General features: G+C 46.1%; 2 protein-coding genes across 2 annotated transcripts; one reads left to right on the forward strand and one right to left on the reverse strand.

Annotated features, from left to right (window-relative positions):
• Window positions 1–23,964: 23,964 nt before the first annotated feature.
• LOC100382669 (uncharacterized) lies at window positions 23,965–40,659 on the forward strand. Its single transcript, NM_001175393.1, is given in 19 exon segments — window positions 23,965–24,344; window positions 27,213–27,287; window positions 27,379–27,529; window positions 28,016–28,084; window positions 28,165–28,337; window positions 28,977–29,114; window positions 29,244–29,369; window positions 29,551–29,649; window positions 36,180–36,303; window positions 36,431–36,494; window positions 37,174–37,228; window positions 37,311–37,435; window positions 37,698–37,771; window positions 38,614–38,663; window positions 38,872–38,958; window positions 39,039–39,089; window positions 39,163–39,246; window positions 39,542–39,592; window positions 40,287–40,659. Coding segments are annotated over 19 exon segments (2,022 nt in total). The 5' UTR covers window positions 23,965–24,002; the 3' UTR covers window positions 40,371–40,659.
• Window positions 31,941–33,279, reverse strand: LOC118476740 (uncharacterized). Its single transcript, XM_035966412.1, has 3 exons — window positions 32,945–33,279; window positions 32,285–32,365; window positions 31,941–32,178 (listed from the first exon to the last, which is right to left on the reverse strand). The coding sequence occupies exons 1-3, from the start codon at window positions 33,083–33,085 to the stop codon at window positions 32,047–32,049; spliced, it is 354 nt and encodes a 117-aa protein (XP_035822305.1). The 5' UTR covers window positions 33,086–33,279; the 3' UTR covers window positions 31,941–32,046.
• Window positions 40,660–72,089: the final 31,430 nt, after the last annotated feature.

Raw genomic sequence — 72,089 nt, forward strand, 5'->3', positions numbered from 1 at the left:
ACCTAAGTTTGGGCTTTGGTACCCTCGGGGATCCACTTTTGATTTGATTGGTTATTCGGATGCCGATTGGGCGGGGTGTAAAATTAATAGGAAGAGCACATCGAGGACTTGCCAGTTCTTGGGAAGATCCTTGGTGTCTTGGGCTTCAAAGAAGCAAAATTCGGTCGCTCTTTCCACCGCCGAAGCCGAGTATATTGCCGCAGGCCATTGTTGCGCGCAATTACTTTGGATGAGGCAAACCCTGCGGGACTACGGTTACAAATTAACCAAAGTCCCTTTGCTATGTGATAATGAGAGTGCAATCAAAATGGCCGACAATCCCGTCGAGCATAGCCGCACTAAGCACATAGCCATTCGGTATCATTTTCTTAGGGATCACCAACAAAAAGGGGATATCGAGATTTCTTACATTAATACTAAAAACCAATTAGCCGATATCTTTACCAAGCCACTTGATGAACAATCTTTTACCCGACTTAGGCATGAGCTCAATATTCTTGATTCTAGAAATTTCTTTTGCTAGCTTGCACACATAGCTCATAAATGTACCTTTGATCATGTCTCTTTCATATGCTATGACTAATGCGTTTTCAAGTCTATTTTAAACCAAGTCATAGGTACATTGAAAGGAAATTGGAGTCTTCGGCGAAGACAAAGGCTTCCACTCCGTAACTCATACTTCGCCATCACTCCAAGCATCTCTCTATTCCTTGGGAGAAATGAGCATCAAAGAAAAGGACTTCGTCTTTGGTATAATCCTAACTCATTTACTTATGACCAAAGGGGAAGATAGTACTCGAGGGCTCTAATGATTCCGTTTTTTGGCGATTCATGCCAAAAAGGGGGAGAAATGAGCCCAAAGCAAAAGGACCGCACCACCACAAATTTCAAAAACTTAGTACTTTCCAAAAGTATTTTTCAATTGGTATATCAAAAGGGGGAGAAAGCAGTATTTCAAAAATGGTATATCAAAACCCTCTTGAACACTAAGAGGAGTATCTCATTTAGGGGGAGTTTTGTTAAGTCAAAGGAAAAGCATTTAAAACGAGGGGAGAAAATTTCAAATCTTGAAAATGCTTTGCAAACTCTTATTCATTTACCTTTGACTATTTGCAAAAGATCTTTGAAATGGATTTACAAAAGGATTTGCAAAAACAAAACATGTGGTGCAAACGTGGTCCAAAATGATAAATAAGAAAGAAACATTCCATGCATATCTTGTAAGTAGTTTTATTGGCTCAATTCCAAGCAACCTTTACACTTACATTATGCAAATTAGTTCAATTAAGCACTTCTATATTTGCTTTGGTTTGTGTTGGCATCAATCACCAAAAAGGGGGAGATTGAAAGGGAATTAGGCTTACACCTAGTTCCCAAATAATTTTGGTGGTTAAATTGCCCAACACAAATAATCGAACTAACTAGTTTGCCCCAGTGTATAGAGTATACAGGTGTAAAGGTTCACATTCAGTCATTAAAAAGACCAAGTGTTGGATTCAACAAAGGAGCAATGAGGCAACCGAGGGCATCTCTGGCTGGAGGCACCGGACTGTCCGGTGTGCACCGGACAGAGTCCGGTGCGCCCAGAGGACACCAACTCAAACTCTTCGCCCTCGGGAATTCTCGGAAGCCGGCGCGCTATAATTCACCGGACTGTCCGGTGTGCACCGGACATGTCCGGTGCTCCAAGGAAGCGCGGTCTCCGGAACTCGCCAGCCTCGGGTTCGCGCGGCAGCCGCTCCGCTAAAATTCACCGGACTGTCCGGTGTGCACCGGACTGTCCGGTGTGCCAGCGGAGCAACGGCTCCCTGCGGCGCCAACGGCTCCCTGCGGTGCATTTAATGCGCGCGCAGCGCGCGCAGACGTCAGGCACGCCCATACCGGTGCACCGGACATCAAACAGTACGTGTCCGGTGTGCACCGGACACCCAGGCGGGCCCACAAGTCAGAAGCTCCAACGGCTAGAATCCAACGGTAGTGATGACGTGGCAGGGGGCACCGGACTGTCCGGTGTGCACCGGACTGTCCGGTGCGCCATCGAACAGACAGGTTCCCAACGGCCACATTTGGTGGTTGGGGCTATAAATACCCCAACCACCCCTCCATTCATGGCATCCAAGTCTTCCACTTCTCAACCACTTACAAGAGCTAGGCATTCAATTCTAGACACACCCAAAGAGATCAAATCCTCTCCAATTCCACACAAACCCTAAGTGACTAGTGAGAGTGATTTGCCGTGTTCATTTGAGCTCTTGCGCTTGGATCGCTTTCTTTCTTTCTCACTTGCTCGTGTGATCAACACTCAATTGTAATCAAGGCAAGAGGCACCAATTGTGTGGTGGCCCTTGCGGGAAGTTTTGTTCCCGGCTTTTGATTTGAGAAGAGAAAGCTCACTCGATCCGCGGGATCGTTTGAGAGAGGGAAGGGTTGAAAGAGACCCGGCCTTTGTGGCCTCCTCAACGGGGAGTAGGTTTGAGAGAACCGAACCTCGGTAAAACAAATCCGTGTGTCACACTTCATTATTTGCTCGCGATTTGTTTTGCGCCCTCTCTCGCGGACTCGTTTATATTTCTAACGCTAACCCGTCTTGTAGTTGTGTTTATATTTGTAAATTTCAGTTTCGCCCTATTCACCCCCCCTCTAGGCGACTATCAGCGTCGCGCCGTGGGGAGGAGATAGCAGGGGGAGACGCCGGTCGGGCCTAGGCGTCCATGGTCGGAGTGGAGCAGGTCGACGGCGCACTGCTCGCCTGGGCGCGCTAGGGAACAGAGATGGCAGCAGAGAGCTTGCGGCTTGTCTTGGGCGCCTGCACTTGGGTGCTCAGCCATGGAGGAGAGGGTCGCCGGACCTGGGGCAGAGGAGGCTGGCGTTGAGGGAGTTGAGGAGAGCGGCTGCCAGGGAGGTAGCCATGGGAGCTCCCTTGCTCCTGCGCAAATCAGAGTGGAGCAGGAAAACGCCAGGAAGGAAGAACGCTGGCTGGGGAAGAAGACAGGGGGAGGAGCGACTGCTCGGTTGATTTAACGTGGTATCGCTGGAATTCCATTGGCTGGGATTGGGCGGCAATTCCCACTGGCCGGCTGCAGCCATTGGCGCAGAGAGCACGGGGCCGAGCGCCAGGACCAGGTGGTGGCGTGTGTGCAGGGAGAAGGGTGGTGTGTGTGTGTTTTCTTTTTTTTTCACAACCCCTAACAGCAATTCAAGAGAATAATTAATTAAAGAAACTAGGTTTTAAACTCTCCACTTAAATTAATTGTCGATGGGTTTTGAACTATATAAGATCACGACAAACGAACACTGCGGCAGATCAGACAGGGGTTCGAGCCGACGTTGCTTGGAAAAAATATTGTGTCTTATTATCCTTTTTTTTAAAAATGCTTTGACTCAATGTGATCGTGCTCTTGAATTAGAACCTCATAGCTCAAATTAAAAATAAATAACACAAATTGTTCCCTTTTTTTAAGAATTAGTGTCGCTTTTGCTCGTGCCAAAACTTAAAATTACGCCCCATTTTTATTCGCGGCTCTCTCTCAAAAATACGGTTGTCATGAATTTAGGTTTACCATTTTGTGTGAGTCTTTATTCTATGTTTTCGAATTTGGATCGGCTACGAGTATTAACAAGTTAGGTCGGGTAAGATTTATTTTGAAGCTGACACATTAGAGATTCCGCTTAAGAATACGAACCCGGATAGAATATTTGGACATGGATCGCTAGTCGAGAAATCGGGGTTGGATATAGATCGAACATCGAGAAATTGGATTCGGATACAGCTCGACTAGCAACTGTCGAGCGCTTGATTAAATGAGTTTTGGACGAGATTTATAAATAGAGAATGACTTTCGAGTTTGCATTTGCGTCGAGAATAAAAGTTTTTAACAGGCTCCAAATTCGGCCTTCTGGAGATCGAGTAAAATCAGAAATCGGTGAAACCTTCACAAGTAACTTGATAAATGGAGATAAACGTGATCGAGAAATAGAAAATTTCACTGAGCGTCCGAGATTAGGACAAATCTCCCGTCATAACACGAAACTGACACCTGGGGTGTCACAGAGGCGGAGGAGAAGGGACGGGAGATTCCTCCTGAATCTCGTCGGAGTCGCTGCTAAACTCAATCACAGAGGGGTTGCGATGACGCACCATGATTGAAAAAGGTGGTGAAACTGCGAACCGGTTGAGGTGTGTGAAAGAGTGGCTCTAAAGGTTGTGAAGCGACTAAGGCGAGAGTGAATGAAGTGGGAGAAGAGAAGTGGAGAGTCAAGTATATATAGGCAATTGAGCTGGTCCTCAGGACCAGTTCAACCGCCCCCATGGGCCAGTTCAGCTGGTTCTGACCAGTGTGGTCAGAGAACCAGAAACAGCAGAGGGAAGATGCCAAAAAAAATCAAATTTCTGACACAGGATTCTGAAAAAGTGTATTGCGGAGATTCCATGCGCCTAAAAAAATTAGAACCAAGTGTCTGCGCAGATGAGACCGGACGACAAAAGTTTCCTTGCTGCGCGGGTGACACAGTGACTGGTCACAAGAGCAAAAGGCTGCGCACACGGCAGTAGTGTGGGGCTGTGAAAAATTTTGCGCGCAGCTGCTGGAAGCGACTGGACAGGAAAGAAAAATTGGCGCCCCTGACACGCATGCATGGCGCACGGGCTGAGCAGGAGCGTCCAAAAAAAACTGCGCGCGCCCAGCAGAGAAGTGACCGGACAGAGAGAAAATAAATTTCTGCATGCACAGCTGCTGACCGGACAGCCCCAAAAAAAATTACTGGCGCGCATTGACGAGAAGCGACCAGACAGAAAAAGTGGCGCGCAGACCTTGCTGAGCGGCAGCAAACAGACAAAAACAAAAAAAAGTAATCTGACCCGCCCAGCAGAGGAAGTGACCGGACTCTGCATGCACACACCTGCTGACCGGACCCGGAAAAAAATCGCAAGCGCAGACCCTGCTGAGCGACAGCAAACAGAAAAAAAATAATCTGACCCGCCCAGCAGAGGAAGTGACCGGACAGGGAGAAAAAAAACAAAAAAATTCCTGCATGCGCAGCAGCTGTTGACCGGACAGCACAAAAAAAAATCTGTGCGCGCAGACAAGAAGCGACTGGACAGAAAAAGTGGCGCGCGACAGAGAAAAAAACGTGCCGCTGACAGACCTGCGACCGGTCAAAAGAGAAAAAGATGCTGCGCGCCCCAACAGGATGTGACCGGTTAAAAAAAAATCCTGCGCGTCTGACACTGCTGCAGCTGGCAGACCTGCGTGAACAGGCCTGCGCGGACAGACCGGGCAGAGACCGGTTCAACCGGTCCACTATACCGGTTCAACCGGTTTTAACCAGGATGGTCCTGGTAAAAACTGGTTAAAAATAGCTGAGCTGAAGTTCAGCTGGCCTCCTCCAGCTGAACTAGAAAATTCAGCTGGTCAAGCCAGTTGAGCCCCAAAAAAATCTTAGCACAGAAATTCATTCGAATTTTAACATTTTCACCAAGTATTTGAAAGATCATTACAAAGCTTTAAAACTATCAATCAAAAATAGTGAATCAAACAATTTTTTGTGACCGTTTTCAAGTTAAGTTACGAGAATCCAAGATATTTAATTCACTCCTAAGAAAACAAAACCTAGTCTCATCGAGGGGTTTTGTGAAGATATCGGCTAGTTGATTTTCGGTGCTCACATGAAACAATTCGATATCTCCTTTGGCTTCGTGGTCTCTCAAGAAATGATGTCTGATGTCAATATGTTTAGTTCTAGAGTGTTGCACAGGGTTGTTTGCAAGTTTTATGGCACTCTCATTGTCACACAAAAGTGGAATTTTGTTAAACTCACAACCAAAATCTCTAAGGGTTTGCTTCATCCATAACAACTGTGCACAACATGCCCCAGCTGCTATGTACTCAGCTTCTGCAGTGGAAAGCGCAACACAATTTTGTTTCTTGGAACTCCATGATACTAAGAATCGCCCAAGGAATTGGCAAGTCCCAGTAGTGCTTTTTCGATCTACTTTGTAACCGGCATAATCTGAGTCAGAATAGCCAAGTAAATCGAAAAGGGAGCCTTTGGGATACTATAATCCTAGGTTTTGGGTGTGAACTAAGTATCTTAGAATTCTCTTAACTGCTACAAGATGGCAATCTTTAGGATTTGCTTGAAAACGTGCACACATGCAAACACTCAACATAATATCAGGTTTAGATGCACATAAGTAAAGCAGTGATCCTATCATTGATCTATATAATGTTTGATCTACGGGCTTACCTTCCTCATTTAGGCCGAGATGACCATTTGATGACATTGGAGTCTTGGCGTGTTTTGCCTTTTCCATGCCAAATTTCTTGAGCATATCTTGTGTATATTTGGTTTGGCATAGAAAAGTACCTTCCTTGAGCTGTTTGACTTGAAATCCCAGGAAGTATTTAAGCTCGCCCATCATAGACATCTCAAACCTGTTCGTTATTACTTTGCTAAACTCTTCACAAAATTTTTCATTAGTACTACCAAATATAATGTCATCAACATATACTTGGCACACAAATAATTCATTGTCAACTTTTCTAGTAAATAAGGTAGAGTCAGCTTTTCCTATTGTAAACCCATTCTTAATTAAAAATTCTTTAAGACAGTCATACCAAGCTCTAGGGGCTTGTTTAAGCCCGTAGAGTGCCTTGTGAAGAAGATAAACATGATTTGGCTTCTTTGGGTCTTCAAAGCCCGGTGGTTGCTCCACATATACTCTTTCTTGTAGTGGTCCATTTAGAAAAGCGCTCTTGACATCCATTTGATATAGCTTGAAATCATGGTTAGTAGCATAGGCAATTAATATTCTAATTGATTCTAACCTTGCTACCGGCGCATATGTTTCACCAAAATCAAGTCCTTCCACTTGAGTATAGCCTTGGGCAACCAACCGTGCCTTGTTTCTTGTAACCACGCCATTTTCATCTTGCTTGTTCCTAAAGACCCATTTAGTCCCAATCACATTTTGTTTGGGTCTTTGGACTAAGGACCAGACTTCATTCCTAGTGAAGTTGTTCAACTCCTCTTGCATGGCAATTATCCAATCCGGATCACCCAATGCTTCTTCAACCTTAAGTGGCTCAAGAGAGGAAACAAATGAGTAAAATTCACAAAAATTAGCTAAACGAGATCGAGTCGTTACCCCTCTCCTGATGCTACCCAGGATGTTGTCCACCGGATGATCCCTTTGAATTGTATGATGGACTCTTGGATGAGGCACTGATGGTTGTCTTTGTATTTGCTCCTCCTCATCATTCACTTGATCAAGAGGCACTTCACCATCAATGCTTTCGTGTTCATCTTCTACCACTGTTGGCATCCTTTGATGATTTTCTTCATGGCTTGGATGACTTGAGGTTGATGAGTTTGCTTGGGTGGAGACTTTGTCACTCACCACCTTTGCACCCACATCAACAACCTCATTGGTCATCCAGAAGGTTCCTTCCTCGTCATCCTTTTCTTGAGGTCTCACTTCACCTAATGCAAGTTTCTTTATGGCTTCACAAGGTAGTTCTTCATTTCCTGCAGTGACATTAGAAACATGCCCTTGCGAGCCATTAGACTCATCAAATGTCACGTCTATCGCTATTTCAACAAGACCGGTGGTATTGTTGAAAACACGATATCCATGCGCATTTGATGCATAACCAAGCAAGAAGCCCTCGTCCACTCTAGGAGCAAACTTTGAGCTCTTGACTTTCTTGTTAAGAATAAAACATTTACAACCAAATACTCTAAAATAATCAATTTTAGGTTTGTTACCGGTGAGAAGCTCATAAGCAGTCTTTTTGTAGATCTTATGAAGATAGAGACGGTTGATTGCATGACAGGCGGTGTTGACCGCCTCTGCCCAAAAATTGTCAGGTGTCTTGTACTCATCCAACATGGTTCTTGCAGCTTCAATTAGAGTTCGGTTCTTTCTTTCCACAACACCATTTTGTTGTGGAGTGTAAGGCACCGAGAACTCATGCTTGATTCCCTCTTCTCCTAAGAATTCTTCGACACCTGTGTTCTTGAATTCTGTCCCATTATCACTTCTCACTTTCTTGATTTTGAGCTCAAATTCATTTTGAGCTCTTCTCATGAATTTCTTCAATATTTCTTGAGTTTCAGTTTTATCACTTAAAAAGAAAACCTAGGTGAATCGAGAAAAATCATCAACAATTACTAAACCATACTTACTACCACCAATGCTAATGTAGGCCACAGGTCCGAAGAGGTCCATGTGAAGAAGCTCCAATGGCCTCTTTGTTGTGACCACATTCTTTGATTGATGTGGGACTCCATGTTGCTTTCCTGCTTGGCATGCGCCACAAACCCTATCTTTCTCAAATACAACATTTGTTAGTCCAATGATGTGATTATCCTTTTGAAGTTTGGCCAAATTCCTCATACCGACATGGGCTAGCCGGTGATGCCATAGCCAACCCTTGTCGAACTTTGCCACTAAACAAGTCTCAGGCGTCACTTTACTTGTTGTGAAATCAACAAGATAAAGCTTGCCCTTCAAGCGACCGGTAAAGGCAACTGAGGAGTCCTCCCTTCTAAGGATCTTCACATCCACATCCGAAAATAAACAATTATAACCCATTCCACAAAGTTGTGAAACAGACAACAAATTATAGTTTAAAGAATCTACCAATAAAACATTTGAAAGTGATTGTTGGTCAGAGATAGGAATTTTACCAATACCAATCACCTTACTCTTGCCACTATCTCCAAACACAATTTCTTGTGCTTCTTGAGTTAGTTGCAATGTATGAAACATGTCTTTCTCCCCGGTCATGTGATTTGTACATCCACTGTCAAGCACCCAACTTGACCCACCAGAGGAGTAGACCTGCAAAACAAGTTTAGGCTATGCTTTTAGGTACCCAAATTGAATTGGGTCCTACAGTGTTAGTTATAGCCTTGGGTACCCACACACTTCTTTTCATGACTTTTCGTTTAGTGTAGGCACCCACATATTTCACAACCAATTTTCCTAAATCCCAAGTCAACATATAATCACAAAGATATGAGTGGGAAATGGGAGCATTAGATTTTTGTCCACTTGAGGATCCCACTTCCTTCATCTTACTCTTTATGGAACTCAAGTTAACCTTTACCTAAGGTGACTTGTCATTTGAGGAGTGAATCCTCCCCAAGGCATCATATAGGGTGGTTCCCTCTATGAACTTGGGGGATCTCCACCCCTTATGCACTGTGCTAGGGTTTTCCTTGGATGAGTTGAACCCAAGCCCCCTTCTTCCATTGTTGGGCTTAAGGGACTTGTACTTGGGTTCAACTTTCTTTAACCCATCATTGCTAGAGCATCTTTTCAAAATTTCTTTGACCTTCACCTGTGGGTTATTCTTCCTTGCATGGTTAGTTAGACAACAAGAAGCATGATATTTGGCACAATGTTTGCAAGAATTATCATTTAAGCTAGACTTAGATTCAAGCACTAAAGATGAGGCATTGATGTTCTTGCATTTTCAAGTTGCACTTGAAGTTCTTGATTTTGAACATTCAAGCTTAACATGCTTGCTTCAAGTGTATTCTTTTCATTTGCAAGATTAGCTATAGAGGTTTTCATATTAATTACTTCTTTATCTTTATTCTCTATAGTTATCTTGACTAAAGATACTTCCTTAGTCAAGACATCTAGCATTTCATCTTTATTGTGAAGCAATTCTTGAAGCTCTAGGTTTCTTTCCTTTTCAAGGATAAGCAAGTCTTCTTGAGCATCAAGAGTTGCTTTTCTTTTATCTAGCTTCTCCATTAATTTGGTGATAACATTGTATCCATTCAAGCCAAATTCTTTAATCATTTTATTTTTCATGGCAATTTGTTCATCATCATCATCATTTGGAAAATCATTACTAAATAAGGTTACCTTATCTCCTTTTGCCATGAGGCAAGTTGGAGTGTAGGAGTCGTCTTGTAGGTTGGTGAAGAGTTGCGAGCTTGATGTAGATTGGATGGCCATGTTTGCCACCACTTCCTCTTCCTCGGAGCTAGAACTCTCTTCATCGAAGTTCCATTCTTCACCAATATGGGCTTGACCATATTTCTTCTTCTTGAAGTGTCCCTTGGTCTTGCCCCCCCTTTTGAACTTGTCCTTCTTGTATTCCTTCTTAGCTTCTTGTTCCTTCTTGTTAGGACAATCCGCTATGAAATGACCGGTTTGGCCACATTCATAGCATGCCCTCTTCTTTCCTTTCCTTTGAAACTTGTCATTTTTCCTTACAAATTTCTTGAATGTTTTGATGAACATAGCTGTGTCTTCATCACTTGAGCTATCTTCATCACTTGAGGTCTCGACCACTTTCTTTGCTTTGTGGTCTTTGTTCTTCTTGGGGTTGTCTTGTTCATTAGTGATCAAGGCATGAGAGTCCCTTGACTTGATAGGGGCTTCTTCGGACTCGTGTTGTTGAATCTTTGCAAATAATTGATGAGGCGTCATATCCTCATAGTCATCACGATCCCTAATCATCCTTGCAAGACTCTTATCCTTTTCTTTATAAGCTCTCATGAACAATCTTGTGACCTTGGAGTCACTCCAATCTTCACTCCCAAGAACTCTTATTTTGTTGACCAACACCATCAACCGATCAAAGAGTGATTGAAGCGACTCACCCTTTGTCCAATCATATCTTGCAAGCTCACTTTCCAAAGCCTCAACTCTATGTCTTTTAGCTTTGGGATCTCCTTCGTGTGACATTTTAAGAATATTCCAAATGTCACAGGCATCTTCTCTTCCTTGAACTTTCCGGTATTCTTCCGGACAAAAACTTCCTTTAATTATGCTCACTGCTTGAGCATTTCGATGAACCTCTTGCATCATTTCCGGAGTCATCTCTTCTCCTTGGGCGGGCTTATACATACCTACATTAACAATCTCCCAAAGACTAGGATGCACACCGATTAAATGCGACTTCATCTTGTCGGCCCACTCATCATAGTTCAACTCACTAAGAGTTGTTAACTTTCCAAGTGGGGCGGAAGAGAAGTTGGGAATATAATTTCTAGAGTAATCAAATTGAACTTTGCTAAATTCATTACCTTTGCTTTTGGTAGATGATCCTTCGGTGTTGAGACTTACCTTGCTCAATACCTTAGACACCAAAAGATCCACTAGATCGTCATTATAATCAAATGTTCCCTTACCTTTATCTTCTTCGGCCTTTCTTCTTGATTCTTCTTCTTCGACCTTTTTCTTAGCATCTTCCTCTTTCATTTTGAGGAACATTCTCTCGGCAATCTTCATGGCGAGGTCGAGGACCTTGGGGTCCACTTCCTCACCGGAAGATGTGATGGGGATTTCCTCGAGGAGAGGATCCACATGGTCCCGTTGAGTAGACATGATCGTTTCCTCACGCGGTTAAGCGTAAAACAAGGTACGAAGCTCTGATACCAATTGAAAGTAGCCTAGAGGGGGGGTGAATAGGCTAATCTGAAAATTTTCACAACAAACTTCGAAAGATTGTTAGATACACAGTTCGACTGGTGCAGGCCGGTTCAACAGCTACGTGCGCAAGTTGAACCACTCTGAACCAATCCAACTGTTTTATAAATTTTAGACTAAAATCTACTCGTAAAGTATTTCGCAAGTTCTTGAGAGAAGTAAGATATAGCTAAGTGAGGATGAAAAGATGAATATGTAAAGGCTATTTTACTTCTAGATAAACTCTACGGAGAAATCTTTATGTCAATCTTGCAAGTAAAAATATCTCAAGTTGAAACAAGCAAGAACACAAGACACAAGATTTAATCCGAGGTTCGGCCACACCACAAAGGTGTCCTACTCCCCGTTGAGGAGCCTACAAAGGGCCGGGTCTTTTTCAACCCTAATCCTCCAAAAGCCGACCACAAAGGTCAAGGCAATCTCTTCTTATCTTAGCTCAAAGAGCGGGTGATACAAACTTCTTAGGGTCGTCCACAAATTTGGAGACTCCCAAGCAACCTCAAAGATCTTGAAACCTAGGGTTTCAAGAACACCAAGAACGCACAAGAGGGGTTTGCACAAGCTCAAGTCTTTGAAAAAGAGATGGGAGAGGAAAACCAAATCGTGAGCACAAGCACAAACCTCACACCCAAGAGCTCCTCCAACAAGGTTGAATCTTGAGGAAGATTTAAGTGTGAGAGAGATGGAGAGATGAGTGCTTTGTCTCAAGTTAGGTGAGCAATAAATGAGTGAGTGTCCAGCCGTATTGAAGAAGAGAGAGAGGGGGGTCTATTTATAGTCACGGCTCAAAAACTAGTCGTTTGACCAAAAACCCCGTTGAAAACCGGTTGAACCGCCCCCTAGGGCGGTTGAACCGCCCCCTAGGGCGGTTGAACCGCCCCCTGACAGGTCAGCAGACTGTCTGCCAGTCTGACTGGCAGACTGACTGGCAGACTGACCTGCAGGCGGGTCAGACAGGCCAGGACCGGTTGAACTGCCCCCTAGGGCGGTTGAACCGCCCCCTGACACCCCTGGCGACCTGACTGCCAGTCTGACTGGCAGACTGCAGATCAGAGGTCAGAGGGTCAGAGACCAGTTGAGCTGCCCCCCAGGACCAGTTCAGCTGGTCTAGACCAGAGAGTTTTGGAGAGAAAACCCCAGCTCAGCTGCCCTAGGGCAAGTTCAGCTGGGTATGGTTAGAGAGGTCCATAGCTGAAGTTGAAGTTCAGCTGGAGTTGAAAGTTCAACTCAGCTGAAGTCCAGCTCAGCTGAAAAGCTCAGCTGCAGCTGAAGAAGCTCATCACAGCTGAAGTTAAGTTCAGCTGGAAAGCTCAGCTGCAGTTGAAAAAGTTCAGCTGCTTTTCAGCAAGAATACTCTAGGTTTCTCAACCCAAACCATGGTCAGCCAAATAAAGTTAAAGTGATTTTTGATTTTCAAAAATAGCTTTTGAATTAGAGGACTTGAGCTATAGCAAACACCTGTACCTGTGCGGAAAAGAACAAGGAAGAATTACATCATGTAACACAAGATTTTACATAAATTTTATACGTCTGTTGCATGAAGTCCTTGGTGCATCCTTAAGTTCCTGTTTCCTTCTAATCAAATACTGAGAACAAAAACTGTTAGTACTCTTATTTGTTTTGTCATTAAATCACCAAAACCCTCACTTGGGGTTGATTGCACTTACACAATCTCCTCGCGTCCTGATATCCGCAGCATGCGTAGTATTGACGTGCAACGGAAGCTTCACGAGTGATGATGAACACAATGTATGTCGTAGCACGGGCATACCGACTGCCACCGGAGCGGACGGGCACGTCGCCTGCAGGATGGCTTGGCCGCCGCCCGTCAGCAGAGTGGACAGGGCACATTAAATGCTGATGCGGCACATCGCTTGTCAGTGGAGTAGACATGGTGTATTTAATGCTGAGGCGGCACATCACCTGCCAGCTTGATAGGCGGCGCGCCTCCTCCGCAATAAATGTGCGGCCTAGAGGCCTTACGTCTGGCTCCACCCGCTGGCTTACGTCACGGGCAGTAGGCCACATGGCAGCATCGGTTCTCCCCCTGAGTGGGGAGCGGGAGCGCTCGCGGTATGGTCCGGACACGTGTCAGCACCGGACCCCCGCCTAGCCTTGATTAAGGCTTTGGTATTCTTTTCCTTGAAATCCCGGGACCCCACTGTGAGTAGCCCGGACCCCTCCTGAGGGGTCCGGGACCCGTCCCAGGGTCTGGTTTGTACCTGTGGAGGTCTTGAACCTTGCTCGGAGGCCCGGGCCGTGCATCCAAGGGTCCGACACTTTCCGGTGGGGGTCCGGACCCACTATCGTCACCTTGGAGTATATCGTCTCCTCTGGACACGTGGCAGCTCTAGAGCCGCCCACGTGGAGGGGTTGGGCGATGTTTGCCGCGCGACTAAAGATAGCCGCATGGACACCGTGCCTTCATACTGTAGTAACGGGTACCCCTGTTCCAGGGTACTGACAACCACCTTTGCAACAGCCAACATATCGAGTAGTCGAAGTAACATCGATTTCAAGCTCAAACTCATGCTTTATGGCATATTGTCTCATAGCAATTCTAAATTCCTTCATGTTCGGAAACAAACTGCCCGGTTGCATTGAGGGATTTATTTTATCATACCTGAAAGTTGCCTAGAGGGGGGGTGAATAGGCGGAACCTGAGAATTAAAACTTTATCCCCCAACTAGATCCCTTGATTAGTGGTTAGAACAAGATATACAAATATCGGAGAATAGAAACTAAGTTCTTGCTTGAAAGGAGTATTGCTAAATAATGCGGGAGAGATAAATCAATACAACTAATAAGTTATAGAATAACAAAGCAAGAACCCTTAGATGAGAAGAGCACTAGAACAAGTTCTTTCTTGCAACGTGTTGCTTCACTAAATGGAAATTTAACTTGAAGCAATACCAAATGAAATTAGCAAATAATGGTGCAAGAAAACTTAGAGCAAGGGAAAGCAAACAAATCACAAGCAATAAACACAATGGACACGGGTGATTTGTTTTACCGAGGTTCGGCCCTCGAAGGCCTAGTCCCCGTTGAGGAGTCCACTTAAGGACGGGTCTTTTTCAACCCTTTCCCTCTATCCCCCGATCACACAAGGATCGGTGAGCTCTTCTTCTTCTCAAGGATCACTCTCGATCCCACAAGGACCACCACAATCTTTGGTGTCTCTTGCTAGCTTTTACAAGCCTCCAAAACTTTGGAGGAAGTTCAATGGGAGTCAAAACTCCACGCGCAAATGAACACAAAGATGAAGCACACACTATCTCTCGATGAATCTCACAAGGCACTAGTGCTAAACTCAAATGAGTAGCTCTCTTTTGCTTGCTCTCTCTTCTGTGGCACTTGTGTTGGTTGTAGTGGTCTAAATCTTGTGTATAGGATGGATCAATGAATATATGTGGTTGGGAGGGCTTGAGTATGTCAACTAGATGACTTGGAATGTTGCTTGGGCTCCCACACCTTGAAGTGGCCGGTTGGGGTGGTATTTATAGCCACCATTCAATTTTGTAGCCGTTGGAGAAACTGCTGGCGATGGGCGCACCGGACAGTCCGGTGCACACCGGACATGTCCGGTGCTCCAGCCACGTCATCCTATCCGTTGAGATTGGAGCTGGTCGACCGTTGGAGGCTTTGTCCTCATGTGGCACCGGACAGTCCGGTGCAGCACCGGACAGTCCAGTGCCCCTCTGACTTCTGCTCTGGCACTCTGAATTCAACTGTACACTTTGCAGAGTCGACCGTTGTGCGCAGATGACCGTTGCTCCGCTGGCACACCGGACAGTCCGGTGTACACCGGACAGTCCGGTGAATTTTAGCGGAGCGACCTCCCATTTTCCCGAAGCTGGCCAGTTCAGAGCCGCTTCACTCTGGAGCACCGGACAGTCCGGTGAATTATAGTGGGCTGCGCCTGAGAAACCCGAAGGTGAAGAGTTTGAAGGCAATCCTCCCTGGTGCACCGGACACGGTCCGGTGGTGCACCGGACACTGTCCGGTGGCACACCGGACAGTCCGGTGCGCCATACCAGGGAGCACTTCGGTTTCTCTTTGCTCCTTTCTTTTGAACCTTGTCTTGTTCTTTTTATTGGTTTTGAGTTGAATCTTTGGCACCTGTAGAACATGTAATCTAGAGCAAACTAATTAGTCCAATTGTTTGTGTTGGACATTCAACCACCAAAATCAATTAGGAAAAGGTTTAAACCCTATTTCCCTTTCAATCTCCCCCTTTTTGGTGATTGATGCCAACACAAACCAAAGCAAATATATAAGAGAATAATTGAACTAGTTTGCATAGGATAGGTGCAAAGATTGCTTGGAATTAAACCAATATTCATTTCATAAAATATGCATGGATGCTTTTCTTTGTTTTTAACATTTTGGACCATGCTTGCACCTCAAGTTTTGTTTTTGCAAATGTTTTGGAAATTATTTTTCAAAGTCTTTTGTAAATAGTCAAAGGTAAATGAATCATAAGATTTGGAAATTTCTCCCCCTGTTTCAAATGCTTTTCCTTTGACTAAACAAAACTCCCCCTAGATTAAATCCTCCTCTTAGAGTTCAAGAGGGTTTTAAGATATTGATTTTTGAAATACTACTTTCTCCCCCTTTTGAACACAATAAGATACCAATTTGAAATTTTCAATTGAACTCATTTTAAAATTAGGGTGGTGGTGCGGTCCTTTTGCTTTAGGCTAATACTCTCTCCCCCTTTGGCATGAATCACCAAAAACGGAGTCATCAGAGCCCATTCTATAAGTTGTCTCCCCCTTTGGTAAATAATATATGAGTGAAAGATTATACCAATGTGGAGAGATAGTATGGAGTGATGGCGAAGGGTAGATAATACCAATAGAATTGAGTGGAAGCGTTGTCTTCGCCGAAGACTCCATTTCCCTTTCAATCTACGACTTAGCATAGTAATATACTTGGAAACATATTAGTCGTAGTCATGGTACGGGAATAATAGGATATATGCATTTGTACCAAAATGAAAGAGATATGATCAAGAGATATGTCAATTAAGCATGATCATAGTTCTATATAGATTTCTCCCCCTAAATATGTGCCTTGAGAGGAATACATATTTTGGCCTTAAATGCCAAGTGCACATAATTAGGTTAATGAGAACAAGTCTATATCATAGAGAAAGTGAAGTGCATTGTGTCATAGTATATGTGTGATGCTCAAGACAGTTTATGCACTTTTGAAAGCATGTTGCAAACATTTTAAGCATTTTCCTTTAAAGATTTCAAAGAGACTTAAGGACCATCCACCTTTGGAACAAAGGTAGCTTATCCTCGTTACAAGGTTAAGCTTTAAGCTCTTTGACAATAGAACCACTTCATCTAGTTTTAGCAAAGATGCAATAATGCATGAGTGAAATTTTAAGAGGTTAAACTAGGTATGAAGCAGGGATAAATGCAAAGGACATGCTTTCTCTTCCTTTTATACAAGATATGCAAAGAGTGTATATAAGAGGAAGATTTTAGGTACATATGTAAATGATAGGAATAAGTTTTACCCGTTTTGTACCTTTACTTGTAGACGCTCTCTTCATTGTGCTTTTGTCCTTAGTCTTGTTTGCTTAAGACCTATGCTCAATGACAATGTGTGAAAATATTTTGCACAAGAGAGAGTTCTTACAACTAGTGAGCCTTTTCTAAGTCATGGTTAACATATATTAAGTGGATCACAAATTGTATAAATGAATCATGAATTCTCCTTTTAACTTAGTGCATATCAAGAGAGGTATCGAATGGAAAGAATATGAGGCACTAAGTGTCATTTGATGTTATTCTATGATCAAACAAATAATGGATGCGATCAAGAGAGTAACATATTGGAACAGGAATTAAGCTTAAAATGGGAGAATCCAATAAGCATGCTACTTTAGTAATGAGAGCAACAATCCTTGATAAAAGCAACATTATTTTAACAAGATGGATTGATGTGCAGTAGCATACTTCATGAGAAACACTATTCTCATGCAAGAGACTATATGAAATTACTAAGATAAAGCAATAGTCTCAATATAATCAAAATATAAGAATGAACTCCCCCTAAAGATATGCATCAAGTATTTGAATGAATTGAATGGATGCATGAGAGAAGCATTATACATCTTGATCAAGGCTCATTAAGTTTGTAATAAACAACTTGAGCCTAGTATTCTCAATATGAAAGTGTTTAGAATACTCACAACCACACATTGATTGATTCGTAGAAGTAGGTGGTGTTGTTCTTGATGTTTTCCTCTTTCATTTGAGAGTCCTCCCTTTGCAGTGGCTTCTTTTTCCTTTCAAACTTATTGAAAATACTCAAGAAGAATGTTAGTAATACAAGGGAGTATATAGTGATGGATGATTTCTTTTAGATAGGAAATAAGCATAATTCATCATCCATGAGTCACATAGACATGAAGTAAATTCCTTAACGTTAGTGCACATTAACAGAGAAGAGGAATGAGCACCTTTTTAATCATTTTTGATCAATCAAAGGAATTTTACTTTTTCATATTGAATTTATTATCATGACTTAGAAGCGCACCAATATGAAAATGGATATAGCAAAGGTATGAATTAGATTCTAATGTACAAGCGCATTTATGAATACGATATTGAATGCATACTTAGTTAATTTTGGTCCAATAAAGAATCTATTCCTCACAAGGGTAGAATATGATAATTTAGATTAAATACCCATTGAGATGGGAACCAAACTTAAGAAGGTGAGTTCCCATACCTTTGCTTTTACCTTTCTTCCTTTGGGTGAAGATCAACCCATGAGGCTTGTGCACTTTCTTTCTTGTAGATTTTCATAATTGAACTCAAGAGAAATGTTAGTAGCAACACAAGCACTAGTTTCCATTTTTGTAATCATTTTGATAAGGAATGGGAAGCTAGATTACTAAAACATGGAAACTTCATAGCATGAACTAGATTATCCATAGATGATGTTATGCTCAATTTTAACTCATAAAACAAGCATAAATAATTCTTTAAGATTATGGGAATAAGTCTAATTCATGATATGGAAAGCGATAAATGTGAAAGAATCAAATCCAATTTAAGTAAGTAGAAGCACATCATAAGTTATTGGATTGATTTTCCTTTTTATGTTAGATTACATGCTTTTCCGAAGAGAAACTTATTCTCTACAAGTGAGACTACTTGGGTTACGTAAATAAAATCAATAGTCTCACTATTCTAGATATAGAGAGAGTTTTCCTTTTATAAGTGTCCTAAGGATTTGAATTCCTTGCATAACACCTTGTTCTTTTAGGAACTCGAAATATCTCTCTATATCTAGAAACATGGCAATAATAGAATAACTTTAGCGAAAAACATGCCATGTGATACTTTCAACAATTTAAAGCATGTAGATTGCCATAGGATGGAAATGATGAGTATGCAATCTACCATATGATAGGAAATTCTTCAAAGAATGGTAATATAAATTTAAAGGCATTTGAAGTGCTTCAATCTTTCTATGTGACCACACAAGACACATAAGAAATGATATTTTAAAATACTTGCACTTAAAAGATAAGTGTTACCATCCTTTGGCTTTCCTCCATGTTGTAGGCCTTGATTTTTCCGCATAAGATAATTCTTTATTTCCTACAACATCAATAACTTCCTCGAGATGATATGAGTTTAAGATGTAGTAGTTTGAAGAATAACCTTGGGTCAATCACGGATAAAGATCATTGAAGATTTGATAGCTTGAGTTAAATTGAATTAACTCTCTCAAGCACCCCAAGGCTTCATACCATCTCATTTTCCTACAAAGCTTGTCAAGCATATTTTGGTACCCATCGCTTGATGGGTCCATCACGGTTAGTCGACAAAGATCTAGGAACCCAAAAGTCCTTTGTGTTAGCACTAGGTAAACTCATTACCTTTCTAGCACAAGTTGCAATTTTGGGTTGCCTAGTTACATGAGAATTAATTGACAAGCTAGGAGTGGAATTGTTACCAATGGGACAATCCTTGCATTGATGTCCCTTCTTTCGGCATGTGTAGCATAGGCGTTTTTCAAGTTTTGAAGTTTTCTTCTTTCCTTGTTTGTTGCCTGCTACATGGTTAGTAAAAACTTTCTTTTCTAATCCTATGCCTCTTTGTTTTAAATTGGGACAAGATCTAAGCAAGTGTCCCTTCTTGGAGCATTTAAAACAAAGTCTATCATCCTTGTTAATAATCAAGCCATTTTTAATGTAGGGACATGACCTAATCAAGTGCCCCTCTTCAAGGCATTCACTACCCCTCTTAATGTGAAGTGTGGCTTGATCATTACCTTGGATGTTACCTTTTGTGGAGGCATGGTTGAGGCTTTTGGAGGAGGTGTTGAATTTCATCTTTTGTTTCTTCCTCTTGACAATCCTCAAATCCTTGACATTTTCTTCAAGGGATGTAGTGCATGCCACGGTTGTTCCCGTCTCAAGCTTCTTCACCATGTGATCACGATTATCTTGAGAAGGTTGAGCAATCCACTTCCCTTTAAGTTGTGTCAAGCTCTTCTTCAGCCTCTCATTCTCTTCTTTGAGCTTTTGATATGTGTCTTCTTTTGTTCCTGTGAATTCTAGCTCAAAAGAAGATTTGCTTGTCGACGGACAACAAGCATTAGCACATGGTAATGTAGTATCAATATGAACACATGTGCATGAGTGAGGTTGTTGGGATTTTAAATTTTCTATCACAACCTCATGAGCAATGTTTAATATGATATGATCATCTCTAAGATTTTCATGAGAGCATAGGAGCATATCATATTTTTCTTGAAAAGCTAGATTTTCAATTTTTAGCTTTTCCACTTGGTCCTTAAGCAAGGTATTCTTATTTACTGATTGAGCGATACAATGTAAAGCGTTATCTTGCTCAATTGAAATAGTTTCATACCTTTGGACCAAATCAACATGAGAGCACTTTAGCTCCTCATGTTCTTTAGTCAACTCGTCAAAGCATTGCATCTTCATGGAGAGAATACTTTCTAACCTTTGACGAGCTTCGCCTTGCTCTCTTGCTTTTTCTAGAAGCTTGAGCATGACCGCCTTATCTTCTTGGCTTAGGCGAGCGTAGAGTTGCACAAAGCTTCTTTCTTCCTCCTCATCCTCATTTGTGCTTCCGCTATCATTTGCATTAGCCACACAACACATGTGGGAATCGAAATGGGAAGACAAACCTTTTGGAGAGGTGGATTCATCGTTTGGTCTCCACCGTTCATTTTCTTCTTCTTCCTTGCAAGGGTTAGTATCACAAATACTAAAGGAAGTAGAAGCACAAAATGAACTATCATGTTTGGACTTATTAAATTTGCTTTTAACTCTAGTCCAAATATCATGCGCATCATGGATTGATTCGTTATAATTTGATATGAAGGCACGATAATCCTTTTTGCTAATAGAATTAGTTAAGATGTCAAAAGCTAGATAGTTTAAGCGATAACATCTTTGATCCTCCTCGGAATTAATTTTTCCATTGAAATTAGGGGGGAAAATACTCTTGTCTATAATTTGTTCTAATCGAGGATCAATGGTCCTAAAAGCATTTATCACACTAGTAGACCATGAGTCATAATTAGAACAATCATCAAATAATATTTCAAGAGTTACCTCCTTTTGAGTTACGTTTGATGGAGGAGTCTTCTTGTTCTTTTGGGATCTTCTACGAGCCATCACTTCGAGTTGTTAGACTCAAGATGAAGTGCCTAGCTCCGATACCAATTGAAAGTCGCCTAGAGGGGGGGTGAATAGGCGGAACCTGAGAATTAAAACTTTATCCCCCAACTAGATCCCTTGATTAGTGGTTAGAACAAGATATACAAATATCGGAGAATAGAAACTAAGTTCTTGCTTGAAAGGAGTATTGCTAAATAATGCGGGAGAGATAAATCAATACAACTAATAAGTTATAGAATAACAAAGCAAGAACCCTTAGATGAGAAGAGCACTAGAACAAGTTCTTTCTTGCAACGTGTTGCTTCACTAAATGGAAATTTAACTTGAAGCAATACCAAATGAAATTAGCAAATAATGGTGCAAGAAAACTTAGAGCAAGGGAAAGCAAACAAATCACAAGCAATAAACACAATGGACACGGGTGATTTGTTTTACCGAGGTTCGGCCCTCGAAGGCCTAGTCCCCGTTGAGGAGTCCACTTAAGGACGGGTCTTTTTCAACCCTTTCCCTCTATCCCCCGATCACACAAGGATCGGTGAGCTCTTCTTCTTCTCAAGGATCACTCTCGATCCCACAAGGACCACCACAATCTTTGGTGTCTCTTGCTAGCTTTTACAAGCCTCCAAAACTTTGGAGGAAGTTCAATGGGAGTCAAAACTCCACGCGCAAATGAACACAAAGATGAAGCACACACTATCTCTCGATGAATCTCACAAGGCACTAGTGCTAAACTCAAATGAGTAGCTCTCTTTTGCTTGCTCTCTCTTTTGTGGCACTTGTGTTGGTTGTAGTGGTCTAAATCTTGTGTATAGGATGGATCAATGAATATATGTGGTTGGGAGGGCTTGAGTATGTCAACTAGATGACTTGGAATGTTGCTTGGGCTCCCACACCTTGAAGTGGCCGGTTGGGGTGGTGTTTATAGCCACCATTCAATTTTGTAGCCGTTGGAGAAGCTGCTGGCGATGGGCGCACCGGACAGTCCGGTGCACACCGGCCATGTCCGGTGCTCCAGCCACGTCATCCTATCCGTTGAGATTGGAGCTGGTCGACCGTTGGAGGCTTTGTCCTCATGTGGCACCGGACAGTCCGGTGCAGCACCGGACAGTCCGGTGCCCCTCTGACTTCTGCTCTGGCACTCTGAATTCAACTGTACACTTTGCAGAGTCGACCGTTGTGCGCAGATGACCGTTGCTCCGCTGGCACACCGGACAGTCCGGTGTACACCGGACAGTCCGGTGTACACCGGACAGTCCGGTGAATTTTAGCGGAGCGACCTCCCATTTTCCCGAAGCTGGCCAGTTCAGAGCCGCTTCACTCTGGAGCACCGGACACTGTCCGGTGGTGCACCGGACAGTCCGGTGAATTATAGTGGGCTGCGCCTGAGAAACCCGAAGGTGAAGAGTTTGAAGGCAATCCTCCCTGGTGCACCGGACACGGTCCGGTGGTGCACCGGACACTGTCCGGTGGCACACCGGACAGTCCGGTGCGCCATACCAGGGAGCACTTCGGTTTCTCTTTGCTCCTTTCTTTTGAACCTTGTCTTGTTCTTTTTATTGGTTTTGAGTTGAATCTTTGGCACCTGTAGAACATGTAATCTAGAGCAAACTAATTAGTCCAATTGTTTGTGTTGGACATTCAACCACCAAAATCAATTAGGAAAAGGTTTAAACCCTATTTCCCTTTCAATACCTAACTCTCTTCTCGTCCGGTAGGTAGTCTTCACATGGTTGGTCTATATTGTGGTCTCCTGAATCAATATGGTCTGATTGATCCAAAATAGTTGTACCACCTCGTAAGCCTTCATCTCTTCTATTTTCCTCTGCCTCGTCCTCTTCAATAAGTCCAAGTTGAGAATACATCCGCATCTCACTAGGAACATCACGTCTCCCTTCCTCCTCCCACAAACCACCGAGAACCATAGAATCTCAATCAAACAAATATGCATCTTCTACATTCTCATTGCAAGACAAGCCTTTGCCTGCCACCGGTGCATGCATGAATGTTCATATTCTATTATACTTGCTATGACAAATCATGACATTGCTTGGTAAAGACATGAACTCCATGGTAGAAGCAAGAACAAATAGACTTACCTAGGGGGGACGTCTCGACGACCTCGGCGTTGGTGTCCGGGGCTGATGCATCCATGGAGGAGACGACTTCGGCGATGTATATTCAACTGGTGAATGGAGAATAATGGCAATAATCTCCACTGCAACAAACAGGATATAGATTACAGTGGAATGGGGAATGGGTAATTCGGCGCAGTATTACAGAGGAATGGGGAACGGAGAATGGAGAAGGGAGACAGAGAGAGTTCACCGAAAACCTCACTGGCGGCGGCGACACTAGCTCTGACAGGAGAACGGCGAGCGGACAGACGCCAACGGAGGGAAGTGGAGAATGGAGAAAGAGGAGATCTGGAAGAAGAGGAGAAGGAGAGAGCTCACCGGAAAGCTCAATAGCCACGACGGCGACACTGGCTCTGACAGGAGAACGGCGCGTGGACGGACACCGACGGAGGAAGCTTAATGCTTCTCAACGACTAATAAAGTAATAAGGATTATGAGTCTATTTCAGCGGCTTCGCGTTCTGAGTATTTTCATATCTTCGAAACCCTCGCCAACGCTTCCGTTTCGTCGAATCCGAAGGTAACATGTTTTATAATGGCAATAATCTTGGGTGAGCGATGTGCGAAGAGCCAAACCCAACACAAGTATCGGCCTACCTGGCCAGAATGTCTACTGTGGGCCTTGCGCACATAACTGAAACCCAAATAAAACCCTCGAGCTGCTGCGAAAAAAAATATAACGCCCACAATCCCCTCTTCCCAGCCGCGCCGCCGCCGCCGTGAACGAGATGGCGGCAGCCCTTTTGCTCCGCAGTCTCCGGCCATCGGTGAGCCGGGCACATATCCACCTTCTTTCCCATGCCTCCTCCCCGACGGCGCTGGGGTCTCCCCTTTTACCCCGCCTCTACTCCTCTGCGGCAGCGTCAACCGCCGCCTCTCCTGTTTTCACGCCCGGCGGCGTCATGGACCCATCCCGCATCCGCAACGTAGCGGTGATAGCCCACGTCGACCATGGGAAGACGACGCTCATGGACCGGCTCCTTCGACAGTGCGGGGCCGATATCCCCCACGAGCGCGCCATGGATTCAATCAGCCTTGAGCGCGAGCGCGGCATTACCATTGCCTCCAAGGTAGGTAACACATCTCGCAGGACTCGTGCTTGCATGCGTGGTCTTCAATTTCGTTGAGCAAGTTGCGTGCATCACAGTACTGATCTTAACATAATCCGCTTCAGAGGCAATTCACAATTTTGGTTTCTGTGTCCCATAATGTTGGCATGCACTCCTGAGTCCTCAGTAACACTTCGACCTTTGATCGAATTCGTTGTATTTGAATTCGAATTGGTCAGCGGATGGACGTCAGCATGTCACGACTGATTCATCTACTGTTCTGAAGTGTATACTGTGCTTGATCACTCGTGTGGTTCATTTTGTATCAATTTACAAATACCTTATGGCCATTTCCATGACAAGCGAAAGTACCATTTGGCCCTATACTCTTTATTCAAAAGAGACAATTGCATATTTGGGACTCTAAACATTGCGCTTTGCAATAATGCCATCCGAAAGATTTGCTTTGCAAAAAAGGTATTACAAACATTTTCTAATTGATTAAGCTGCCATTTAGTGTATTATATTCCTTTTCTAATCTAGTCTTATGTATTTTATCCCTAACGACATGCTTTTACCCCTCTATAATTATACACACCAAATGAATTTGCAGCTCTCCACCTGAAATCTGAAATTTGGTCACCAGGATCACGCTCGCCAACAGGGGAAGCTAGGCGCAGCATGAACAGCAAATCACTGAATCGTTCTCTGTTTGCAACTTGCCGACATAAACATTTTCACGAACAGCGATGTTTGCAACTTGTTTGGCGTGGCAGCCATGGCCGTCACAGGGAGAGTGGGCGAGGCGGCCCTAGCGAGCGCAGCTTCAGCTAGCACCTTCTTGCCGATCGCTGCTGTTGACGCAGCCCACGCGTCCTCCTTCAGCCTGGCGTTGGCGAGCACTTCGGACGCGTGGTGAGGGTGACCACGGTGGACTGCACGGGGCACAAGGGCTGCTCCTCCAAGGCCAAGTTGGGCGTGTGGTTCGGCGCGGTGGTGGCTAGTCGAGATCCCCATCCGGTGGCTGCAGCATGTGTGCGATTGTCCATGGCAAGAGAATCTGAAGATAGGGGAGAGTGGTCGTAAAAGCATGTAGAGGGTAATTTTGTCTCCTTGGATACTAAATACATGGAAACAAATTATAAAAGGAAGAATATAGAGTAAAGGGTAGTATAATCAATTAGAAAACGTTTATAGTACCTTTTTTGCGAAACAAATCTTTCAGATGGCATTATTGCGAAGCGCAATGTTTAGAATCCTAAATATGTAATTTTCTCTTATTCATAATTACCCGCACTCTCATGCACCATTGGAGTGATCACTTAATCCTCGCTTTTTTCGTCCATAGCTTGGATGGACTATAGAACTCTAGATCTTTCCTATTTTCCGTAGTACTCCCTCTATTCCAAATTATTAGATATTTTTGCTTTTTCTAGATTCATAACTTTTGTTATGCATGTAAATACTCCCTTCGTCCTAGGATATAACGCGTAACCACCTCTGGTTCAGAGACCAAGAAATGTATTTAATTCTCTCTATCAACACTAGCACTACTGTATTGATATACATGTGTCTAGAGAGAGAGAGCACCTTATATCATGGGACAAGACTAAAAAAGGTTACGCCTTATATTACGGGACGGAGGGAGTATACATTTATACACTATGTCTAGATTAGATACATAATAAAACCAATGTATCTAGAAAAGCCACAACTTCCTATAATTTGAAATAGAGGGAGTATAGCCTTTATTATATGTTAGGCTACATGTTTTCATGCAGCGAATTTAAAATCTGATATGACATCAGTCCACATGCTAGAATCAAGAGTGATAAGTCGGTGTGTCAGTGCTGCATAAAGAATAAAGAATTGTTAAGTTGCTACTGGAAACCACTGCACTTTGTATAGAAGATTTTTGTGTAGGCTGTAGATCATTTCTGATTCAGTATTCCTACACTGATTAACTTGCCATCTGATTTTTGTTGTTAATGTGTACACAATATATCTTGTTAATTTTTATACCTCAATGTAGTCTTAATTACCATGCTTGTTAGAGCTGAAATGACACAAAAAGCTGTGATGTTATCAACACTTCAATTACGAGGGTCTAATAATTAAAATAGTAATCAGGTATTTATCTGATATTAGGCTGTGTAGAATAGGATCTACTAATGCTCCTTCGCATGTGGATGCTACTTAATTTGCTACTAACTGCAGGCTCAGAACATTCTTACATGATCTTGAAGAGCCTGATTAACAACCATTATGTGTCACTTTCATTATGTTTAGTAAATCAGAAACGAAGAGTCGAAGAATCTAGTCAAGACCTTAGGGGAAAATGATTAATTGTGTTCCAGTAATTCTCACTAAATCGAAGTTAATAAAATAATTTCAGACAGACTAGAAAGCATTGTATTCCCTTTGTATGTTTGGTAAGATGTAGCATTAATCTGACCTGTTGATATGATTTGAACATTTATCCTGTTTAATTGACTGTTTTGCTCGTCTAAGTGAATAATGGCTAAACAACAATGTCCGACTGTTTACCGTTTATGATAACACTAATGATACAAGTTTGGCATGCCAGCTAACTAATGTGATATCTAGCATGCCAAGTTAGTTTTGATGTTTACACATGTGCACTCTTTCACCATATGCAAGATTGATTTGAACATGCACATAGTTTGGGTGATAAACATGCTGGAAAACCACACAGAAATCAGGTGCTTACAATCCACTCTGATCAGCATACCCTTATTTCCTATTCTTAAGTTTCTGCACTATAGTGAAGTATTGCTGTATTTGCAAAGGCTGGCATGATTGTTGCCGTATAGAGCATGCCATATGAAATCTTAAGCAACACTGCTTGCTGATGTTGGCTGCTTTTAGGTCACTTCTGTCTCTTGGAAGGAAAATGAACTCAACATGGTTGATACACCTGGCCACGCTGATTTTGGTGGTGAGGTATGTGGTCCTCATATAATTTTCTATGTTTTGAACCAAAATGTAGATTCTGATGTGATATACAATATGATCATTACCAAATTTGTTGCAGGTTGAACGAGTTGTTGGAATGGTGGAAGGAGCTGTCTTGGTTGTTGATGCTGGAGAGGGACCTTTAGCACAAACTAAATTTGTGCTTTCAAAAGCTTTGAAGTATGGCTTGCGTCCAATTCTTCTCCTCAACAAGGTTGATAGGCCTTCAGGTCTGCTCGTTATCAGATGTTAATGTTAGTTCAGTAGTATTTTATGATTGCAATGGGTCAGGTTAAACACACAATGGAGTGGTTTTTCTTTACAGGGAAACCATTTCAGTGTTCTTCATTCTAACTGAAATGCTATTGCACCATTGTTTGTACTAGTTTGTTTGAGTAAACTAACTGATAAAGAGTCTTAAGGTGATCATGTAATGCAGACTACATGGCATCTGAAGTTAAATGGGTTGAATGTTAGATTGATCTAAATAAGGCAAGGGGGAGACAAGTAGAATGTAGCACACACACACACACACACAACAGGAACTACTAGAAATAAGTAAATTAATACGAAATGGTTTTGACCAAAACTTCTAAAAAATGCTTGTCACAAATTTAATTTTGAAGCTGAACTTTATGCAATGTAGGCTACTTTTAATTAGATGAAATGATGATGCTATTCACAATTGGTGTAACTCTCTTATGTTGCATCAACAGTTTCTGAAGAAACCTGCGATGAAGTAGAGAGCTTGGTTTTTGATCTTTTTGCAAATCTTGGTGCTACAGGTCTTGTCCTGCTCTTCAATTTGGTTTCTTCAAACTTCTTTCTTTTCTTTGTATGAATTTGTTTTGTTTGGATTTTGCAGAAGAACAGTTAGATTTCCCAGTTCTTTATGCATCCGCTAAAGAGGGTTGGGCTTCCTTAACTTTCACCAAGAGCCCCCCTGATAATGCAAAGAATATGTCTTCACTGCTCGATTCCATTGTACGACATGTTCCTTCACCAAAAGCTGATCTTGAGGCTCCATTCCAAATGTTGGTTAGTATACTTGAAGAACACCAAAACGTATTTTTGTTTGAGATGAGGATTGCGTCTGCAATTTATTTTCATTCTTTAATTCCATCCTTAGTTATGCATGTGGTAGAATCACTGGCCATAGGATATGCCTTTATTTGTAGGAGTTCCACTTGATTTGTAACTTAAAGAATAAGCAGGCTTTATTCTTACTATATTTGTTTCGATGCCGCAATCCATGTTACCGATTTGCCATTCCATTTACTGTCCACTAGTGATCTCAGTTACTGCTTGGGTTGCTGTCTGGTGGGATGATATATAAACAAAAAGAGGGTGGCGGGATTTAGGGTAGCTGGAAGGGACTAGGGAAGTACTGTCAAGATGCACCCAGGATGGCTCATGGCCCACGTTCCAAGCTAGCATCCTAAAGAACACCTACCCCCATCACCCCTTGACCTTCATTTATGGCTACCATGCCCCACTACTGAACCTCAACCCAGTCACAATATGTTTAAGTTATTGCTCTCTGCTTAAATGAATAAGATTAATCCATAAATAATGACAGAAGGATAAGTCCTTGCTACACCAGGAGCCTAGTCCCAGGAAGGAAATCTCCCAGCCAAACACATAATTTGAAGGTAGTAATTCACTTTTCTTTGACAGGTTTCCATGATGGAACGTGATTTTTATCTAGGACGGATACTCACTGGGAGAGTAAGGTCCGGAGTTGTCCGTGTTGGTGACAAAGTCCATGGTCTTCGCAGTACAGATGATGGAGTTCATAAAATTGAGGATGGAAAGGTCTGCCAGAACATTGTGCTCCTTTTTCCTTTCAAAATCTGATAATGTTCTTTTCTCCTTCATTTTGTGTTTAATTTTGTCTTACTGAAAATCCTCAATGACTTTTACAAATTATACTAAATAATCTAGGTTGTCAAACTCATGAAAAAGAAAGGCACAAATATGGTAACAGTAGAGGCTGCAGGGGCTGGTGATATAATTTCAATGGCAGGATTGGCTGCTCCAGCAATTGGACATACTGTGGCAAATTCAGAGGTATCACTGTATGCTTTGATTGGCTACTTAACCTTGTCAGTTGTCTTAAATTTACCACTACTTTTGGTCTTAAAAACATGTGTTTTAGAACAAGATTTGAACAAATCATAATATTGCAGGCATCAATAATACTTAATTAATTATTTAGTCTGCAAACATGTAAAGTGGTTGCTATTTTTAGATATTGAGTGCTCTGCCTACAATTGAGTTGGATCCTCCCACAATATCTATGACGTTTGGCGTGAATGATTCACCGTTGGCTGGCCGGGATGGCACTCATGTAAGTACCAAATAACTTCCCTCTACATCATACTTAATGGCGTTCTTTTTTTTCTTCTTCTGATCAAATCTTGTGTCTTTCTATTGGATTTCCTGGAACACAAGACTAAAGAGTTTGCACACTTGTGAGATCAAGAGTATGATATATGAGATAAAATAAGATTTCATCTTTTGTTTATCACATGAAAAAATTACAAATTCAACTAGACCTAGATGAGCCATGATTTAATATTTGATTTATGATTACCTTGAGTCCCCTGAAAGTTGTTACAGAACAATCAGTGTACCTTATATATTTTGACTAGGTACGTGCCCGTGCGTTGCGACGGTGTATAACTATTTAATAAATGTTAATGTACAACAATCTTAAGTAACACTACGAAAATTGGCCCCAGTTGATAGTGTAATTTTACCATTTTCAACATATAGAAGTTTAAAAGCAGATCCAACTATTACAATAAACATATACTTTACAATGTATCATAACATATTTTAGTAGCATTTTGAAGTAAACAAACTTTGAGTGCGTGCCAAAAAACAAATTATTTTTTCCTAAACAACGATGGTGCCACTAACTATGAGATAGATAACCCAACTTCATCTACAATCCTTGACTGCATGGGCATAAAATAGCATACCTGCAAGCAAAATTTTCAAAACTGAGGATATGTGACCATGTCAGAGAACCCATCAAGAAATATCCCTGTACAAGAGTGGCATGCCCATGTCAGAGAACCCATCAAGAAATATTCAGAAATAACTGTATTTTAGGCATCAATTAAATGGTGTACAAAACATACTTAAAGACAACCATGAAGAAAAAACATCTGAGCTTAATAGCACACAAATTAATAGGAAAAGAAGAGATATATGTCAGATTATTAGGTTAAGAGAGTCAAGAGTGAGGACCCACTTCCTGTCTTGCGCCTGTCTTGGGAAGGGGATTCTCAACTTTAGAACACTTCCATCATAACCAGCCTAGGCAACAGAATTCGGCATATTAGAATTTATAACATAGTAGGATTTTTTCAATACATGAAAACAGAACTCATTAATTAAAGGTGCAACTGTGTAGCCAAATAAGTAAAAGATCACAGTCGAACAGATTGTATTATCCAGAGTGCAGACCATAATAAAGGTCAGAATATTGAAATGTTGCAATTCTGTTATGATGTTGTAATGCTGACCATGTGGTTACTGATCTGTTTTTTAGTCCTACTGAGTACTGATCCAAACTGAGTAGGCAGAATATAGCATATAAGTTCCAGGTATTATTTTGTCTAGTTTATGGCACTGTTACCATGGCATTAGTCAATATCTCAATATGACATTGAGCAGGTACGGGCCATTTTGAGGACAAACCTAGCAAAATATAAGGCACATGCTGTAAAGAGTTACCTTCACATTAAAACCAGGGCTGTCCATGTCCAGCATATAAGCAAAATCCACCTGAATTGTATTTGTCATCTTTCAAGTTTCAATATATTTGAAAGCAATATTTGGTCAAAAGTGTAAAACAACAAAATGGACAAACTGTAAAAGAAGTTCACCAAATGATGACAAATACATGTATAATCCATAAGCAGGTTGTTAATCAAATGGTTAAACCATGGTGAAATTGCATAGTACCTTGTGAGTGCAGGAAAATGAGCAAGATAAGCAGGCTCTGCCGACCTAGACGGGGCTTCTAACTCAGCCAAAAACAGCACCCGGTGACTGTATGAAAATCTGAAACATAAGTAGCATGAGCCAAGCTGAAGCAAGGGTAAAAAGTGTAACCTGATGAAGAGCTGAAAAGATCCGGTAGGAGGTGATATGGTGCACGAAATCCGCACAAGATAGTACATGGACACTGCACAAGAAATTGAGAACTAAATTAGATAGTAGTAAAGAAAACAGTCAGAATAAATAAAAACAGCCCAGAAACATAATCATTTAGGTGGAATTACAATTAAAAATGAGAACTAAAAAAAGAATTGAGAAAACCTCACACTGACATGTGCAACAAGTAACTAACAAATTGACAAGATCAAATAGAGCACACTACCATTTGTTTCTGTGAGAACTGAAGTTTGCGTCAAATATAGGCCAAGAAGACAGAGAACATCAATACTGGACAAAATCTGAGTGCATATTTTCGATCCAATTTTAGTTTATCAGTGGCCACAAGCAGGGACAGATCAAATCCCAAACATTCTCAGCACACAAGCAGGGACAGTAGTAGCAACTGAACAAACAAAGATTTGTCTCATTACCAAGCGAACTGCCAAGAAGCGCCGCTAGTCCTCATCTCATCAAAATACCTGCGAGCTGAGCACTTCTAGGAAAGGTTGCTCGTATCTAACAGGATACCTGCGAGCTGATGGGGAACCACATTAAGTATAATCAAGAGAGTTCCTCAGGAAAAAATATAATCAGGAGATGCCCATAATTTACACAAGATACTGCATGTAGAAAATACACTTAGAAGAAGCAAGCTATACGCATCCTCACAATAGGTATGGGTCAGGGTTGTACAAACTGAAGCCACCTAGGAGACAAAATCAAGCATGCTTATGAAGTAAATGCTGATGTCATATACATTAACCTATGAAGCACTTGATAAGTACAATAAGTCAATAAGTACACATTATTACCTCAGCTTTTGATTTCAAAACATCTTGCCCCACCACAAGCAAGCTAACTCGCTGGTCCATTATTAGCCCATCCATGTCAACCTGATTATGATTCTCAGAATCAGAATCATATATACATTTTGGTTCCATGTGACATGTATATATCTTGATTGTTCCTTACAAACTGGGGAATGGAGCATTTTGCATGCCATAAACAAATGCAAAATTCTGAAAAGCAGTTGGAAGGAAACAAGCACATATAGGTAGTGGCTGGTGATGGTGCACGTTGCTCTTCTTTAACTCTTCATGATATCTTATATTCTTATGCATACATTACTTTATGTTGTCCCCCACTCGTGGCATGGATCCGTCTTCCCTTTCTATCAGTGTATTGTGCTAAAAACGCAAATGTGAAATTCTGAAAACCTGTTGGTGTCATGGTCACTAAGGACGACAACCACATGGTGCCAATCAAAATTGAGGAAACCCACATGACCCTACTGAAATGTGTTGCTGTATATACCCCATCCCTGTTGCCTCTGCCTCAAATAAACGCTCAATAACTCTAGGACCAAGACAGTTGTCTAATCTGTCCAAAACTAACTCCATACCGTATGGTGTCCATCACCATTCACGTCTTGAAGAGGCACAGTGTATTCTCATTAACGTCACATGGTGTACCTCATCGGTGAAGAGCAGCGCCGATGCATCGACCCCAACGTGATACAGGAGCCAAGCCGCCTGCCTGCACCAAGCCATCCTGCTCCGGCGCATGTTCACCACCAGCACTGCAGCCTGGCCATCCCCCTTGCTTGGTAGCATCCACGCGTAGCATATTGCCGCCACAATCAAGCTCACGCCTGCCCAAGTTCAAAGCAAAGTTCCAATAAACGACGACACAACTCAGATTCAGTTCAAATTTCAAATATGGGGCTAGAAGCTCAGGAGAAACTTTTACTTTTGGAGGCGTCAGAGAGCACGAGCTTGGTGGGCCTCTCCGCGGTACGGTCCCCTGCTGCTAGGACGGCGACCACGGCGCGCTGGCGGCGAAGGAAGGAGTTAAGGCGGGCGACACCGTCGCTGGATGGGAAGTTGAAGCCAACGGAGGTCATGAGAGCCTTGTTGCAGATGACGATGGAGACGGAGGACACCCCGAGAGGCTGAGCGCCCCCACCGTCCCTAGCTGGAACTTGTCCCTAACCACCCCATCTCCACCCCGCCATAGCAAGAAGACTACAAAGAGAGCGGGTCGTAGAGCACCAATCCACACTGGCGGCCAGCACCTGCGAGGCACAACAATCGCATCGAGAATAACAGGACACATCTAGCTTTTCCGGCCAAAACTACCTCTTTGCTCCCAAAGAACGGAATTCAAGCAAAAGAAGATGGATCTAGGAAGCGAGTTTGTGGCTGTGAAGCGGGATCGTGGATCTGAGGCGAGCGCGGAAGTAGCAACAGCAAGGCGACCTGAGAAAAGAGGTGCGACCGGCAGAAGGGGCCGGATTGGATGAGTTTGGCTTCGCGGTTGTGTCCTTGGCCTCCTCTCCCCCTCTCCTGCTCGCCCAAGATCCTCGACACCTTCTGCTGATGGTGGAAGGAGATTCTGTTGACGGCGTGGGGAGGAGGTGCGCGGTGTTGCCTGACCGCGATGCCCCCTCCATGGCGCCGGCGTCGAGGGCTCGAGCCCGTCACCGGTCGCCTCGGCCGTGGCCCTCGTGGCGTTCCTCGCCAAGGCCGCCCGCCTGCCCTGGACTCCCACCTGCACCTCAGCCCGGACGCCCCCACCTGCTCCCGTCGTCCCACGCTGGTCCGCGCGGAGGCACCTCGATGACGCGCATGTCCGCGCCGAGGCGGGCGAGCTCGTAGTAGATCTGTGTGGTCTCGCCGACGACAGAGCAGGGTAGTGTGAAGAGGAGGCTAGGGTTTGCGCGAGGAGGAGCGAGCGTCGCGAGGAGGATGGGGTGAACGAGGGGGAGGGAGGTGCGGGGGCAGCAGTTGGGGCCTGGGGGAGTATGCGCGCGGCGGCTGGGATGAAGCGCGGCGGCTATGATGGAGCGCGGAGGGAGCGCTGGATTCGTTTCTCCGTAAAAATTGACCGCGGAGATCCCTGGAGAGGCGCCATGGATGGAAGGTTTCCTGGGAAGGCAGGATACCGGGGGCGATGGAGTTGATTGCGGCGCAGAGGGAGCGCGCTGGCGATGGCAGGCGGGGGAAGCGCGTGGAGAAAGCGCGGCATGCGGGATGGGGCAGAACAGCACCTGTGCACGCCTACTCTAAGAACATATAGAGTAGTAGAGATTGCAAATCAAGTTCATGATGTAGATAGCTTGCATGGAGAGAGAAACATGCTAGTGGGATTTGCAAATATAAGATGTATAGATTTGCTCCACCCCTTTACTTAAACTAATATCAGAACATAGTTTCTTTCATTGTTATGGATGCGGATCCTGGCCTTGGCCAGCAGCCCAGCAGCAGCATGCACAGTAGAAGCCGTCATCAGCCATCCAACAGAAGCTTGCATCCAGGAACTATTAGGGTGTTTGGTTTGAGGAATAAGTTAGTCCATCATCTTCTCACTCCTCACTTTTTTGTTTGGTTTGTGGAATGGAATGAGTTAATACATCACCACCTCATTCCTTATAGTTAGTTAGTACTAACATGAGGAATGAGGCCATCCCACCAAATTTGAGGAATGCACTCATGATGCACCAACTCATCTTGGATGAAGTGATTCCTTGAACCAAACACCTCCTATGTTAGTAACATTAGTTAGTGGTTAACTAGTTAGTTTGCTAGATGTGCATATCCATCTGTTAGCCTTACCAATCTGTTGGCAGGTGTGCTAGTCTCTACATAAAGAGCACACCATCTCCTTTGTAAACCAAGCAAGAACCCAAAAGAAGCAGTCAGAGCCTCGAAAGGGAGGGAAACTAGCCACTTCTTTGTGCTATTGTCTACCCCAACCAAATCCATGTCATTAATTTGGAAACTAAGTCAGGACTTAATGGTGCTTCTTGCTGTCATTTTCCTAAGCGGAACACCAGTGATCCACCTCATTTTGTTAAAGGCATAGATTCAATAAGAGCTATTGGGCTGTTGGCTGCTTGTAAAAGCAGCTGTTGCTAGCTGTTGACACATTGATCTGTGAGAGGTAGCTGCACCACCACCACCAACGACTGCAAAAAACAAGCTGCCGAACAGCTTCGCGTGTTGCTCAATAGTGACTAAACATGGACCGTTTGACTGGATTGAACTTGATTAATGTTTAGGATGACATTCTATTATGTCATTTTTAGGGCCAGTCTGGCAGAGCTCCTAGAGCAGCTTCCAGGTTGCTGAATCCAGGAGGAGCTCTGCCAAAACAGTTTTTTTAGTGACAAGTCATTCTTTGCTGCTTTTGTGAAGTGATTCTCTGAAATGAACTAGGAGGATGAGAGCTGAAAAAAAGTAGCTTCTTTTGATTCACTTCGCGCCCAGAATTTATCCTAGGAAATCATAGAGAATCAATTTCAGTCAAAGAATCACTTCTCATGGAGAATCAGCCTCCACAGAAAATCTAGAGTACAAGGAGCTTTGCCAAACTAGGAATATAAGATTTGTATTCACTAACAGCGTGTTTGGTTCATGGATTGAGTTTTATCTGACATGAGTTAGTCCAACATGCAACTAGGACGGGTTCATCCATCATTTTCTTGGAATGGATTCATTCCGCAGAATCGCCTAGCTGTTGGCTTGCGGGAGCACTGTGCTGCTGTGCAGAATGCCATGAGTTCAGCTTGTGCTGCAAACCAAACAGCTAAGGGAGGTTCGGTTTCTGGTTCCGATGATTCCATATAGTCATCACGTGAACCAAATGCGCTATAAAGGAACCCAAAAAACAACTGCTGATACGGCTTTACTTTCAATAATTTTGCAGCTAACTGGAGCAAAAATTGGTAACCGCCTGATGGCAGAGGCAGAAACGAATTTGGCTATTAATGTTCTCCCTGGACCATTATCAGAATCTTATGAAGTTCAAGGAAGAGGAGAGCTTCAGTTAGGTCTGGATTGTTGATGAAATCCCACCTATTCTATTGTATAATTGAGCTTAAGTTAACTCTTTTGGAAGTTCCTCATACTTTAATTAATGTGTAATCAAGAATACAAAATGATCTGTGTATGTTCCAGGAATATTAATTGAAAATATGCGGCGTGAGGGATTTGAGCTTTCAGTTTCACCTCCAAAAGTGATGTGAGTTGCAATTTTTCACGTAATAACAAACTATATTATGTCTGATTGCAAATATAGATCGTTTAGGACATTGGCATGGTCTATAATATGACACTTCAACTTACAATTGTTGTCAAGTTATACTATTTAATTCAAAATAGAGTTATGTGTTATGAAAGTATTTTCCATGATGAATCTAGTGGCATCCATGTGTTATCAATTTATTTAACTTTTCATGCATTGATGGATCAGGTCAAAGAATTTTGACTTGATTAAAATCCTAAAATAACCTACATTTCGAATTGGACAGAGTATCTAGCTCGATATCTTTTTTTATGTTAGGTTTCTATAATAGATTCTGTGGTTCATAAAGAGCAGCTCTTTGGCTAAGTTTGAGTTCCCCTTCTCGCCCTTCTCAGGCTCTGGACAGTTCTCCTGTTGTCTGTTTTGTTTTCCTCTATTAGGGCTAGTTTGGCAACCCATTTCCCAAGGGAAATTAGTTTATTTTCTCTTGGGAAAATGAAAATCCCTTGGGAAAGTGGGGGTGCCAAACTAGCCCTTAATTTGTACAGTTCAGTTGTTTCGTTGTTTTCTTATTTTTAATAAAATTCTTACAGTGATGCATTTACGGTCAAAAAAGTAATTTCTTTTATGTGTAAGCAATTTGCAGCCAGTGTATTCATTTTTCCCCTTGAAATAGGTATAAAACAGAGCGTGGTGAAAGGTTGGAGCCTATTGAAGAAGTGACTGTTGAGGTATAAGAAACTGTGGTTGAATCATCTAGCTTATCTTTGTTTTCTTCTAATATTAATTATTAATACCAATGTGATATTGTAGGTTGGTGAAGAGCATGTGGGATTCGTCTTGGAAACCATTACTCACAGGAAGGGTGAAGTAGTTGACATGGGCCCGGTTCCTGGCACAACTGGAAGAACTCGAATCTTCATGACCTGTCCATCTAGGTCAGTAGTTGGTATTTTCTGCTAATGATTGGTTACATTACACCATAGAACCTAGAAAAGCATGTGTGTTATCTGCTGAATAACTATGTAGGCTGTAGCCTAAGTTGTTCATGCTTGTATTTAATATGGAATACCTGTTCACTTGTTCCCAGCATGGTTTACTACATAACCAATCAGTGGGATTCCATAGTTTCTTTCTTCTTTTGTGGAGTATTGACCAGTTTGGGTATCGTGGTATCAAATGATCTATTGTGGAATGCAGGGGTTTGGTGGGTGTTAAAGGAATTTTCAGCAGCTTTACACGGGGAACTGGATTTATGCACCGTGCTTTTCAGGGTATGATGCTATATTTTTATTGATAACCCAATTCAGTGCTAGCTCACATTCAAGTCTTAAGAGCATCTCCAACAGTGCCTTAAAACAGTGCCCTATCTTGAAATATATGGGTTAACTCGTAAAAAACAACTCCAATAGTGCCATATTTTATAATTTTTTGTCAAAAAAAATATAAGGCACTCCATGAAGTGACCCAAATACACTACACCCCAAACTAGTACCCTATCTTTGTTTTCTACATCATTCTCGACATTTTCTTTCCTAACTGATCTGTGCTATTGCTAGAACTTGAAATTGCTTTCATCCAAACATGGAGGGAAATAATGAACTGGCTTGACAATTTACTCATCTGTAGGTTTTAATCATATGTGAGCACTGGACATATATGTTTTTTGTGTAGTTAATGTTCTAAACTTCTAATGCTTATTGAAAGACACAAGTTCTAACAATAGCACACAAAAACATATATGTCAAGCGGTCAGTGTTGCTCCAAAAAGTATGGACAATACATATGCGCAGGTTGTAAATCAATGACATGATGTTAGTTGTGACATAAGATGAGCAACACTGACTGCTTTATTTGGCCACCGGTCGAAGTTCAAATTCATGTGTACCTGAGTCATATCGCATTAATTTGTTTGCATGAGCGAATCAAACCATATCATGTGAAAAAGTGGATGATGTGGGTGGGTGGGTTTATTAGGGCTCTTGCCCCTTTTTCTTAATATATGATGGCCCAGCTTTCCTGCATGTTCAAAACAATTGAATCTTACTAATTTCTGCAGCCTTGAGCATTAATTAGACTTAATGGTTATTTGACATGTGGTTTCCTGTGATTGCAGCATATGCTAAATACAGAGGTCCACTGGGCAGTGTCAGAAAAGGAGTTCTGGTAGAGACATTTTCTTCAACTTCATAATTTCTGTACTCTTATGTTCTCTTTGTTTGCCATGTGTGCATAGAATTAGAAAGCTAATGAGATATTCCTTTAGCAAATAATTTTGCACAACTGAACAAAAAGGGGTTCTGTAGAATAAAAACAAGACTAAATGTCACTGTGCTGTTCAACTATGACTAAAATTTTCTATGCTCATATATAGATATCTGTTGGCAAGGGACTTATCACTTCACATGCCCTTATGAGTTTAGAAGCTCGTGGGATCCTCTTTGTATCCCCTGGAATGGAGGTAACTATAGTACATTTCATTGAGAGCTTCCATCTTGGGTAAGAGTTGTACTAACCCCTCTTCGTCCTCCTGTTCGAAAGGCATATGAAGGGATGATAGTTGGTGAGCACTCACGTGACAGTGATCTTGAGGTATGATGGTCAAATACAAATCACGGCCTATTTCTTTCTCTTTCTATACTTGAAGTTAATGTCTCTTTGGCAGGTGAATCCTGTGAGAACTAAAGAACTTACAAATATCCGAGCCCCTGGAAAGGATGAAAATGTCCGTTTGTCTCCACCCCGATTGGTATGATATTTTCTGCTTTTAATGAGATCATGAGAGATGGTGTTTCTTTTCTGTAAAAGAAACACAATACTACAATTCCTAATCAATTGGTTAATTGCCCACTGTAACTTGGATCAGCAATGCAAATTCTAGAACCCATTATTGCCATATGATATTATGTTCACACATTGGGGTTCGAGATCTGATGAGAACAGAGGAAAAATGAGGCTTGGTTTCTTTATTTATTTGTTTGGTGAAAAGTTTAACGTTCCTCTAGCCATCACAAAATCTTAAAAGAAATTGTTGAACCATGCAGATGAGTTTGGAAGAGGCAATTGGATATGTTGCTGCAGATGAGCTTATTGAGGCAAGTATCATGTTCTTAATTCTTGAAAGAACCCTACAGAAATTTCAGCTTTTGATTCTATTTTTGTAAGAATTATGTACATGGGCATTTCTTTCTTCTGCAACCACCGAGTCTTGTACCAATTTTTCTTTCTTGGGTGGTCTCTATAGATCAGAAATCAGATATCCTCTGGTAATGTTGGTTTCTGAAAGGTTTTGTGGGGGTTATTGACAATATTGGACACTAAATCTCTAAACCAAATGGTGATCCTGCAGCCTAGGCCCTAGGGTAGAATGCAGTATTATTTCTGAATGGATGTCTTGCAGCCAGATAGGGTGTGATGTCACCGTTATCAGATAGTGGAAATGTCCCTGGGCACATCAATCGGTGTTACAATTACATACATGTATACAATGGTTGGTGCTAAAACGAAGAAAATATTTAATAAGCTCTTTCATGCATTTTGGAACTAATAGAAGGTAGGTTTGTTTCCTTAAAAAAAGTACCATCTGCAGTATGTTGCTAGTTTGGGTGATTCGTTGAAAGTACAGGTGAGTCCAAAGATTAAATCTAATTTGCTGGAGTAGCACACCTAGTATTTATTAAAGAAATGAGTTTTCTTATTATAATCGTCTTACAATATTGTTCCTGAAGCAACTGGCATTTAGTATCAAGTTATTTATATTGACATATATTGACATTTGAGCCTCATCAGGTTACTCCCAAGGTCGTACGTCTTCGAAAGAAGTACTTGGATTCCACTAAGCGTAAGATGATGAAAAACAAGCCTATGAATTAGAACTCCAGAGACAACAAAATTACATCAAGCACTGCCAGCACTACTATATAAGTTTATCATGCAAGACTCTTGCAGCAAGAGTGTTGCTGTCTCTTGCAGCAAGAGACAGCATTTATGTATAGGTTGGTGTTCAATGTTGCAACCTGAGCTCTTTACCAGCAGCTTCACCCAGGTTTTACGTGCACACAGGATTGGCTGACAGAATAAGCCCACCGTAGCAGCTACTGGAGGTAGGATCCTCGTTGGTTATATCTATTTAGACTTTTTTATGGTGAAATTTCAGACACCCACAGGTTCTTTGAAGGTTGTATTATTCTTTGGAAGTTCAAGAAATGCAGGCCAATCCCCATAGGTATTTTGTTTGAACCGGCTTCTTTGTTGACAATTTTATGACCATGTGTTATTACTGATTAAGTGCAAGAAAAAACAAATGAAATTGGCCTCCTTGCTCTAGGACAATTTTACGACCATGTGTTATTACTGAGATAGTGTCGGACACCAAGAAATTGGCCTCCTTGCTCTAAGCGGTGTGTTGCAGACTTAACCATTTCACTCAGCAATATGCAACATTCGTGCAACAACAGGCTTGTCAACCGGGAGCACATCCACGTTGGATTATGTTCTGGGCAATGTATGGAAACCTGTTCCAAAAGAAAATAAATAAAAGTAATAATTTCTAATAAAAGATCAACATATGAACCAAATGGCTTATGCATTTGGATATATTCTCTAAAAAGCGTTAAAGTTTCTCTTAATAAGAGATTATACATCAGAAGGTGGTTCCTCTTAAAAAAATGAATATTTAGCTCTAAATTAACTTTTACTTTAACTTAATAATGTTTCCTTAGCATAACTATTTTGGAATATATGACTTTCATATTTTAAAACATTTGCTTAAAATAGATAATAAATAAATAAACTTATAAATAAAAATGAAATGACTCTGCATTCATGCTAGGATTTTTGTGTGTGCATTTATACTTAAATTCTAGGAAACTCAACATAGATTTAAATTTGAATTAGAAACTAAAACTAAAATTAGGAAAAGAAATAGAAAACAGAAAAGAAAAAGAAAAAGAAAAAGAAAAGAAACTCCTTACATGCACCTGGGCTGATTCCTAGCCGCTGGACCAACTCTCTTTATCACACCGCATTGGCCAAATCCCATACCCAGGCCCAACTCTCACTGCACCTAGCGTCCTAGCCAGCTCAAACTCCCCTCCGCGGCCTGTTCCGGTTCGTTGTACCGGCCCAGTGGGCGCACCAACGAGTGGGCGTGTCGGGTCAGCGTCCTCGCCCGCGCTCACGAAGTTGCTGCCACTGCCATGTGGCGTCTGAGTGTCGGGATTCTTCTTCCCCAAGAGAAATATGATGTTCAGTTACGTAAATCCGGGGTTAGTTCTATTGAGAACTACGTTGCCCCACATCACCAGATCTGCTTCATTCCCTCCCGTTAGCAGTAGAGCCGCAAGAAGCTGTAGAGAACCCGTCTCCTTTCTCATAAGCACGACATAATAAACACACAAGACACAAGGTATATGGTTGGGCCTCTGGCCTCTTTCTCTTCTCTGTATTATGAGAAGGTGTACATGTTCCTTATATAGAGATGTGAGACCCCTCAGGGGTAAAGCAGGTATTTGCCCACATAACCCTAACTAGGGTTACTTAACACTCCCCCTTGGGCGAATACCGCGACCAACACATGCCTCGTTAAAACTCCGAAAAACCCAATGGGAAAAATGTAAAGAAAGAGTGCATGGTGATACAAATTGCATTTGCATTTTGTTGCCTCGTTAAAAACCTCATGTGAGAAACTTTAAGAAAACTCACCAAGGAAAAAAAGAGTACAACAGCTGTCATCATGACAGATTTTGATCCTCTGGGATCTAGATTCTATCGAATCTTCTACAAGAGCTAACTTTAGAAATGTGCTCCCTCTGATCCTTGCAAAACTGTATCAATAAGGCAAAACATCTTCTTCTGGAAGTATATGCACATAAAGATTTAGCAAACGAATTGCATATCCTTGCAAGGACTATTTCAGGAACTTTACCTCTACTCACTTCTAGAATATACGAGGTAAGTGCACGTATCAATATAAATAAGCCACTTTGACTGATGGTGTTCGATCGACTGGATCTATATATTTGATAGAAAGTTCCATAAAGGTTTACACATTGATCATCAAGCTCACGCCTTCAGGGCATAGAATATGACATTTATTGTCTCACGATTGTGATCAATATAAGCATTCGCTCCCCCTGACGATGACATCTGTCAAAGTCGTTATCCCTCATAACTCAAGCATATTCTTCAAGATATATGTCTCATTGTTCATCTAGAATAATGAGAATGGATGAGGTTGGGGTGCTATCATTTTCTATCTTACACCATAATTTATACATAGTTGTGCAAAGCAAATAACATGTCCTTCAATAGGACTTAGGGGATAATATAGTTGCAGTAGTACATATTCTAAATATGACACATTGCTCCAGGCGTTCATCATTTGCAACATCTATGATGGTGTAACAAAAGTTCATCAAAGATCGTAATCCAACAGAGATTTTTCATCGATCAAATATATTGTTATAGTCTGTCATTCTGGCACAATGGGGATATTTTGCCAGTAACATCTAAACCTTATAGGTTTCTGCCATCGTGGCTTTAGAGGATACCGTAATTTCACATCTAGTGGAAATTACCATGAGTAAAGATCGTGGAATGCACATGTGCTTATTCAGTGAACTTTAAGTCCTTTGGTACCTCATCTTATTCCTTTTCGGGTATGTATGGGTCTTTATCCCTTTATAGGGATCATCAAACTTTGGTGTTTAACACAGACTTTATTTCTTCTGGAAAGGTTCTGTCGGCGTTTCGAGACCCGGGGGGTCCCTGGACCGACGAGTAAATTGTCGCCGCGTGCCCCAGCCCAGATGGGTCGGCGCGAGACGGAGCGCGAAGGGGGGAGGAAGCCGGAGGGAGACGAGCGTGAGAGGTGGAATCCCGCGGCCTTCGTGTTTGTCCCGCGCCCAGGTCGGGTGCGCTTGCAGTAGGGGGTTACAAGCGTCCACGCGGGAGGGAGCGAGCGGCCTCACGCGAGTGCCGTCCCGTCCTTCTCCGCGCGGTCAACCCTCTCTAAGAGGGCCCTGGTCCTTCCTTTTATAGGCGTAAGGAGAGGATCCAGGTGTACAATGGGGGGTGTAGCAGTGTGCTAACGTGTCTAGCGGAGGAGAGCTAGCGCCCTAAGTACATGCCATCGTGGCAGCCGGAGAGGTTTTGGCTCCCGGTTCGTGTGGTGTCGTGGCCGTCGGAGGAGCGCTGGAGCCTGGCGGAAGGACAGCTGTCGGGGCTGTCGAGTCCTTGCTGACGTCCTCTTGCTTCCGTAAGGGGGCTGAGAGCCGCCGTCGTCATAGAGCGTGCGGGGCGCCATCATTACTTGTCTGGCGGAGCGAGCCAGATGGGACGCCGGTCTTGTTCCCCGTAGCCTGAGTCAGCTTGGGGCAGGGTAATGATGGCGCCTCCTGTTGACGTGGTCGGTCCGTGCCCTAGGTTGGGCGAGTTGGAGGCTCCTCCGAGGTCGAGGTTGAGTCTGTCTCCCAAGGTTGAGGTCGAGTCCGAGCCCCCGGGTCGGACGAGGCGGAGACCGTCGGCTGATGCCAGGGCTGAGTCCGAGCCCTAGGGTCGGGCAAAGCGGAGTTCGTCGTCCTTCGGGGCTGAGCCCAAGTCCGAGCCCTGGAGTCGGGCGGAGCGGAGTTCGTCGTCTTCCGGGGCTGAGCCCAAGTCCGAGCCCTGGGGTCGGGCGGAGCGGAGTTCGCCGTCTTCCGGGGCTGAGCCCGAGTCCGAGCCCTGGGGTCGGGCGGAGCGGAGTTCGCCGTCTTCCGGGGCTGAGCCCGAGTCCGAGCCCTGGGGTCGGGCGGAGCGGAGTTCGCCGTCTTCCGAGGCTGAGCCCGAGTCCGAGCCCTGGGGTCGGGCGGAGCGGAGTTCGCCGTCTTCCGGGGCTGAGCCCGAGTCCGAGCCCTGGGGTCGGGCGAAGCGGAGTTTCCTATGGCGCCTGAGGCCGGACTTGGCTGCTGTCAGCCTCACTCTACCGAGTGGCACAACAGTCGGAGCGGCGCAGGCGGCGCTGTCCTCTTATCAGACCGGTCAGTGGAGCGGCGAAGTGACTACGGTCACTTCGGCTCTGTCAACTAGGGGGCGTGCGTCAGGATAAAGGTGTCAGGCCACCTTTGCATTAAATGCCCCTGCGATTTGGTCGGTTGGCGTGGCGAGTTGGCCAAGGTTGCTCCTCGGTGAAGACTAGGCCTCGGGCGAGCCGAGGGTATGCCCGTTGCTGGAGGGGGTCTTCGGGCGAGACGTAGATCCTCCGGGGTCGGCTGCCCTTGCCCGAGGCTGGGCTCGGGCGAGGCGTGATCGCGTCCCTCGAATGGACCGACCTTTGACTTAGTCGCACCCATCAGGCCTTTGCAGCTTTGTGCTGATGGGGGTTACCAGCTGAGATTTAGGAGCCTTGAGGGTACCCCTAATTATGGTCCCCGACAGTAGCCCCCGAGCCTCGAAGGGAGTGTTAATACTCGCTTGGAGGCTCTTGTCGCACTTTTTTGCAAGGGGACCAGCCTTTCTCGGTTGCGTTTTGTTCCGGTGGGTGCGCGCGAGCGCACCCGCCGGGTGTAGCCCCCGAGGCCTCGGAGGAGTGGTTTGACTCCTTCGAGGTCTTAATGCATTTCGCGACACTTCGGCTGGTCTGGTTGTTCCCTCATGCGAGCTGGCCGTAGCCCGGGTGCACGTCGGGTCCCAAGTTCTCGGGCTGGTACGTTGACGCTGTCAACGGTTTGACTGGAGCCGGGTTCGCGAGAGCAGTCCCCGAGCCTCTGCACAGGGCGAGAGGACGGTCGAGGACAGACTCGACTTTTTTACATACGCCCCTGCGTCGCCTTTCCTCAAGGAGGAGGGGGGGGGGGGGGGGAAAGCGCCATGTTGCCCTCGGAGGGCACCGAACATGGTGTCTCCGGTGAGCTGCTGGCGGGTAATCCGAGTGGACGCCCGTGCCCCATTTGTTAGGGGTCGACTAGAGGCCCGGAGGCGCGCTCCAAAAGTACCTGCGGGTGATCTGCCGGACCCGGTCCCCTTTCGACAGGGTCTGAGGGCTCGATGCCTCCCTCTGATGGGATTCCGTTACAAGATCGTTCCCGCTGGTCTCAGAAATGTCCTAGGGTACCTCGGGAGCGTAGCCCGAGCCTCGGTTATGTATCGAACGTACCCAGGGTCATCCCTCGCTCTGTGTCTGAGGCGGCTGTGAACCCTTCGAGGGCCAGCCTACGAACCCCTGATCAGTAGTGGGCGCGGAGCCCGAGTGGCCTGAGGCGGCCGTTGAATCCTTCGAGGGGCCGGCCTTCGAACCTCTGACCAGTAGTGGGCGCGGAACCCAGGCGCTCTGAGGCGGCTGTTGAACCCCTTCGAGGGGCCAGCCTTTGAACCTCTGATCAGTAGGGAGGCTCGGGGCCTGTTTCCTTCACGGAGAAGGATCCTTTTCGGGGTATCCCCCTTTCCCGGTCCCTGTTGTAAGAGAGAGAAAGAGGAAAAGGAAAAGGATACGAAATCGAATGACGCGGCGTGCCTTTTTTGACGCGGTCCTTGTGGCGAAGGCAAAGCGTCGCTTGCTTCTCCTGCCTGAGGCGCCGCCTGTCCCGCCGCGGAGTTAATGCAGCGAGGCGAGTGGTTCGCGAGGCGGCCGTTGCACGTGCGCGAGCCGTTTGAGGAACGGAACACGGGCGCGCCGTCTTCACGCTGTGAGAGAGGGTTCTCTCGCTGCCCCTGGATGGGACGTAAGCTTGGCTAACGACGTGACCGCTACTCCTGCCCGCCTGCCACCACCATTACTGCCGGCCCATTTTTGGCCATATTGACCGTCGCGCCTGGCTGGCACTGCTGGGTCATACGTAGGGTTGCCTCGAGTTGTGGCACTGGTTCCGCAGTCGAGGAGGCGTGGTAGTGGTGCGAGTGGCGGTGCAGTTGCTCGCACGTGGCAACCGGCACGCCGGTTGCATGACGCGTGGGCCTAGGCCTCCATGCTGGGTGCGTTGGAAGTCGGAGGGGTACGCCCACTTGGCGCGGTTGCATGCCGCCTGCATGGCTGCCCGCCCTTTCACCCGCTGGTCTGGGCGAAAGTGGAGGAATGCTCGTAACCGGCGGGCAGTTGCATGCACCGCGCGCGGCGGTTTGGCTTGCATGACGCGTGGGACCCAGCCCCCGCGCAGTAGTGGGAGGACCTTGGAGCGTGTTGGAGAAGGCTCTGCCCACGACGGCTGGGGACGCAAGTAGGGAGAGTCGCCTTTAAAAGGAGGGTGACCCCTTGGAAGGCGACCATGTCTTCGCCCTCCCTTATGCATCGTGTCTTTCCACCTTCCGAGCCCCCGGATGGGGAACACCCGCAATCCTCCCGACTTGCCGTTGGAGGAACGCAACTTCATGGAAGTTGGTACCTTTCAGCCATTGTTCGGCTTCAAGGATTTTCATCAGGCAGCCCGGCTGCACCCCCTCGCCGGCGGTCACCCAAGGCGGTGACCACCAACCCCTGGATGGGGAGAAGCAAGCCGGGCTGCGGCCCCCGCCCCTCCCTCAGCTTCAGGGATGTTTATCATCCTTGCTGGGGCGGAGAGCGAGGCGAGTTGGGGTCGGTCCCTGCGCGGGCGGCGGCCCGCTCCTTCCCTCAGTGATCGGGGGGAAGGGCGTTCGCCGTTCGTGGCGTTGGCAGCTACCGCGTGCCTGGCTCTCTGAGCCGAGTGGCTTCGGAGCCGCTCCCAGCGCCGCCTTCCGCCATGGCAGCCGAAAGAGGTTTCTCTGCCGACGAGATAGCCGGTGCCACCCACAGACTGATCTCCGACTCTATGGCCTTCTGCTCGTCCTTGACTCTTGAGTGAGGGCATGGGCGAGGGCCTCATGGCAGCAGCATCCGCCCTGAGGTCATCGCTGCTGCTGTTTGGCCCCCCGGAGCAGAAGTCGTCGTCGTCGTCGCTGCTGGAGCGGGCGACGGCGAGCCGTTCATCGGTCTTCTGTTGCTCCGCAGTCCCCCCAATCGTGTGGGGTTGTTCGTACCTGCGGAGGTGGAACCGGGGTTCCATTTGTAATGGCACCTTGAATGCCGGTCTTCTGTTCATTGTGGCTGTAGGGGCCTGAACATGTATGTATTTTCGGCGCGGAGCCGTGTTTTTTCCTCATTTTTGAGCACTAAGACTCGCCTGTTGGTTATCTGAACCGCTTCACCAAGCGTGAGTCGCCTCGTGCAAAGGTGACGAGTGAGGTATCCGTATCCCGGAGGCGTAGGAGTCTCTCGGCTCGGTCGGCCTTGCTGTCCGAGGCTTCTCTTGCTTAGTTAAAGGAACCCCTCGACCGCTCTTCGATGAGCCGAAGCCGGGGGTAGCGGTGTCAGCTCGAACAGAGGTAGAGTTGGCTTCGAAAAGAAGACTTGGTCGGCCGGAGCCTGGCCGGGTCATCCGCTGGCGGGACCGACGCTGGAGTTGAGTTGCCGAGGCCACGGGCCGGGCTGATGTCTTCGGGGGATAGCCGGCCGAGGCCTCGGGGTGGCCGGCAGAGCCGTCTGCTCGAGCCGGATTCCTAGAGAAGACCCTGGCGGCGATGGCCTGGGCGTGGTGCTGATGTCGTCCTTCAGAGTGGAGATCCTCCGACCGCGTCACCGTCCGAGGCTAGGTCGGAGCTCGCCGAAGGTGTAGTTGACGCCGAGGGTGCTGCTGCTCCCTTCAACTGTCAAGATCCGAGCCTGCAGGATTGGATTATCTTGTAGTGTGTGTATGTTTTCTGCGGCCGCCGAGGCCCAAACATACCATCGTCGTGTTGTAAAGCTGCGTTTCTTTTCCTCTTGTTTCGAGTGTCTGGACTTATTTGTCGGTAACAGAATTGTTTGTGCGAGCGAGAGTTGCTTTTCACGGAAGGTTATGAGTGAGGTATCCGTATCCCGGAGGCGTAGGAATCCCTCGGCTCGGTCGGCCTTGCCGCTTACGCACACTCTTACTCGTCCATAGGGTTCTGTCACCGACGCAGTCGAGAAGGCCCGAAAAATCGTTCCGGCAGAGGAGCTTTCGAGCGTGAAGACTTGTTCGGTCCGCGGAATCACTTATCCGAGCGCGAGTTACTTATCGCAGAAGGTGATGAGTGAGGTATCCGTATCCCGGAGGCGTAGGAGTCCCTCGGCTCGGTCAGCCTTGGCTGCTTACGTGTACTCCGTCGTTTTCAGGATCCACTTTCGAAGTAGTCGAAAAGCACGAAAGACATTCTGGCGAAAAAGATCTTTTTCCAAGGAAAATTTTGGCGCAGAGGGGGTTCTCCCCTTTTAGCCCCCGAGGGAGGGTCGGGCTTTGCCGAGGCAAGGCTGACCCTTCCTTGATGACTAAACTTTGCGTGGGAACGAGGCATACGAACGACTTGAAAGCATCTTAAGGGTAGAAGCGACGTAGCTGTTGGATGTTCCAAGCGTTGCTGTAGACCTCGCCTTGACTGTTGGCCAGCTTGTACGTTCCGGGCTTCAGAACTTTGGCGATGACGAACGACCCTTCCCAGGGAGGCGTGAGCTTATGCCGCTCTCGGGCGCCTTGTCGCGGCCGAAGCACCAGGTCGCCCACCTGGAGGTCTCGGGACCGAACCCCTCGGGCGTGGTAGCGTCGCAGGGACTGTTGGTACCGCGTCGAGTGTAGTAAGGCCATGTCCCGAGCCTCTTCCAGCTGGTCTAGTGAGTTTTCTCGATTAGCTTGATTGCTTTGGTCGGCGTAGGCCCTTGTCCTCGGGGAACCGTATTCTAAGTCTGTGGGCAAGATGGCCTCGGCCCCATAGACTAGAAAGAACGGTGTGAAGCCCGTGGCTCGGCTCGGTGTTGTCCTCAGGCTCCATACCACCGAGGGGAGTTCCTTCATCCACCGCTTGCCGAACTTGTTGAGGTCATTGTAGATCCGAGGCTTGAGTCCTTGTAGAATCATGTCGTTGGCACGTTCTACCTGCCCATTTGTCATGGGGTGGGCCACGGTGGCCCAGTCCACCCGGATGTGGTGATCCTCGCAGAAGTCCAAGAACTTTCTGCCGGTGAACTGGGTGCCGTTGTCGGTGATGATGGAGTTCGGGACCCCAAAGCGATGGATGATGTTGGTGAAGAACGCCACCGCCTGTTCGGACCTGATGCTGTTTAGGGGTCGGACCTCGATCCACTTGGAGAATTTGTCGATGGCGACCAGCAGGTGCGTGTAGCCCCCGGGTGCCTTCTGCAAGGGGCCGACTAGGTCCAGACCCCACACAGCAAACGGCTAGGTAATGGGTATGGTCTGCAGGGCCTGAGCAGGCAGGTGGGTCTGCCTTGTGTAGAACTGACACCCTTCACAGGTGCGGACAATTCTAGTGGCGTCGGCCACCGCCGTCGGCCAGTAGAAACCTTGTCGGAAGGCGTTTCCAACAAGGGTTCGAGGTGCTGTGTGATGGTCGCAAGCCCCCGAGTGTATCTATTGTAGGAGCTCCTGACCTTCGGCGATGGAAATGCATCGCTGGAGGATGCCCGAGGGGCTGCGGTGGTAGAGCTCCTTCCCGTCTCCCAGCAAGACGAACGACTTGGCGCGCCGCGCCAACCGCCGAGCTTCGGCTCGGTCGAGGGGTAGCTCTCCTCGGTGGAGATATTGCAGGTACGGGGTCTGCCAGTTTCGATTGGGCGTGACCCCGCTTCGCTCCTCCTCGACGCGCAGTGCCTCACCCTCGGGGGCCGAGGGTACCTCGGGCCGAGCCGAGGGTGCCTCGGGTTGAGCCGAGGGTGCCTCGGGCCGAGCCGAGGGTACCTCGGACCGAGCCGAGGGTACCTCGGACCGAGCCGAGGGTGCCTCGGGCTGGGCCGAGGCCTTCTCGGGCTCGAGCGTGTCGTCGGTCTTGACGGAGGGTTGATGCAGGTCTCGGGAGAAGACGTCCGGAGGAACCGTTGTTCGCCCCGAGGCTATTTTAGCCAGCTCGTCCGCAGTCTCGTTGTAGCGTCGGGCGATGTGGTTGAGCTCGAGCCCGTAGAACTTGTCTTCCAGGCGCCGAACCTCATCGCAGTATGCTTCCATCTTCGGGTCGCGGCAGTGGGAGTTCTTCATGACTTGGTCGATGACGAGCTGCGAGTCACCACGAGCGTTGAGGCGTCGGACCCCTAGCTCGATGGCGATGTGCAAACTGTTGACCAGAGCCTCGTACTCAGCCACATTATTGGACGCCGGGAAGTGGAGGCGTAGCACGTAGCGTAGGTGCTTCCCGAGGGGCGAGATGAAGAGCATGCCTGCGCCTGCACCTGTCTTCATCAGCGACCCGTCGAAGAACATGGTCCAGAGTTCCGGTTGGATCGGAGCTGTTGGGAGCTAGGTGTCGACCCATTCAGCCACGAAGTCCGCCAACACCTGGGACTTGATGGCCTTCCGAGGGGCGAACGAGATCGTCTCGCCCATGATTTCCACCGCCCACTTTGCAATTCTACCCGAGGCCTCGCGGCACTGGATGATCTCCCCCAGGGGGAAGGATGACACCACAGTTACCAGATGAGACTCGAAGTAGTGTCGCAACTTCCGCTGCGTCAGGATCACCGTGTACAGCAGCTTCTGAATTTGTGGGTAGCGGATCTTGGTCTCGGACAGTACCTCGCTGATGAAGTAGACTGGCCTCTGGACGGGCAATGCATGCCCCTCTTCTCATCTCTCAACCACAATCGCGGCGCTAACCACCTGAGTGGTCGCGGCGACGTAGATCAAGAGGGTTTCTCCGGCAGCGGGGGGCACCAAGATGGGCACGTTTGTAAGGAGCGCCTTCAGGTTCCCAAGGGCTTCCTCGGCCTTAGGCGTCCAAGTGAAGCACTCGGCCTTCCTTAAGAGGCGGTACAGAGGCAGACCTCTTTCGTCGAGGCGCGAGATGAAGCGGCTCAGAGCCGCAAGGCATCCCATGACTCTCTGTACGCCTTTCAAGTCCTTGATGGGCCCCATGCTAGTGATGGCTGCGATCTTCTCCGGGTTGGCCTCGATGCCCCGCTCGGAGACGATGAACCCCAAGAGCATGCCTCGGGGAACCCCGAAGACACACTTTTCGGGATTGAGCTTCACGCCTTTCGCCTTGAGAAATCGGAATGTCACTTCAAGGTCGGAAAGGAGGTCAGAGGCTTTCCTCGTCTTGACTACGATGTCATCGACGTAGGCCTCGACCGTTCGGCCAATGTGTTCGCCGAACACATGGTTCATGCACCGTTGGTACGTTGCACCCGCATTCCTCAAGCCGAATGGCATGGTAACATAGCAGTACATGCCGAAGGGTGTGATGGAAGAGGTCGCGAGCTGGTCGGACTCTTTCATCCTGATCTGGTGATACCATGAGTAGGCATCGAGGAAAGACAGGGTTTCGCACCCAGCAGTGGAATCCACGATTTGATCGATGCGAGGCAGAGGGTAGGGAACTTTCGGACATGCTTTGTTGAGACCAGTGTAGTCTACACACATCCGCCAGTTCCCTCCTTTCTTTCTCACAAGCACAGGGTTGGCAAGCCATTCGGGATGGAATACCTCTTTGATGAACCCTGCCGCCGTTAGCTTGTGGATCTCCTCGCCTATGGCTCTGCGCTTTTCTTCGTCGAATCGGCGCAGAGGCTGCTTCACGGGTCGGGCTCCAGCTTGGATATCCAGTGAGTGCTCGGCGACATCCCTCGGTATGCCGGGCATGTCCGAGGGACTCCACGCGAAAACGTCGGCGTTTGCGCGGAGAAAGTCGATGAGCACTGCTTCCTATTTGGGATCGAGCTCGGAGCCGATCCGGATCTGCTTGGAGGCGTCGCTGCTGGGGTCGAGAGGGACGGATTTAACCGTCTCCGCTGGCTCGAAGTTGCCGGCGTGGCGCTTCACGTCTGGCGCCTCCTTAGAGAGGCTCTCCAGGTCGACGATGAGGGCCTCGGATTCGGCGAGGGCCTCGGCGTACTCCACGCACTCCACGTCGCATTCGTACGCGTGTCGGTACGTGGGGCCGACGGTGATGACCCCGTTGGGGCCCGGCATCTTGAGCTTGAGGTAGGTGTAGTTGGGGACGACCATGAACTTTGCGTAGCATGGCCTCCCTAGCACTGCGTGGTAGGTTCCTCGGAACCCGACCACCTCGAATGTGAGGGTCTCCCTTCAGAAGTTGGAGGGCGTCCCAAAGCAGACGGGTAGATCGAGTTGCCCGAGGGGCTGGACGCGTTTCCCGGGGATGATCCCGTGGAAAGGCGCAGTGCCTGCCCGGACCGAGGACAGATCGACCCGCAGGAGCCCGAGGGTCTCGGCGTAGAGGATGTTGAGGCTGCTGCCTCCGTCCATGAGGACCTTGGTGAGCCTGACGTCGCCGATGACGGGGTCGACAACGAGCGGGTATTTCCCCGGGCTCGGCACGCGGTCGGGGTGGTCGTCTCGGTCGAAGGTGATGGGCTTGTCGGACCAGTCTAGGTAGACTGGCGCCGCCACCTTTACCGAACAGACCTCCCGACGCTCTTGCTTGCGGTGCCGAGCCGAGGCATTCGCCACTTGCCCACCGTAGATCATGAAGCAGTCGCGGACCTCGGGGAACTCTCCTGTCTGGTGATCTTCCTTCTTGTCGTCGTCGCGAGCCCTGCCACCCTCCGTGGGTGGTCCGGCCTTGTGAAAGTGGCGCCGAAGCATGGCGCACTCCTCAAGGGTGTGCTTGACGGGCCCCTGATGATAGGGGCACGGCTCCTTGAGCATCTTGTCGAAGAGGTTGGCACCTCCAAGAGGTTTCCGAGGGTTCTTGTACTCGGCGGCGGCGACAAGGTCCGCGTCGGCGGCGTCGCGTTTCGCTTGCGACTTCTTCTTGCCTTTCTTCTTGGCGCCGCGCTGAGTTGACGCCTCGGGGACACCTTCCGGTGGGCGGCTCTGAGGCTGCTTGTCCTTCCGGAAGATGGCCTCAACCGCCTCTTGGCCAGAGGCGAACTTGGTGGCGATGTCCATCAGCTCGCTCGCCCTGGTGGGGGTCTTGCGACCCAGCTTGCTCACCAGGTCACGGCAGGTGGTGCCGGCGAGGAACGCGCCGATGACATCTGAATCGGTGATGTTGGGCAGCTCGGTGCGCTGCTTCGAGAATCGCTGGATGTAGTCCCGGAGAGACTCTCCCGGCTGATGTCGGCAGCTTCAGAGATCCCAGGAGTTTCCAGGGCGCACATATGTGCCCTGGAAGTTGCCGGCGAAGGCTTGGACCAGGTCGTCCCAGTTGGAGATCTGCCCCGGAGGCAGGTGTTCCAGCCAGGCGCGAGCGGTATCGGAGAGGAACAGGGGGAGGTTGCGGATGATGAGGTTGTCATCGTGTTCCACCTAGTTGGCAGGCCAGCCGGTAGTCCGCGAGCCACAGTTCCGGTCTCGTCTCCCCCGAGTACTTTGTGATAGTAGTCGGGGTTCGGAACCGGGTCGGGAACGACGCCCATCGTATGGCGCGGCTGAAAGCCTGCGGACCGGGTGGTTCGGGCGAGGGACTCCGATCCTCCCCGCTGTCGTAGCGTCCCCCATGCCTAGGGTGGTAGCCTCGGCGCACCCTCTCGTCGAGGTGGGCCCGACGGTTGCGGTGGTGGTGCTCGTTGCCGAGGCGACCCGGGGCCGCAGGCGCTGTGTTGCGCGTGCGCCCGGTGTGGACCGAGGCTTCCCGCATGAATCGGGAAGTCGCGGCGCGATGTTCCGAGGGGTGCCCCTGCCTTCGGGAGGCGGAGCTTTCGGCCCGTCGGACTGCGGCGTCCTCCAGGAGATTCTTGAGCTCTCCCTGGATACGCCGCCCCTCGGTGGTTGATGGCTCCGACATCGCGGGAAGAAGCATTGCCGCTGCAGCCAGGTTCTGGCCGACTCCACTGGAAGTCGGTGGCGGCCTTACCCTGACATCATCGGCGATGCGGTGCTGGATACCCTGGGGTAGGTGACGCACTTCTCCGGCCGGAGGTTGGCCCGCCCATTCCTGCCCGATGTCCCGGCGGATCGGCTCAAGTGTTCCTGCCCCCTCGTCGAGCCTGGCCTGCATCTCGTGGATTTGCTCGAGCTGTGGGTCATGACCCCCCGCCGGGATGGGGACCACAACTAGCTCCCGTAGGATGTCAACGCGAGACACATGCCTAGGGAGATCACCGTTCTCCGGCATACCAAGATGGTTGTCTTCGTTGGGACCCCCTAGATCAACGTGGAAACATTCACGACTTGGGCCGTAGTCCTCGTCGCCGAGGCTGCGGCTACCGTCAGAACAGTCGGAAAGGCAGTAGTCGCACGCGGTCATAAAGTCCCGCATGGCACTGGGGTTGCCAAGTCCGAAAAAATCCCAACAGAAGTCGGGCTCGTCATCTTCCTCGGACCTCGAGGGCCCGTAGGTTGAGACGTCCGTCAGCCGGTCCCAGGGTGACCGCATATGATACCCCAGAGGGTTGGGACTCGCCTCTATGAGAGCGTCCACCAAAGCGAAGTCGCTTGGTGGGTCGAGGCTGAATCCAAAAGGCGTGAGATAGGAACCGGTTGGTACCTCTTGGTCGACGGGCGGTGATGAAGTCACGTCAGGGGCTGACTGCACCGTCGTCTCAGGTACGAGGGTGACGCCCAGCAAGTCCTTCCGCGAGCGTGCTGGCGTCGTCCGTTGGCTTGGGGTTGGCGTGTTGCGGGGAGACGGCGCTCGTCTTCGTCTCAGACGCAAGGTCGATGCCCGACGTGCCCCCCGTTGGGCGCCGGCGCCGTCGACTCGCTTGACAGCCGATGAGGTGCCGCCTCCTGCTTGGCCTTGGTTGCCCTGCCTCCTCCTCCGTCGGCGGGGGAGGGGACGGGGCGAGCTCGAATGTTGTTCTTCCACCACGCGGGGAAGACGTCGTCGATTCCGCCGCCGGCGGGTGGGCTGTCGGCCGCCATTGTCGCTGTCGCGCAGCGGGGGAAGGTGTATCATGTCGTAGCTGCCGTCGAGGGACATGAACTCAAGACTCCCGAAACGAAGTACCGTCCCGAGCAGGAAAGGTTGCTGGAGACTGCCCATCTGGAGCTTGACGGGAAGCTGTTCGTCAACACGCAGCAGACCCCTACCTGGCGCGCCAACTGTCGGCGTTTCGAGACCCGGGGGGTCCCTGGACCGACGAGTAAATTGTCGCCGCGTGCCCCAGCCTAGATGGGTCGGCGCTAGACGGAGCGTGAAGGGGGAGGAAGCCGGAGGGAGACGGGCGTGAGAGGTGGAATCCCGTGGCCTTCGTGTTTGTCCCGCGCCCAGGTCGGGTGCGCTTGCAGTAGGGGGTTACAAGCGTCCACGCGGGAGGGAGCGAGCGGCCTCACGCGAGCGTCGTCCCGTCCTTCCCCGCGCGGCCAACCCTCTCTAAGAGGGCCCTGGTCCTTCCTTTTATAGGCGTAAGGAGAGGATCCAGGTGTACAATGGGGGGTGTAGCAGTGTGCTAACGTGTCTAGCGGAGGAGAGCTAGCACCCTAAGTACATGCCATCGTGGCAGCCGGAGAGGTTTTGGCTCCCGGTTCGTGTGGTGTCGTGGCCGTCGGAGGAGCGTTGGAGCCTGGCGGAAGGACAACTGTCGGGGCTGTCGAGTCCTTGCTGACGTCCTCTTGCTTCCGTAAGGGGGCTGAGAGCCGCCGTCGTCATAGAGCGTGCGGGGCGCCATCATTACTTGTCTGGCGGAGCGAGCCAGATGGGACGCCGGTCTTGTTCCCCGTAGCCTGAGTCAGCTTGGGGCAGGGTAATGATGGCGCCTCCTGTTGACGTGGTCGGTCCGTGCCCTAGGTTGGGCGAGGTGGAGGCTCCTCCGAGGTCGAGGTTGAGTCTGTCTCCCAAGGTCGAGGTCGAGTCCGAGCCCCCGGGTCGGACGAGGCGGAGACCGTCGGCTGATGCCAGGGCTGAGTCCGAGCCCTGGGGTCGGGCGAAGCAGAGTTCGTCGTCCTTCGGGGCTGAGCCCAAGTCCGAGCCCTGGGGTCGGGCGGAGCGAAGTTCGTCGTCTTCCGGGGCTGAGCCCAAGTCCGAGCCCTGGGGTCGGGCGAAGCGGAGTTCGTCGTCTTCCGGGGCTGAGCCCAAGTCCGAGCCTTGGGGTCGGGCGGAGCGGAGTTCGCCGTCTTCCGGGGCTGAGCCCGAGTCCGAGCCCTGGGGTCGGGCGGAGCGGAGTTCGCCGTCTTCCAGGGCTGAGCCCGAGTCCGAGCCCTGGGGTCGGGTGGAGCGGAGTTCGCCGTCTTCCGGGGCTGAGCCCGAGTCCGAGCCCTGGGGTCGGGCGGAGCGGAGTTCACCGTCTTCCGGGGCTGAGCCCGAGTCCGAGCCCTGGGGTCGGGTGAAGCGAAGTTTCCTATGGCGCCTGAGGCCGGACTTGGCTGCTGTCAGCCTCACTCTGCCGAGTGGCACAGCAGTCGGAGCGACGCAGGCGGCGCTGTCCTCTTGTCAGACCGGTCAGTGGAGCGGCGAAGTGACTACAGTCACTTCGGCTCTGTCAACTAGGGGGCGTGCGTCAGGATAAAGGTGTCAGGCCACCTTTGCATTAAATGCCCCTGCGATTTGGTCGGTTGGCATGGCGAGTTGGCCAAGGTTGCTTCTCGGTGAAGACTGGGCCTCGGGCGAGCCGAGGGTATGCCCGTTGCTGGAGGGGGTCTTCGGGCGAGACGTAGATCCTCCGGGGTCGGGTGCCCTTGCCCGAGGCTGGGCTCGGGCGAGGCGTGATCGCGTCCCTCGAATGGACCGACCTTTGACTTAGTCGCACCCATCAGGCCTTTGCAGCTTTGTGCTGATGGGGGTTACCAGCTGAGATTTAGGAGCCTTGAGGGTACCCCTAATTATGGTCCCCGACAGGTTCCATCAAGGAACTATAATCTCATCTAGGAGATATTCTCTCTATATATGAGAGTGCTCATTCGTCAGGAATGTATTATTCGGTACGAGATTTATATGTTGCATATTTATAATTCAAAGATATGAGTCCTCCTAGGATCTCATGACGGATCTTCAGAATCCTATTAACTGCATATTATAATTCATGTCATTTGCCAGATATATTACATAGTGGAACCGTGTTTATTCAACACATACGTGGGATGAGTCTCTCACAAGACCACTTGAACCATCACATTCACCACACATTATTTCAATAGTGCCCATAAATGTCTGAACTTCAAGCTCGCGACTTTCATTTTTCAATTATTGGTTCAGCCTCGATTGCTTTTATCAATGACCCGATAAGAGAGCTTAAAGCACTCATGCCTAGGACTTTGTTTTGGATCCTTTTGCAATCTAGAGAGGCAAGATAGGTGTCGACATATTTGTCTCCCACATTTAATAATGATCTCCGTCATTTCCCAAAATGAAAGATTCATTGTTCCGTATTCCTAGCACAATGATATTGCGCGCTTTGCTAGGAATTTCATCATCAAGATGAACCTATTCGTGAGGCAAATCACCATCAGGGTGAATTAATCGGAGGAGAGTTATCACAGACCACGTGAATCTGCAATCAGAGCATATGCTTTGACTAAGGCCAATGGATCATATTCGCAGGCGTCCCCGAGAATAGATCAAATTCCAATAAGTCAAATGTGGATATGATATTAATCCCGGGTATATCCACATCTACATCAGGTAGAAGCATTCAAACCAATATGGTTACTCCTCAACGATTTCTAGCAAACTCCATATACATAGGAGTACACTCCGAACGATGGGTTCAGTTTGGCTTTTGTGCGTTTAATAGAATATTGAGGCATTACACTATATGGGCATTCCTCCCCCTAATGTCGAGATGTTTTAAAAGCATACAGATAAAATCCCCAACCACAATCATCCAGTTGTGGCCAATGTATGCTATTGTGGTGATTTATTTGGGAAATCTTACGCACATTACAGATCGGGGTTTTATGCAGTGAGCATTGGACTTAGATTAATGTAGTGGCATGAATACTACATATTTTTCCTTCAATATGAAGGGTTAGTCTCAACATCCAGCGAGACACGCAACAACAAGTTGCTTCGTGGTTACAATTCTGCAAACTTATTGTTATTACTACCAAATGCATAGTCAATCATTAAGATTTAGACTGATATGCACAACACTATTTTATTCATAAGAATCCTTGAGGGGCTCATGCATATTATTCGTCGTTTGGAGCCATTAGTTGACTTCAGATCAACAAGTAAAATGACCATCAGGGTCTAGCGCTCACAAGGACATTCACTGGTTGTATTGTGCTTTGAGGCACATAGGAAAAATGTGTGTGCTTATATTGGTAGTAAAGTGCACGGCATCAGGCCAATGCTGCCAAGCAAAGATTTTTATATGCAGAGATGTATAGTCCAGCTCATTTTATCACTGCCCATGGTTTACCCAATTACTCATACTGTTCAGAAATTGGGTATCAATTTGTGCAACATTGTTAGGTATTATAATTTTGAGAGAGAATTTATAACAATAGTTAATAAATTGTGATGCTGCTAGCAGGGCAAACATTTCTCCTCATATTATATACCAATTTGTTCTATATAGCATTATTTCGATCTCTTCATTGTTCAGCAAAAAGAGAAGCTTTGGAATAGAACAGATGGCCAAGAAGTCATTTTATCTGGGAAAATCACCATATAACTAGCTTTTGATGAAGCAAATGATGATAACTGCTTGGCAAGAATGAAAATAGGACTGGTGTTCGCCAGGATCCATCTTCAACAACAGATATTACTGCTCTCATACGAAGAAATCATTAGGAGTAGAGAGGATACAACAGGTCTCTACAAGATCTTCATATTTCTATCACAAATTATCATCACTAGTAGTCTAGTGGTCAAGACATATGTCTCTTCTGGCTCCGAGGACCAAGGACATATTAACGTCTAATTTAGCTTCAAGCTCTGTGGTGAGTGGGATTTCATAGTTATTTGTCTACTCTTCTCACTTCTGGTAGATCGAAGGTAGATAATGGTAAGCATGCCAAAGGGTGGAATTCAGTGTAGTTCGGCTACCTAAACCCCAGGTATATGTCCATTCAGGACCGACCTTTACCATTTAGCTTACAGTGTATACCAAACTTGTCAAAGGACTATCCCGAGTCAATTCAGTGACTATAAGTATTTACAATTCCGAGAGATGTATGCGACACAAGCATAGAGGTCCTAGATAGAACGAGTAAAGTGGTTCGACGGGAACACACTATGGTTTTCACACCAACACAGTCAAAATTTTCTCAAAATAACCTCTCGGTATACTCGCAACTTCGTGTTGCTAGCGGTTACATGTCCTTTTATCTCATAGTTTGCTTCATGTCATCCAGTGACAAAGAGAGCAATGTGCTAACATCTGGTTGAGCAATGTATGACTGAGATTTCTGATCTTAAATTATTTGGTAAGGTCTTTTTGCTTACTAATATAATCCCAATTTGTGATATCTTCTATGCCAAAAAGGCTTTCATGCATTAATATTGAATTTCTTCAGGTTACTTCGGGTAAAATTTTATGCACGAGGAGAGAGCAGAGATTTAACTTATCTGTGTTTCATTGTATTTCGATTTAATTTCCCAGATTTAATATAGTTGTTATGGCCACGTGGCGATATATATAAATATACGATGCCACACAACACAATCAAACAAAATATAGAGCTAAACAAAATTGTTTACGAAGGTTGCGCATAATGTGACTTTAGGGGCTCAGATAACCCACCACATTCTACGCGAGTACAAGCTCCAGCGTAACTGGTGTCAATGCGTGTGCGGCCATCAGGGCTACGACAACACAGTAAGCCCTCATAACAAGCACAACAGGCGCATATATGGCTTGATAGTCGGGGTACACGAAATGTCCACACAACGTGCGCAACAGGCGCATTTGTGTCTCAGTGATCACGATAGACGAATAGTGCCAACAGGGCATGCAAAAAATACGCGACCCAGCGATAACGGTCCGACCCAACGGGAGCGGTCCGATTAAACGAGACTGCGACATAGCAATCACATGACGCAGCCAAGTTCGTACGACACAAATACTGCGTCGTGTTGCCAGGGCGCAGCCAATGCTCAGCCAATGTCATAACACAACCAATGAATAATGTAGCCTCATCGGCACGTCCGAGTACCCACTATATCATTTAATCGCTCAAGATGAATCCAAAGGCTCAACGTAATATAAATATTTAGAGCGATTTAAGTATACACAATACAACCTTCATATGTATTTTAATTTTCTGCTAAGTATCTACTGCAGGAAATAAAAGCAGAAAACAAACACAATAATTAATACATAAACACATCATATGTAAAAGGCAATTTCCATGCATTTTCTACTAATTATTTATGACATGAAATAATTAATTAAGATAGAAAATATGTCTTATTCTATTTGTTATTTTCAACATGAAATAAATAGAATAAATAATATAGAGCGTGCATTAAAATTGTATCACAATAAAAAAATTCAACGAAAAACTGTATATATTATATATAAACATATATAAACAAATAGTGTGGAGCATCATTATTTACCGATAGAGATAAATATGTATTGGAGATATGGGGTAGTACTTGTGCATGCAATATTTTGTACTTTCCCTTTATTTCTCTCGTCCACACATTTTTTTTTGACTCCGTCGTCATGAGTGTCGCATGCATGCATGCCCATTTTTTTTCACCCACTAGCACCGCATGCACAAACTACCAGGGCGGCAAGCAGCGGATCCGCTTTCCATGCGTGCAACTGCACAAGCGATCAGACCACCTTTACTGACATGCCTGGGGCCCACACGTTCTACCACTGCCTGCACTTTCGGTGCTTGACCGAATCATGTAACTACTGCATGTAGTCCCTATGCAACGCCTGGGCATCAGGTTAAGGAACGGTGGTCAAGACAGCGTACTACGATGGCTGCGAGGGGTCGTCTTTCCTGTGCGGCGGCGACATCATGAATGCCAAGGCAGTGCCAGTGCTCTGATTAAGTTGTGTGCGCAACTACGCACCCGCAGTATTCACGGAGAAGAGAACAGCTAGTCCTCACGCAATGTGTTTTTTACCGTGAACAGTAGATCGCATATTCAATCTAAACATTTCATACCATGTTTCTTGATTCAGCGAACGGAAGCGAAGACTGTCGTGTAGGACAGTTCGGCTAGGCCGGAGGACCTGCCGACGTGGTGGAGAGTCGGTGCCGATCGGATCCACAGCAACGTCGAGGTAGAGCGTGGTGATAACGTATTGAGAACTACGTTGCCGCAGATCACCAGATCTGCTCCCTTCCCTCCCATCAGCAGTAGAGCCACAAGAAGCTATAGAGAACCCGTCTCCCTTCCCATAAGCACGACATAATAAACACACAAGACACAAGGTATATGGTTGGGCCTCTGGCCTCTTTCTCTTCTCTGTATTATGAGGAGGTGTACATGTTCCTTATATAGAGATGTGAGACCCCTCAGGGGTAAAGCAGGTATTTGCCCACATAACCCTAACTAGGGTTACTTAACAGGTTCGACGCCTGCTCCCAATCCCAACTCGCTCCTTTCGTAGCACATATATATTACGAGCCTTGACCTTTCAATAACTAGAGAAAGCATAGGTGTCATCCGGTTGAGTCGGACGAGGTCCGGACGTCTATAAAAGAAGACCCAGATCACTATGGTTCAGTTTTTAGACGCCCCACCTCAATTCACGAGCGACGGTGCCTACCCAGGCGCGGGCGACGGCGGCGGTAACTCGAGAGTGCGCGCGGTGGCGGACCCTCGACCGGCCGTTGCGGTGGTGGCGGGTCCCCGACTGTCACACCCGGACAAACCCGGACGCGAATCAAATGTGTGCTAGGATCAAGTCTCACACATATGATGAATCATGGTATAGAAACAAATGTCGTATCTTTACTATATAATGGAGTTATGTACAAAATAGTTAAATAATTATATCATACGAAGACAACGATCCAGCAACCATGGTTGGCTGGGAGACGACAGTCTAAACCTCTCACGAACTCGTCGCGACATCCTTCATGCTCCTCATCCTGCGGTACTTGTTCTTGACCTGGGGGATGTGAGTACAGCAAGGGTGAGCTCACATACGTTCATCGCTCAACGAGTTGTGGGGAATAATGTGAGGCCCATGTGAAGTGTAAGGCTTACCAAAGGAGAAAGTTAAAGCTGAGCCTTACTTTAAAGTTGGTCAAAGTTTTATTAGCAGTTACTAAGTATAAGTAAATACCAACCAAATAAATATGAGATCACAATTGATAATAACACTCACAATGCAATGCGTATGACAAATTAAGTTTAATTCCATAATTTACTCATGTGAGAGTCCGAGCCACTAATGACCGTGAGCATGGCTGATATACCAGTTTTACACTCTTCAGAGGTTGTGCATCTTACCCACAAGTCATGTTACCCATCTGCCACGGGGTCATGAATCCCACACACCTCTACCGAGGAGGCGAGCCAGGGTAGCACTATGAGGCCTTTACAAAGTTCCACTAGCTTCAGAATACCCGCTACGGTTTCTGAGAAGGGCAATATAGGAATCCCTCGTTCGAAAGGCCATCACAACATGATCGACCCGAGAACCTCCCTATACCACAACTCCTCTACCGCCCTGCCCCTTTCGGGTAAGGTAGTCCTTCACTAGCTTTCCTAATTAGTCAGCCAAGGGCGTCCCATATCACACTTGTGGTAGCACTGTTTTCCCGGGTGGTCGCTCCATGTTCCAATTAACATAATGATCTTATCATGAATAATAATTAAAATAACAACAAAATTGAAACATGATCATAATATAACACTAATTTTCCAAAACCAGGTAGAGCAATAGCAAATCTACACAATAATTCTTTTGTTTGCAAGGTGTGGGGTAAACAATACTAGAGAAACCTATTAGGTCCCATCAAATTAACCTAAGCATGTCACAGTCATTAACAAGAACATTATTAGATAGAGAAGAGTGGTCAATGGCACAACTTGCATGATACTTCACCAAATTGGTCTTCAGATTTCTCGTGACTTGACTGCTACTCTTAGCAAAACATACAAATGGAAAGGAGTACATAAATATAACACTACACCAAACATGAGAACAAACAACTTAAGAATATTCTACGCGCTGCTACGAGATCGCAGGTTCGGGAATCATTAAAAACAGAGTTACGGTGGAAAAGATACGGTTTTCTGAAGTCTTAGGTGATTAAATAGTAAAAATACATTCTATGATAATTAATATTAATTATGTCAGAAATATTATGAACAAATAACTAATTCAACTTTAATCTTAAGTTATAACTCGCTTGAGGTTATTTTTAGTCAAATTATAACTATAAACAGATTAACTTTGTTTATCAAGACAAAACTACTAACTATTGTTAAACAAATATATATTTTGGAAAATATGTTACATGATAAAATAAGGTTACTAAAGTGTAAGCAATATTATTACGAGTCTAACACAACTTGAATGAATTAAATCGGAGCTAAAACACAGGAATTATGATTTTCCAAAGTTTTAGGGATTTATTTATACCTTTACAAGTAATTTCTATATTTATTTTATGAATTTATGGTTTTCCTGGGCTGCGGGTACTATTTCCTAAACTCTCAAGGTCTGTTTCACAAATTCCTCAGTCTAACTGACATGATCTTAGTGTAAAAAGGGACGGTAAGTTATTTTATCTAAACTCCGAGGGCCATTTTGCAAAACGGGATCCGTCGAAGGCCGTAACATGGAGCCACAACCTTTGGATCTACCACCCGTGGTCGAGATTAGATCTCTTTAAAATTGAACCGGTACACGCTGGCACCCCTTAGATCAATAACCATTGGCTTAGATTTTAAGCACCCAAGATCCATTCCGCTCCGTTCAATCAGACCAACCGGTCAGGATTTTATGAATTGAGATCTTATAAGGATCGAACAGATCGCCTCTAATGGCCCGAATTTCCCCGCCCGAAACGATGCCCGCTTCTAATCCTTGCCGTTGAACCCGGGTCAACGATAGACGAGCCATCTTCCCCCTCACGACGAATACCAGGGCGCCGCCGCCCAGAATGGGCACAGTGGCGCCATTGCCGGCCTCAGGGAGATCGGCAACCCGGCACACAACTTTATTCTGAAAGGCTCTACTCGAAGAGGAAGGACGGGCAAACCGGCCATAGAGCAGTACTAGACCCTGACCATGAAACAAAGCGGCTCCGCGGCGACGATGTACTCCGGCGATGAATTCCTAATTCACCACTGATCCTTTGCACTTCCGATCGCCACCCATGGATCTACGATGACCCAGTGATGCCCCAACGTTAACCTCCGTGAACCCATCGGGCTCACAGTGGAGTTGCCTGCGCGACGGATCTCATGCATCTCTCCCTTCTCTCTTTTCCTACCTCGGGGCAGCCCCTAGCTCTGGTCAATCTCTGATGGCATGGTGCGATGATCACGGAGGGGCGGCGGCATGACATTTATTCCCAGAGCAGAAGGGGAATCCGGGCAGGTGGGCATGCTCCGGCGATCTCGGTCGATTCGGTTGTAACAACCCGATTCGAGCTCGGCTGGAAGAGGATCTTGAGTACTGGGGCCCACACGTAAGAGAAAGATTAGGAAACGAGGTGTGCAGGTGAGTGGATCTAGGCAGCGGGCCCGCAATGCAGCGACACAAGGAGGGGAGGCGCGCGCCGTGGGCGGCGGACAGGTGGGTCCCGCCTGTCAGCACCCAATTCCTACCGGGCTGGGGGGTACATGGGCCAGTTGAGCAACACTTTGGGCCCAATACCGCCCCTGCCCAAACCTTTTATTTTTTTCTATTTTGATTTCTTTCTTTCAAATTTTAGTTTTCCAATTCAAATTCAAATTTTATTCACAGTTCATATTTCAACATTATATGCATCACATATAACTCCAGCATGAGTGCAAGGATAAATTATATCCCTATTTTTATATTAATTCTTTTATCCATGCTTCAAAACATAAAAATTAATAAAGACTATTTCACAACTCATTTATATTGAGAAAATATTATGTGAATGTGTAGCCAAACTTATAACATACTATAGAATTATTATTCATTGTTTTTCTACTTTAGGGAAAGTTATCATGGGTTACTTTAATTTGGATGTCTTAAAAGTACTTATATTCACATTGTTTAGGAGAGGAATACTCCAACCTTTAGTTTCAAGTTTTGGATCTAAATTTTGATTATCAATTTCTCACTATTATGTATTTAATTTAGATAGATATACTTTATAAGGAAGAATTCATTATTAGAAGTTATTTCATCTCAAATCTTGAGGATAAGCCTTTATAGATCTCGAAATAGGATTTTGGGTGTTACAAATTCTACCCCCTTAAAAAATAATCTCGTCCTCGAGATTAGTAAGAAAGAGGATGCAACAAGTTTGGTTTGCAGTCTATGTTTCAGTTTCTAATTGGTTTTAATACCAAAAGATTTTTTTGTTCTAGTCTATATCACAAATTATCAGGTGATTAGTGAGAGCACCTAGAGGGGGGTGAATAGGTGATCCTGTAAAATTCAACACTAAATTCCAACAAGCTTGATTAAAGAGATATTAGCGCAAGTTAATCAAGTCTATGAGGCGAGCTCTTGCGAACACAAATAATCATAGAGAAGGCAACACAAGAGACACACGATCTTATCCCGTGGTTCGGCCAAGTAACACTTGCCTACTTCCACGATGTGGCGTCCTAATGGACGGGGGTTGCACTCAACCCCTTTCAAGTGATCCAATGATCAACTTGAATACCACAACTTTCTTCCTTATAGTCTTCTTCCCGTTTGTGAGGAATCTCCACAAGTTGGAGCCTCTCGCCCTTATAATATTGATCACAAAGAACGCACAAGAGTAAGGTTGGGAAGATCAACACACACAAGACTCAAATACGCAGCACAACCACACACACAAGTCACGACTTGAGCTCGAAACACAACACACGGAGTTCACAACTCAAATGGAGCTCAAATCACTAACACAAAGAATCGAATGCGTGGAGTTGGAGTCTTGGAGTCTTAGGATGCTTAGGTGACTCCTCCATGCGCCTTGGGGTCCCTTTTATAGCCCTAAGGCAGCTAGGAGCCGTTGGAGGCCAACTTGGAAGGCCAAACTTGCCTTCTGTCGGGTGGTGCACCGGACGGTCCGATGCACCACCAGACAGTCACTATAGCTGTCCGGTGCGCGATCTCCTTCCTTTTCTGGCGCATCTGGCCGTTGCTCCTCTGGGCTGATTGGCGCACCGGACACTGTCCGGTGCACACCGGACAGTCCGGTTCACGAGCTGACCGTTGGAGCAGTCCACGTGTCGCGTGAAGATTGCACGGCCGACCGTTGGCGCAGGCGACCGTTGGCTCACCGGACAGTTCGGTGCACCACCGGACAGTCCGGTGAATTATAGCCACGTCGCCCCTTTGCTTTTTCCCGAGGGCGACGAGTTCGCCGCAGATGACTCACCGAACAGTCCGGTGCACCATCGGACGGTCCGGTGATTTTTAGCCGTACGCCGCCGTCGAGTCCCGAGAGCGGCGAGTTCACGCGGACCAGCCTGGCGCACCGGACACTGTCCGGTGCACCACCGGACAGTCTGGTGTGCCAAGCCGAGCTAGAGTTTGCTGCACATAGCCAACTCTTTTTCCAATTTTTTTCACTGTTTCTAGCACTTAGACAAAACACATTAGTACTCAAAACAATGTACTAAGTCTAGAAACGTACCTTTCTCTTTGATTTGCACTTCTCACTTTACTTGGCACATAAGAGCTTAATTAAACGTGTTGGGCACTTAATCACCAAAACATTATTGAAATTGCCCAAGGGCACATTTCCCTTTCAATATCCCCCTTTTTGGTGATTTATGCAAACACATCCAAAAGCAACCAAAAGAAGTGCAACATCAATGCAATTGAGGACCAAATTGTTTTTGCACAAGATATGACATATTTGGATCATTCTTTGCCACCACTTGGTTTGTTTTTGTAAATCAAATCCTTTTTCCTATCTCTAAGTCAAACACACTTGTTTGGGCAAATCAAGAGATATTCCAATGGAAAAATTTATCAAGTACCAAAAACTCCCATTTTCCCATAATAAAAAATTCTCCCCCACAAGAGACCAAATGTCGCAATAAGAGTATTTTGGACAAATCAAAAGTTCTAACTCTATTGTTTTCAAAATTCACAAGTGGTAGCTGATCCATTTGCTTTGGCCTTAATTTCTCCCCCTTTGGCATTAAGCACCAAAACGGGATCATTCTTGGCCTTTTAGCCCCATTGCCTCACCAAAAATGTCAATTAAGAGCAGAAAAGGCAAATAGAGCATAAGAATGAACTTGGAGTTAATTACAATAATACCGGAGTGCAGTGGAAGTCTTTGCATTGTCCAAGTCCACATTTCCCTTTCAATGGACATTTGAGACTATATCAAGTATACTTAGACAAAACAGATTAGTCTCAAAGGGTCAAGTTGTAGCACATCTCCCCCTACATATGTGCATCATTCACACATGGACTTGTGAGGTCCGGGGATCCCTTGCACAACTTGAGCACCATAAATAAGCAACAAATCATATAAATGCATGAAGTAACATGATCAAAGGCATAGAACACATGTATGCTATAGATCAATCCAAGTTACGCGAATCTAAGACATTGAGCTCACTACACAACCTGCAAAAGGTTTTCTCATCTATTGGCTTGGTAAAGATATCTGCTAGCTGGTTCTCGGTGTTAATATGGTACACCTCAATATCTCCCTTTTGCTGGTGGTCCCTCATAAAGTGATGCCGGATGTCTATGTGCTTAGTGCAGTTGTGTTCAACAGGATTTTCCGCCATGTGGATTGCACTCTCATTATCACATAGGAGTGGGACTTTGCTCAGATTGCAGCCAAAGTCCCGGAGGGTTTGCCTCATCCAAAGTAGTTGCGCGCAACACTGTCCTTCGGCAACATACTCGGCCTCAGTGGTGGATAGGGCAACAGATGTTTGTTTCTTGGAACTCCAGGACACTAGGGACCTTCCTAGAAATTGGCACGTCCCCGATGTGCTCTTCCTATCAACCTTGTACCTGGCATAATCGGAGTCTGAGTATCCAATCAAGTCAAAGGTAGACCCCTTTGGATACCAGATCCCGAAGCAAGGCGTAGAAACTAAATATCTAAGAATTCACTTAACGGCCACAAGGTGACATTCCTTGGGGTCGGATTGATATCTAGCACACATGCATACACTTAACATAATGCCCGGTCTACTAGCACATAAATAAAGCAATGAACCTATCATGGATCGGTATGCCTTTTGATCAACAGACTTACCTTCTTTGTTGAGGTCGACATGCCTGTCGGTTCCCATCGCTGTCTTCGCGGGCTTGGCGTCCTTCATTCCAAACCGCTTGAGAAGATCTTGTGTGTACTTCGTTTGGGAGATGAAGGTGCCGTCCTTGAGTTGCTTCACTTGGAACCCAAGTAAGTAGTTCAACTCACCCATCATTGACATCTCAAACTTTTGAGTCATCACCCTGCTAAACTCCTCACAAGACTTTTGGTTAGTAGAACCAAATATTATGTCATCGACATAAATTTGGCACACAAAAAGATCACCATCACAAGTCTTGGTAAAAAGAGTGAGATCGGCTTTCCCAACCTTAAAAGCGTTAGCGATTAAGAAATCTCTAAGGCATTCATACCATGCTCTTGGGGCTTGCTTAAGTCCATAGAGCGCCTTAGAGAGCTTGAACACATGGTCGGGGTACCTGTCATCCTCAAAGCCAAGGGGTTGTTCCACGTACACCTCCTCCTTGATTGGCCCGTTGAGGAAAGCGCTCTTCACATCCATTTGAAACAACCTGAAAGAGTGGTGAGCGGTATAGGCTAATAATATTCGAATAGACTCTAGCCTTGCCACAGGAGCAAAAGTCTCCTCGAAATCCAAACCTGCGACTTGGGCATAACCTTTTGCCACAAGTCGAGCCTTGTTTCTTGTCACCACCCCATGCTTGTCTTGCTTGTTGTGGAATACCCACTTGGTTCCCACAACATTTTGCTTGGGACGTGGCACCAGGCTCCAAACTTCATTTCTCTTAAAGTTGTTGAGCTCTTCCTGCATGGCCAACACCCAATCCGGATCCTGCAAGGCCTCTTCTACCCTGAAAGGCTCAATAGAAGAGACAAACGAGTAATGCTCACAAAAGTTAGCTAATCTTGAGCGAGTAGTTACTCCCTTGCTTATGTCACCCAGAATCTGGTCAATGGGGTGATGTCGTTGGATCGTTGCTCGGATTTGAGTTGGAGGGGCATGTGGTGCTTCTTCCTCCATCACTTGTTCTTCCTATGCTCCCCCTTGATCCTATCCCTCTTATTGAGGTACCTGTTCACCGTCTTGAGTTGGAGGATGCACCATTGTTGAGGAAGATGGCTGATCTTGCTCTTGTTGTTCTCGTGGTCGCACATCACCTATCGCCATCGTACGCATTGCGGCCGTTGGAACATCATCTTCATCTATGTCATCAAGATCAACTCGCTCTCTTGGAGAGCCATTAGTCTCATCAAATACAACATCGCTAGAGACTTCAACCAAACCCGATGATTTGTTGAAGACTCTATACGCCTTTGTATTTGAGTCATACCCTAGTAAAAACCCTTCTACTGCCTTGGGAGCAAATTTAGAATGTCTACCTTTCTTCACTAGAATGTAACATTTGCTCCCAAATACACGAAAGTAAGAGACGTTGGGTTTGTTACCGGTAAGAAGTTCGTACGAGGTCTTCTTGAGAAGGCGATGTAGGTAGAACCGGTTTATGGCATGGCAAGCTGTGTTCATTACTTCTGACCAAAACCGCTCGGGCGTCTTGAATTCTCCAAGCATCGTTCTCGCCATGTCGATAAGCGTCCTGTTCTTCCTCTCTACCACACCGTTTTGTTGTGGTGTGTAGGGAGCGGAGAACTCGTGCTTGACGCCTTCCTCCTCAAGAAACTCCTCCACTTGCAGATTCTTGAACTCGGACCCGTTGTCGCTTCTTATCTTTTTCACCTTGAGCTCAAATTCGTTTTGAGCCCTCCTTAGAAAGCGCTTTAGGGTCCCTTGGGTTTCTAATTTATCCTACAAAAAGAATACCCAAGTGAAGCAGGAAAAATCATCAACAATTACGAGACCATACTTACTTCCCTCGATGCTAAGGTAGGCAACGGGTCCAAAGAGGTCCATGTGAAGAAGCTCTAGTGGTCCTGATGTTGTCATCACATTCTTGCTGTGATGAGTGCTTCCCACCTGTTTTCCTGCCTGACAAGCTGCACAAGGTCTATCTTTCTCGAAACAAACATTGGTTAGTCCTAACACATGTTCTCCCTTTAGAAGTTTATGAAGGTTCTTCATCCCAACATGTGCTAGACGGCGATGCCACAACCAACCCATACTAGTCTTAGCTATTAAGCATGCATCTAGATCGGCCTCCTCTTTCGAAAAGTCAACTAAGTAGAGTTTGCCATCTAATACACCCTTAAAAGCTAATGAACCATCACTCCTTCTAAAGACAGAAACATCTATATTTGTAAATAGACAATTATAACCCATGTTACATAATTGACTCACAGACAATAAGTTGTACCCGAGCGATTCAACTAAGAACACATTGGAGATAGAATGCTCGGATGTAATGGCTATCTTTCCCAATCCTTTAACCTTGCCTTGGTTCCCATCTCCAAAGATGATCGAATCCAGGGAATCCTTGTTCTTGACGTAGGAGGTGAACATCTTCTCCCCCGCCATGTAGTTTGTGCATTCGTTGTCGATAATCCAACTTGAGCCCCCGGATGCATAAACCTGCAATGCAATTTATGCTTGGGTTTTAGGTACCCAACTCTTGTTGGGTCCTACAAGGTTAGTCACAATAACTTTTGGAACCCAAATGCAAGTTTTGTCTCCCTTGCATTTGGCTCCCAACTTCCTAGCAACCACTTTTTCATTCTTACATGAGAGTACAAACGAAGTGTTGCAGGCATGGAAAACAGTAGTAGGTTCATTACACATTTTCTTAGGCACATGATGCACAACGTGATTTTTCCTAGGCCTATTTCTACCATGCACAAAAGTAGAGCTAGAAGCAAACATAGCATGTGAATCATTGTAAGCAGTATGAACATAGCTCTTATTATAATTGGAACTACTAGCAATTTCCCTATTATAAATGAAAGCATGGTTCCGTTGGGGACTACTTGCCATAGGGGCCTTCCCTTTCTCCTTGTTGAGAATGGGAGCCTTTTGGCTTGTTAAGTTCTTGGTTTCCCTTCGAAAACCAAGTCCATCCTTAATTTAGGGGTGTCTACCAACGGTGTAGGCATCCCTAGCAAATTTTAATTTATCAAAATTAATTTTGCAAGTCTTAAGTTGAGCATTAAGACTTGCCACCTCGTCATTTAATTTGGTAATAGAAATAAGGTGTTCATCACAAGCATCAACATCAAAATCCTTACATCTATTACATATAACAACATGCTCTACACATGAACTAGTATTGTTGACTTCTTCTAGCTTAGCATTTAGTTCATCATTTAAGCTTTTTAAACTAGAGACCGATTCATGGCAAGCAGACAATTCAGAGGATAACACTTCGTTTCTCTTAATTTCAAAGCAAGAGATTTTTGAACACTAATAAATTTGTCATGCTCTTCATACAAAATATCTTCTTGCTTCTCTAGCAATTTATTCATTAATTTTGTCTACTTTATTTCTATCTAAGCCTTTAAATAAACTAGAGTAATC

Source organism: Zea mays, chromosome 3 (genome assembly GCF_902167145.1).
Source record: "Zea mays cultivar B73 chromosome 3, Zm-B73-REFERENCE-NAM-5.0, whole genome shotgun sequence".
Classification (NCBI taxonomy): domain Eukaryota; kingdom Viridiplantae; phylum Streptophyta; class Magnoliopsida; order Poales; family Poaceae; genus Zea; species Zea mays.

Bases quoted from the DNA above. Each gene is read 5' to 3' on its own strand.
- LOC118476740 (XM_035966412.1), bottom strand. From the start codon at position 33,085: ATGCTACCAAGCAAGGGGGATGGCCAGGCTGCAGTGCTGGTGGTGAAC. The intron at 32,366-32,944 runs GTACACCATGTG...AATCATAATCAG, and splicing joins CGCTGCTCTTCACCGATGAG to GTTGACATGGATGGGCTAAT. The intron at 32,179-32,284 runs GTAATAATGTGT...TTTGTCTCCTAG, and splicing joins TTTTGAAATCAAAAGCTGAG to GTGGCTTCAGTTTGTACAAC.